Source organism: Lissotriton helveticus, chromosome 5_1 (genome assembly GCF_964261635.1).
Source record: "Lissotriton helveticus chromosome 5_1, aLisHel1.1, whole genome shotgun sequence".
Classification (NCBI taxonomy): domain Eukaryota; kingdom Metazoa; phylum Chordata; class Amphibia; order Caudata; family Salamandridae; genus Lissotriton; species Lissotriton helveticus.
Genome location: NC_136065.1, coordinates 873,331,454 through 873,403,542, shown reverse-complemented (window position 1 = coordinate 873,403,542; position 72,089 = coordinate 873,331,454).

Here is a 72,089-nt window from a genome sequence, read left to right as displayed (position 1 = left end):
GCTGGGAGTGCAGAGGAGAGCAACTGACCCACTGGCTGAACATTGCTGAGGAGAACTGCAGGATGGCATCCAATGAATCTGAGCGAAAAGGACAATCAAGTTCAGTGCAAGTGAGCTTCAGGTCCTTGTGGAGGAGGTGGTGAAACACCACACACAGCTTTTTGGAAAGCAGTCCCTGTAGGTAGCAGAAGCAGTAAAAAGGAAGATCTGGCTGGCAATCCAGGCAAAGGTGAATGCTATTGGGGTGAGCCCACGGGACATCGATGACCTCAATAAAAGGTGGTATGACCTTCGGATCATCACCAAGAGGAAGCTGGCTGCACAGAGGAAACAGGCCAATCTCACAGGGGGAGGAAGGAGCAGGGCACCTGCCCTCACTGACCTGGAGCAGCTGGTTGAGTCAACCCTGGAGGCGGAGAGTGTGTCTGGAATCGGGAATGCAGACATCTGATCCAGAGCTGCCACAGAACAAGGTAAGAAGCATGCACAGCAATCCTCCCCCTTCCCGAGCCCCATTCCCCAATGTGGCTGTGTGACTCACACTCCAGTACAGGTTTTAGTATACACCAGCAATGAATTATGGGAGATGTAGTCAGTGAAACACCCATCATGACAGTCATCACACTAAACAACAAGGTATACCACACACATCAGTTGGAAGCAGCAGAGGACATTGAGATAGTGTGACAGGAATGTAATTTAATATTGAAATGCAGGGCTGCAGGACCACTGAGCTAATGTACATATCTGTCCACAGGAGAGTCATCCCGCAGGACTGTCCAGGAGAAGGAGGGAAGGGCACCCCGGAAGGGAAGAACAGAGGATGCCAGCACAAGTGCAGGTCACAGAACTCCACCACCACCGGCATCAACACCACAGGCAGATGCACCAACAGAGCCAGCCGCAACAGTATAACCAGCATTGCCACTGCTGATTGACTCACGACCACAGCAATCCTCAACACAACTCCCAGCCCCACCAGCAGCAACATCACCTGTAGGGGTAAGGCCCAGGAGGCATGCTGTTGCCACTCTCCATGTCATGGAGTCGTCCTCTGAGGACACAAGGGGGGGTGACACAGCAACTGGTCCACTGGAGGAAACCAATGCTGGGCTGCAGTCCACCTCCGAGGGTGCGCACACAGGTGCGAGACACCGCAGGGCCCGGGAGCACAGCACAAGTCAGCAGGGTGATGGGGTCTTCAGAGGGCTAGAGGCCGGTATGGTAACGGTGCAGCGCCTGCAGGGGAAGGCGATTAAGTCAGTACAGAGACAAATGCAGCACCTAAAACCAGAACATGGTTAACATTGATAGGGGCTTCAGCTCTATGGCGGAGGGCATCAAGGAGATGGCTGAGGGCATGCGGGACATGTCCAAATCTGTGTTGGTGCTGTGTGACAAGCCGAGGACAGGGCAACAAGGCACAGGGAGAGGCAGAAGAAGGAGCAGCACACCAAGTCAGTGAACCGCCTGGCAACTGCAACGTCCCTGCTCTGCAGGAATTCCGTGGCAATGCAGGAGGGGCTGGTGCACTGCTGCACTGATGTATCCGGGGGATGGGGAAGGTGACATCCGCACTGGAAGTGCTGCTGAACACCCAGTCAGCCAATGCTGGTGCTCTAGGTGTGGGGGAGAGTGATGAGACCACCAGCAGAAGCAGCATTACCCCCCTGTACCAGACACCCGGAGGAGCAGCAGGCGGCATGCTGCAGACCCTGGCTCAGCAGACAGTGAGGACAGCCAGCTGCAAGCATCCAGCACTGTTGTGCGTGGGCGCAGACGTTAATGCTGCCCACACATTTATGAACATATTTAGGATGAAGTAACCCATGATTACCTATTAAGGTTGTCACCAATTGGACTGGCATGCTGTGCCATTTGTTCATTGTCGTAGTGCCCAGTTAATAAACGATGTCATGTACATGCAACGCCTGGCTGTGTCTCTTTACTTACTTAAAAATAGTTGTGTGTGATCTCTGCCCATCTCTGTCTCTCATCTCTTGCTGGTGCCACTCCTGCTGTGTTGGGCTCAGGCTGTGCAAATTCATTCATTATCCTCAACATCTGTTAATTCTACTGCTGTCGCTTTCCTAGTGGCAAGGTTGTGCAGCATTGCGCAAGTTGCAATGATTTTACAGCAGATGAGGGATGAGTACTGACATCTGCAATATCTATCAGGGTGTGTCACAGTGTTTTACCTAGCAGGTATCCTTCTACGAATTACCCCACTGCCAGGCGTGTGTAGATCCCACTGTTCAGGAAGATGTAGGAGTTGTGGGTGCTTCCTGGAAATTTGGCCACGATGTCTGTGATTATGTTGGCAGCATCACAGATTACCTGCACATTTATGGAGTAGGTGGACTTTCTGTTCCTGTAGATGTACTCAGTGGCTGCAGGTGGGCAGATTGGGATGTGTGTGCCATCAATGCAGCCGATGACATGTGGGAACTGTGCCATTTGGTAAAAGTCAGTCTTGGTCTTCAGCAGTTTCGCATGTGTGTCAGGGAAGCTGATGTAATGATGCATTCTCTGCATCATGGCCTCCAGGAACTTCCAGAAAAAACGGGACAGGCAGCTCTGGGACAACCCACCTATCGCAGCTATCACCCCCTGGTAACTGCCAGATGCAAGCAGGTGTAGGCTACAGAGCACCTGCACATGTGGTGGTATGGTGTGCGCCCTTGGTGTTGGGTGCTCCAGGAGTGGGTGCAGGTCCCTTATCAAGTCCTGGATGGTGTGCGGGTGTAGCCTGTACCTTCCATAGATCTCTGCCTCAGTAAGTTGGAAGAGTGCGATCCGCTGTCTGTAGACTTGCTCCTCCCGTCTCCAGATCCTCTCTCCTGCTGCCTGTAGCCGTAGCCGCCTTGCTATCACATAGAAAGCCACCATTCGGATCACACTGTTGCATTTGGGGGCCTGTTTTATGGCCTGCACCTGGTTACCATCTGCTTTCAATCCATGGTAATTACCAACTCTTAAAAACCGAATTTCATGAAATTCGGTATTTTCGAAGTTGTCTACATCTCTATTCTCATTCTTACCGTTTCTCATTTACCGATTCGGTAAATAAGGATTCGGTAACTCAGATTCGGTAATTTCGAATTCAGTAATGATGAATCGGTATTTACCGATTCATAATTACCGAATCCTTACTTTTGGCCTCCTATATCTCAAATGCCTAAATACCGGTCGGTTACGGCAAATTTACCGAATTTCGGCCGTTACCGACCGGTATTTAGCTACCTACATATGGCCCTAAAAGTCTTTATCAGGGCCCCAAAAACCTGCACCTGGGGGGGAGTCACAATCCAATAAGGGAAAAGGCAAGAGAAAACATAGGTGTTACTTTTGTAACGTAAAGACACATTGGACAAAAGATGCTGATTGTCCAAAATCCAAGGAAAATCTTCCTACCACCACTGCCCCTAAGGCAACTGCATACCCTAGCTCTAGTACAGGAGGTGGTACAGGGAACAAGGGATTAGTAGGGTTAACCTTGGGCTCTGATGTGTATTCTGGCCTAGTCAGAACTCTAGCTCAGGCTGTGCTTGTCTGTGATGGTGACATGGATATTGCCACCTTATTTGTCAGTCCCAGTAACCTGGGCAAATACAGACAGTAGCATTTTATTAATAGCAAGCAGTGGCATACAGGGACACAGGTGCAAGTGTCACTATGGTGGCAAAAGATCTTGTGGACCCTGAATAGATTATAATTGGTGAGATGTACTGAGCGACCAATGCTAACAATGTCAGGACAGACCAATTCCTTGGCAGTTGTTATTTCAGCTGGGGAGGGGTAACTGGCCCAAAATAGATTAGCTCGGACCTCCCTGTGGAATGCTTGTTGAGTAATGATTTGGAGACTTCAGCCTGGGCTGAAGTGGAACTCAGGACACATGCAGCAATGTTGAGCATCTCTGCAGATGTATTTGCTGTGACCAGGTCAAAGGCCAAACAGATGTCTACTGAACAGGCCCTGGAATCTGAAAAAAATGGACCAGATGCCTTCCAAGAGAAGGAGCAGGAGGGGTAATGCTGTTGTAGGAAAGTATGATCTGCTTACTATGGTTACCCCCACTTTTTGCTGGTGTTTCACTGTTTCTCGACTTTAGTCTGACTGGGGTGCTGCTAACCAGGACTCCACCCTAGCTGCTTCCTCTCTAAAATGATTGCCTGTACTTTAGGTACACTCCAGATTGGTTACTGGATTATCCTTGTAAGTTCCTAGTATATGGTACTTTAGGTAATAAGGGAATAGGTTCCCCAGAGGCCTACCCGGGGCTGAAGCATGTATTATGACACCCCTGGGAAGCCTTCCAAAATGGCACTACAGGTCTGCTACTGCAGCCTGGGTAAGGTGGTGCATGCACACCTTACTAAGATATAGGTTACCTATATCTACCTTTAAATCACTGACACATATAAACTCATCAGTCACTCCTATGGCAGGCCTTATCAATCCTGAAGGCAGAGTGCTTGGTTTTGTGTGAGATGATAGGTTTCATTTCTCCATGCCTCGCCCACTGCATACATTATGCTTATGAGTTAGCAGAATGTGTCTAACTACTGATATATTCATTTATGCATTTACGTTTATATTCTTCTATTAGTTATTCATTTATGCGTGTGACATTATTTCAGTTTTCTTAGCTTGGCCTGTGTGCCACCATTTTTGAAGCATTTCTCTCTGCGTGCGAGTTGCACTTGCTCATCCCCCTCCCGTAGGAATAGGAATATTCCACATGTCAGCAGTTTTGTCTCTCAGCTCACTGTGACTGAAACTACTAGCGAAACCCCTTATTACTCTGTTCTCATGTGCTGGAGATGCTAAGGCCTGGCTCCATGTCCTTGGAGCCAGAAGAGAGAATGTTGCAATTCCAGGTGCAGATGCCTCTTGTATGAGGCCATTGTTTATCCTCTCCGGGGTCCAGTACTTTTCCAGTATGGGCGTGTTTTACTCTGCCTCTTTGTATTATAATGTGTTACTGTGATGATATGAGTCAGTCCTCTCGGCACACTCTTAGAGAGTGAGGTCAGACAGGGCCCTCTCATATGGGAGTTTTTGGCCTAATAAAATTGCTTGTTTATTCTTCTCCACTGTCCGGCTGACTTATTATTAGGTAACTATAGGTGAGTGTGGTAAGTCACTCAGGTGGATTTGAGCCACGCTTATCAGATAGCGCCCGAACAGGTACTCCGTGATAAGGATCTTTCTCACCCGTAAGTGGGTAGCCGAAGGCCGGGGACCCTCTGGTCGGCACGGTGGGTCTGGGTACCCACTTTGATGCCGAGGTTGGTTCTCGCAGCGCTGCCCCACCCTGCTGATCGGGAGAGGTCCTGGTTCATGATCCTGCACCGGAGTCCAGAAGGCGGAACCTTGGAGCTGACCGTGTTGGTCCCAGCAGCCGGCGGTGGAGAATGGTGGATGTCGGTTCTGCGAGCAGAAGGTGAGTGGTCCGACTGTTGATTGAGGGAGCTGGGATGCTCCATGAGACCAGTGTGTCTCTGAGACCGGTGTGTCTCTGGTGATTGGAGGAGCCGGTGTGCTCCTGGGGCTAGTGTGCTCCGGGGAACTCAGAGTGCTAGTGGCGCTCTGACAGACTATTGGTGATGAGGGTTTTGGGTGGATGTCTGTTTTAGAGCATCCGACCGGGTGGTACTGAGACTGGAGTGTGGCTCACCACGGTTAAATACTGGGAAAGGACCCAAACCCCTAGTATGAGTGGTTTGATGGAAGAGTCCCAGATCTTCCGGGGTAAAGTGCGCAATGGTCTGCAGTGCCGCCCGGGTGGCGGATGTGTCCTCCAACCTCAGAACAGTTAGTGTACTGTTCGGTCTGCGGTAGGGTCCAGGTTCCCCAGGACTTGGTCGACGGGCCTTGTCCCATTATGGTAACACGTGTTTGGCAGGGATTCAATGCATAGGACGTGTGTGTGCGTGTGTGGTTGTGTGTGGAGATAGTTGTTTGGTTCTTTTGTGCCTGGGTATGTGTGGGTTCTTTGGCGGTATCTGATTGAGTGAGTTTGGTGGTGTTTGATTGAGTGTGCAAGATGCCGTGTTTCACTAAGTTGCAATGTTTTAGGGGTTGCTGCAGTTCAACTGATGTCAGATTGGCCAAGAGCCAACACACTCCTGTAGAAGACTCTTGATTTTGTTTAATATTTCTGATGCAGTTAAGATAGATCACTTGCAAGAGAGATTGTTTGCTAGGCACTGCTGTCAGAGCATGTTTGATTCCTAAGGTTGTGGCAGAAAGAGGAAATTTTAGTTTTAAAAGAAGACAAAATATGTACATTTAAAGTTGCTTTTAGTGGCTCAGTGAGCCAATGTGAGCAGTGATTCAGAGGATGGGTATGTATTTCATGTAACATGTTTTATTTTTTTATAATTGGTTTGGGTTGAGAGCAGTCTGTGGGCTGCCTTTTGGTTGTGTAAATGTTTGTTTGCATGAAGTGAGTGCGTCTTGTTGCATAAGTTAGATTGTCTGGTCCTTGTGAGCTGTCTGAGATGGGTGTGCCTGACTATCAGTGTGTTTTTCGTGTAGTTTCAAAGTGCATGCAGGGCTGTGCTCTATGGAAAAAGAATTTGGTTTCTTCCATTTCCTCAATTTGTGAACAGTAGAAGATGGAGAAAAAGGGATTTGATTACCAGTAATAAGAATGTACATTAATAGAATGTAGGAAGAAGTGTAAAGTTAGAAAGAAGAGAAAAAATGAAGAAAGAGAAATGTATGTGCCAAAATAGTGTTAATTATTGAATGTTAGAAAGAGTTAGGAAGGCTTATTGGCTTTGTCAGCGCCAGACCGACGAGACGAGCGCGAGGCAGATTTGACCTTGGTGGTGAATGCCAGGGGAGGCGGAAGGCTGGCTAGCAGCCCAGAATTCTTAGCAGACGGTGAAAGTGAAATGCAGTTATTTAGTAAGTTTTAAACATGACTTGTTGAATGAATGTGTTTCAGCCCACAATTTAGAATAACAGTGTGGGAATATTATTAGGTTCTTGAAGGGTTGAGTGAAGGGGAGAGAGTGTGGGCAGAGCTGGGAAGATTATTTACAATGGAAATATAGATGCTAGTAACACAGCACAGTAGATGTGACCTTGTGTGATGACCACATTCCAATGGGTTCGCAGAAGCACCGAGAGAGCGAGAGGGGAGTGCAGGCAGAAGATTATGGGGGGGGGGGGGCTAGGAGACTCTGCTCCTGGCACAGAAAGCAGAGATACACAGTTGGAGCCAGCATCAGCGAGTCTGCATAATTATGAGGGTTTAGACTGAAATATGATGCAGTTGTTCAGAAAACATGTGATTTAGAATGAGGAACAAAATTATGAATAACTTTTAACAGGTTATTCCATTTGGACATAGAGAATTACACTTTAACATGGCCTAGTCTGAGAAAAGAAGGATTGTTTTGAGAAAAATTAATTTACTAAATATGTTAGTGAGTGTTACTCCTATTGTTTGAATGGTATTCAGTAAGTGATTGATTTGTGTGCAGTTTAATGGCAAAAAGAAAAGAGAGATTTATTGGTTGTCTGTTGTGTCTATTTTTGTTGTTGATTTTTTTTGTTTCATTGTTGGACTATGTCATAGTATAACATTTTTCTAGTTCAATTATACTTGAGTTGGGGGGTTCCTGATTGGCATACTGATTAGTGTCTTTGCTAGTGGATACCAGTGGAGAGTACTGATGATGCGAGGGCAGGTAAAAATATTGATTGTGTTGCTCATAGGAGCGGCCTGGTGGGAATGTATATATGTGTGTAATGTCTATGTGTGTGTAACAGTGTTTGCATGCAGTTTGTCCATGGGACACCATTTCGGCGTAGTGCCCCACCCGCTGAGTGTGCAAACGTCTGCTAGTGTGCACTGGAGTATTTAGTATGTTCTGGAGGTGAGAATATGGCGCCCTTTTGTTTAAAGTTAAGGAATGGCATTGGTTATAAGAGGGCTCATTTACACAGCGAAAGATGATTGTGCAGAAATATTTGGTATTTTAATAACAAGAATGAAAAATTTTACGCAAATATGGAAATTCCTGGCTCATGACAAGTGAATGAGGTGAACGTAAATGTATATCTTTTCCCTTTTTGATGCTGCATTAAATGCCATTACCAGATTGTCATGTGATTTTCAATGCTGCTAAATGTTTTATATTCTTGGCTGACGGTTAAAGAGGTTAGAAATGGTTCTTGTCTAAGACAGCAGACAGGGTTTTCAGAATGGAAAGTGAACGGTGAATTGGTATGAATGAGCTCCAAGCATAGGTTTTACGGTAAGTATTTGTGGAAGGTATTTTTACTAAGTGGTTGCTTTTTTTGTCCAATATTTTCTGTGTTGTTGTTTCTTTTGTGTGTGTGTTTTGATTTGTTTCGTTTCAGGGCAATGGGAAATATTTTTATCTGCGTGTTACGGTGAGTATTGATGCAGCTTTGTGCTGGACAGATTACGTGTGCACTGACACCGCATGATGCATGATATGCATGAGAAAAAAATATAGTCCTTTCAGTAACTAATATTGTGTTTTCCCTTTTGTGGTCTTTGTGCTATTGTGTGTTTTATGTTGTCTTTGGCTTATTGTGCATTGCTTGCTCTGTTCTGCGTGGATGGTATGCTGATCGATCTTAAGCTTGATAAAATAAGTAGGCCAGCACGCTGGGTTTTGGGCCACAGGCTCACTGTGCAGGAAATGCATGGCATCGTGTTGTGTGTCACAGCTCATTTGCATGCGTTACAGTGAATTTTCTATGCTTTCTGTGCTTCACACAGCAAGTATACCTGCTGCCTTGGTATGCTTGTTTTTATTTTCTGTATGTCTCTGTATTGTATTATTTTGATAATTCTATTATTGATACTAGAACAAGCTCCTCTATGGGGAATTTGTTCTGGTCCCTAAATTTCACATATATTTACAACAAGGGGTGGTGATGGACAGAGTCTCTGAATTAAGCAGAATACTCTCACCCAGTCAAGAGATCAGGGCTAGATCCAACACCGTTTTTTAGCTCATTGCACCATCCCAGTTTCAGAACCTGGCTGTATGCAAATTAGTCTGTCCCTGGCCCAGTGCATCATGGGAACAGGGCAGACCAGACTACAAAAGCCAATTCTTACACTGGGAAGGAAACAAGCTTCCGGGGACCTAAATTTCACAGACAACACTTCAGCAGTGTATGTCTATTTGGTTAAAAGGGGTATGGAGGGAAAATATGAGAGTTCTACGGTGTACTCATGGTGTTGTGTCACACACTTGACCATTACCTAAGTAATTTTTGTTCATTTATAGATTTTCCTTTTGCGCCATTTCCCTAATGAATGTCGCATAGTGCCTAGTTATGGGGAACTTCAGCTGTATCCCAGTTCCATTCCCTTTTCCTTACTACTCTTCCTCAGATACGTTGTATTAGATATTAATGAGCACACATATCATTTTATGGCAATGACATTTCTAGATGTGCTAAAAGATGTTCTAGCCCTCTCAAAAGTGCTATGTATCCCCTAGAATTTTGTTTATGCTCAGGGCTACACCCAGTGGTTGATGGTATTGACCGAAGTGCAATATTTTTCAGATTTCCTTCTGTCAAAATGGGGTAGGAAGCTAGCTCCCCGCTAGCTCTCATATACATTAAAACTAGGTAACATGTGTATTGCTCCCTCCTGTCCTGGTTTGATCTAAAAGGGGAATTAGACGTGGGTAGTTTTGTTCTACAAGTGTTGGGTAAACTGAGAGTTTTTATTAGAGAATTATTTTAATTGGATAGGGATGAAAGGAAGGGAACAGCCCAATCAGTCAATCAATCATAACACTTGTATAGCGCGCTACTCACCCGGGAGGGTCCCAAGGCGCTTGGGGGGAAGGGGTCCGCTACTGCTCGAACAGCTAGGTCTTGAGTTGCCTCCTGACTAGTGTTTCCTTATTTGACCTTTGAAGGGAACAATAGGTTGGTACCTTTGTGTCACATTCCTAGGTAACAAAACCATTATTGTGCAGCACTAAGTAAAGGTGTACAAGTCTCTTATCAGTTAGCCGGTATAGTTGAGCTGATATTCCTTATTAGAGCTGGTGAACAGGTTTTCCCCTAAATAAAATGTTACATGGTCTAAATAGTGAGAAAGATGAAAAGATGCTTGTGTGATCCTCAGCAGAAATATTTTTAGAAATGAAAGATTTGTAGAAGTTAGTTTCCTGCTGCCTCTATAATATGTGAGCATGGTCATGAGCAAAAATATTGTTGTTTTGAGTAAAGACAAAGAATATTAGAAGTGTTTGAAGTTTTGCACCACAGTGAAGGTTCATAAAGTAGACGCTGTGTGCTCGCTATAGGAAGAGCGGTTTGAACTTCCCTTTTTGCTGTTTCTCAAGTGCAAATGGGGGATTACAACATGTCTGTTTTGTTTTATTTTTTCTCTTCTCTTAGAATTCAATAAATGCATACGTCCATCTACAGGTAATACAGCGAAAAGTCAGATATGTAATGTATTACCTATTGTCAGTGCACAAATTTATTGATAGGTACAATGTGTTCACCTTCAAATTGACATGGGTAAAGCAATATGAAAGCACAGAATAGACCTCATTTGGTTTCTTTGAATTTGAATTTTATTCATATGCCTTGTCTAAAGATCTTTGTTCTATTCATCAGCAGGTAGCAGACACACTGAAGCCGCTGCCTGAGGGGCCCGGCCACAACATCAACCCAGGGGACTGGGTTGTGGTGAAGAAATACCAGCGGAAGTCCTGTTTGGAGCCTAGATGGTCCGAGCCAAGGTTGGTGCTCCTCACCATCCGCACCGCACTTCGAGTGGAGGGTCGGAAGGAGTGGACGCATGCCTCCCATATGAAGAAAGTTCCCCTTCCTTTACCCTATGATGCGTGGGTCCGAGGTGGCGTCGCAGATCACGAGACGGAGCGCGTTCCTCGACATCTCCCCTTCTCTGATGCTTTACTGACCGAGGAGGAACACAACGAGATCGCGCGGAAGCCAGCCCTGAGTACAAGTAGCGAGGCTTCTTTTGGTCACAGTGCTCAAACGATGGAAGCCACCTCTTTTCAAAGTGATCCCCCAATTCTGTTCTCAGACCCCGAAGTGCGAGGGAGCACTCGCTATAACTTGCGGCCCAGGAAAGAGAGGTGAAAGAACTGAGCACTGGAAGAAGGGCTGTGGTAGGGATTAGGAGTGGACTATATTGAACAGGTTAGCCTAGTGATAGGGATGGACTGCTGAAAGAGCCCTGGTGCACTATTCAGACACTGCTGAATGGGACGCTAGAGTTGTGTGTGGGTCCAGGTTCAGTGCTCCTGAGTCGCTGCAGTTGTGCGACTCCGTCGAGGGATTAGGGTTTGCGAGACTGAAAGCCTGCCTATGAGGCTTTAACGGACATAGGAGGAAGAGCCCTTTTGAAGGGTGAAGCACCCCTCTGGCCGGTTTTGGAGTGTCTGGAACTTTTAGTAGAGCCCCTAGTGTCTGGAACTTTTAGGATATCCCCTGGTCTGTTCATTAGGTGAAATGTAACCCTTTGGTCGTCCTATCCCCGAAGAGGAGCAGCCCCTGCGGCTCCTTGTCCAGATGCCCCTGATCATTTTGGTTCTCATGGTCTACAAATTTAATATTGAGTTTGTTTGTATCCTAACTGTTGCTTTCATATTTCTCTTTAGAGAATTAGTTTCTTGTTGCTTGACACATACCTTCAAGAGTATTATTTCAACGCAACCTGAGAATATCGTTGGTACTCTAGATCCTCACAAAGAGGAGCACTGGGAAGTTCATTAGGATGATGTAGTATTCAAATGTTGCACCTGACACATGTTATTCATAGAACAGCAAAACAATTATTGGGTGTGTGGGTCATTGCCTTCATACACACACACAGAGGTGGAAAATTGTTGCTTGTATTCTTGCCCTATGGAAGTAGCTGTGAGGGTTAGTATACTTTGAGTGGTTTAGTAATACACATTTCTCAGCCTGATAAAATATTTACTCCAAGGATGTTAGATATAGGTCCTAGCTGATAATACAAGTGAGCCCTCAGTATTGGATTCAATAGGGTGTTTTCCTTGATAATGACAGTTTGATCTTATTTACATTAATTCCTGCTCATGACTTAAAGTGTGATGTATTTAGATTAGTCAAAAAGGAGGGTGCCTCACACCCAGAGAATAATTATTGTCTTAGTAGGTATTGCAGGGGTTGTTCTTTTACTTGTTGCCTCTGCATTTCCTACCCTATAGTATGCTGCACTACTTTTGTGACCATGACCATGCTGTGTATAATGTGACAGATTGCTGGGTCTGTGGGTTACTCCTTTCCGCTGCAAATAAGAAGGACAGGTTACTGGCACTTCCCCTGACACCTGTGAATAGCTGCGTGGGCTGGTACATTTTGATTGGTAGGGTGAAATTCTTTCAACAGCCTGATTTCCTGACTCCCCGACTGGGTTGTAGGAAATGTAGGTGTATTACTGACTTGCTGCCTCTGTGTTTATTGCCTTCCCCCTTGTTGCTCCATGTGTGCCAGCAATATACGAGTTTCCAGAAGGCCAACAAGACCACATCCTGTTTCCAATGCTATTGAACTTCATGAAATTCACTGGCTAATGCTTATTGACGATGATATTTTTGATCAGTATAGTGTCTTGGCCATTAGAATTTGATGTAAAGGCTCTCCTTTTAGTTAATAAAGTTAGCTACAGTCTGCTAAAAGGAGGGTCTGATAGGTTTCATTTCTCCATGCCCAGCCCACTGCATACATTATGCTTATGAGTTAGCAGAATGTGTCTAACTACTGATATATTCATTTCTGCATTTACGTTTATATTTTTCTATTAGTTATTCATTTATGCGCGTGACATTATTTCAGTTTTCTTAGCTTGGCCTGTGTGCCACCATTTTTGAAGCATTTCTCTCTGCGTGCGAGTTGCACTTGCTCATCCCCCTCCCGTAGGAATAGGAATATTCCACATGTCAGCAGTTTTGTCTCTCAGCTCACTGTGACTGAAACTACTAGAGAAACCCCTTATCACTCTGTTCTCATGTGCTGGAGATGCTAAGGCCTGGCTCCGTGTCCTTGGAGCCAGAAGAGAGAATGTTGCAATTCCAGGTGCAGATGCCTCTTGTATGAGGCCATTGTTTATCCTCTCTGGGGTCCAGTACTTTTCCAGTATGGGCGTGTTTTACTCTGCCTCTTTGTATTATAATGTGTTACTGTGATGATATGAGTCAGTCCTCTCGGCACACTCTTAGAGAGTGAGGTCAGACAGGGCCCTCTCATATGGGAGTTTGTGGCCTAATAAAATTGCTTGTTTATTCTTCTCCACTGTCCGGCTGACTTATTATTAGGTAACTATAGGTGAGTGTGGTAAGTCACTCAGGTGGATTTGAGCCACGCTTATCAGAGAGGGTGCCCATACATGAGCAGGAGCCTTCTGCAGCTTTCGGAATCTATTCTCTGAGGCTGTTCTGTGATGCAGCCATACCATGTACCCTTAAGTACATTAGAACCTATCGGTAAATGCTAACTTTGGAATGGCTGCATAGAAACATGTCGTGTTTGGTGCCAAACACTTTGGAATCCTACCCCCCAATGCCAGTCCTGGCGGCGGGGGTAGAATTCCACCCTTCTAGAGGGAGAGACATGTACACACTGGTCTGACCAGTAATAGTTTAAAAGAACCCTCGCATCACAAAATGGAGGCTGCAGCCACAGACACGGGTCTGACCTCCTGCTACTGGATGAAACCCCGTGAGGGGAGGCCTGGACAATCGGTTTCCTGTCACAGGAAAGTGTAACCACCTCCCAGCCAGGCATTAGTGTATTGGGGCTAAGTGGGTGCATTCAGAGAATGCTTTTCAGGCAGTGCTGGAGGCACACTTGGTGTCCCTGTGCATACCCAAGTTCAAACCGGCTGCAGGGGCACTCAGTCCCTGCTCTGGCGTGAAACTGGTCAAAGGGATAGGGGTATAACCACCCCTCTCCCCAGACCCTCCCATACGCGGGTCCCCAGAGTATGTCCAACCCCCTGACTTCGTATAAGTATGGGACCCCAGTCCTTAGGACTTCATTACACCTGGACGAAACTCCGCAACATATATCCTGGAACTTCGAAATTGTACATGACTAGAAGATGGAATAATCTTCCTTGGGATTAAGGTATGACTCCCCTGTTCAAACAGGCACCAAGAAGCATCTTTCTGATCTGCATTTCCAAGGCTCCCTCCGGACCCCAAAGTATTTGTGACTCAGGACATGGACTTCCAGACTTCTCAGAGGCTGACACGAGATCCCAGCAAATCTGAGACCCTCAGCCCTTATGAGTGGCGTGGAACCGTAACTCCTAGATACTGTGCACATTTGCAAGTGCATTGACTTCTCGAGCTTTCCTTAAGTTGTGTGTTGGTCTACTTGTAGTCCAAGCCCCGAGCACCATCTGCACTGAAGATTGTGGGCCTATACTCCATGAGTGTTCCGTGTGTCTGCTTCTTGCATTTCCGCTTGAGGCTCCTTCGTGATCCCTAGTCCGTTGACTGGTGGGTCCCCTCGAAGGTAACTCTACTTTTCCTTGGGCTTTTCTGGTTGCTCCAGACTTGCCCTGACCTTGCTGGTCTGCACCAAAGCCAATCTTTGCTTTCTGCATGGGTTGCTGTTGCCAAGGCTTGTTGGGTCCCATCAGGAATCCGACACAGCAGTACTCGACATCCTTTGTGGGACAGCTCGAATCCAGCACCTGGTTGTTTTTTCCTCGTGGCTGAAGAGTCAAACTTTACCTGAAATCACCCAGCATTGGTGGGCATCCGCTCATCGCCTTCCTGGTCACTTGGAAGTGACCCAGACTCTGTCCCCACTGCTTTCAGGTTCTTCACATCTCCGATCCACCCTTGGATCCACCGGGACACTTTCCACTTGGACGCCAGCAGCCCTTTGCAGCAGTTTTCCATTGAAATCGAAGTCGAAACCCGACACGAAAAGACACCTATGCACCCGGCTTCCCTGGATGAGGTAACTCGAGTACTCCAGTGCTCCTGTGGGTGTTGACTCTAGAACCTCCTAGTTAAGGGGTTTGCTCCAAGTCCTCTTCTAAGTGCCTTTTATATTTAAAATTCCAACCCTGACTTTCCCCATAGAAGTTAATGGTGATTCGCTGCTGTGTTTAGACACTGCACGCGTCCCCCGTGGGTCCCCTGTGTCACTACCTTGGGTGGTTCCTGGTGGCCCCAGCGGTTCTAAAGGCTCTAGGCCTTGTATGTATGTCAGTCGTGGTTCTTATACCACTTACTTAATATATGGTTTGGTACACCCTTGGGGCTCAACGTATATTGTGCTAATTTACTATGTGCTAAATAAGTTTACTGTATATACTTTTGCCTCTAGCTTCATAAAGAGACTAGAGGGATGTGTTTATAATAAATACATATATTTTATATATACCTGGTGTGGTTTTCCTTTCATTTGGCTATTCACGAGATTGTAGACGGGTAAAACAAGCTGCTTTACATTCCTTCAAGACTTAGTCTGAAGGCTGCTCTCCACAGATACCACTAGGATAGCTTTCTATATAGGTTGTCTTTAACCCTACCATCAATAAGGGTCGTTTGGACTGGTGCAAGGTGCCCACTAGAATAGTGGACACCATATGCCAGGCCAACTTCTCACAGTTGTGTCTTCCCCCAGTCTCAGAAAGAGGACAGTCTCTTGAGGGAGATGACCACAGTCCCTGTGTGATGTATTCCTATAGGTTCTGTATCGATCCCCCTATTCCTGACCCTATTCTGGTTAACAAACTAACAAGTTAACTAGCAGCCATCCCATGAGGCAGAAAACCCCCATGGATGCAGGAACCGTTATCTGATAAAGCCACACTACGGCACAGGAGCGTGTTATCTGATTAGGTCATAACGCTTGCCATCTAATTAGACAAGCGATATTCCTCCAGCCCCTGATAAGGCATACGGAGTTCTCATAACAAATCAAACCTATGACACCTTGGGAAAAACCCTGCGGCCATTGTTTTGATTTCACCGAGAACTTCAGCAAAAGAATGTGCTAACGACCTGGTCGTATGACATCCTTATTGACGTATCTATGTCCATCCTTACGTCAATCTCGGCACCTTAAAGGTATAAATATTACCGATATTGCCCTATGCAAACACACGCGGTGGTGACGAGGACGGAGCAGCCAGACTTACCGAAGCCCAGAGCAGAGCAGACCCCGCTGGCGCAGCCCCGCCTTCCTGACGCGCTGAGAACGAGAAGCCGTTTTTCTCCTGCCGAGAAATCCAGCTCCGGCGCTTCCGGGTAGCCCTCGCAGGCAGCCTGGAATATCGAGACCAGAGACGAGAGATACCATCCCTCATCCAACCTAGATTCCAGGTACAGAACTGAATAACCCCTCACAGAGAATTCTTTAGTCAGTCACTTGGCAAAAACAAACTTAACTTAAACTGTAACTTTCTATTCCCGCCCACGTATTAGACTTAGGTCAGGTACACGGGGTAGGCTTAGCTAGAAACACCAGTTGAGTACGATTAGTCAAATGTATATGTGTATGTAATATATTTTATTCATTTTAAACCTTCATATGGCTTAGAAACCATATCAATGTTTTTACAGTATTATTTTATACTTCTGCTTTTAATGTATGCACTTTACTTAATCATAAGTATTGCAATAATATCGATCCATTTCTCTTGTACGAGAAAAGAGACTGATCAATAAATAACATCTTTTATTGAACACGCCCGTCTCTTCCTTTTCTCTACAATCTGATGAGACTAAGAATGCACGTACTGACTGAGTAAAAAAAATTGCCTTTTGTTTTCACACGACTCTCGAGATACACTCTTGATTAGGGGAGAGCAAAGTTGTCATGTTCTATGGTTGTCAGAAACTAAATCCCTTCTTGTCTATCCAGGGAGGTTCAACTCCTCCTTGCCTATTCGAGAAAGTTTCTAGTGAACTCTGAGCTAGCTGGCAAACCCAAAACTTTAAGTCTAATATCGACAGTAGTAGACCTAGTTAACGTCTGGTCTAGGCCTATACTATTGAAGGTATTATTCCAATGCGCAGAGCCTATTGGGATAATAGGAACTACACTACACCTGTGAAGGAACTGTCCCAGATGAATTGGAACCTGATCAGGTTGAGTTCTTGGGGACAGGGGGCCCTTCCAGTTCAGATCTGAGTCAGGAACAGCAACATCAAACCTGCCCCTCTCTTGAACCCCTCAGACACCAAGCTGCTGCTGAGGCTGATGGGAGTATTAGTGGGTCCCTCAGGATCTATTTGTATGAGGGACTCCTCTACTCAGAGGGTAGAGACCCCAAGCCTGGTGCCACCAGGAGGATGGTCATACTTCTGAAGTTTAGGGGCTTCCTACTCACCCTGGCACATGATATTCCCTTGGCAGGACGCTTAGGCCAAAGTAATACTTGGGACAGGCTTGTCCCTCACTTTCCCTGGCCTCACATATCAGAGGACACAGGGTGTTTTGTCCCTCCTGTACCACCTGTGAACCAGTAGTAAGTCAGGTGGTACCCCAAAGGACCCCCTAACACCACTACCTGTGGTGGGGGTCCATTGAGAGGGTTGAGATCTACATAATTGGTCCCATGAACCCTTCAACTGCATCTTGGCACAGTTATATTCTAATGGTGGTGAACCATGCCACTATATATCCAGAGGCTATGCTCCTTAGAACCACCACAGCTCCTGTGGTGGCCAGGGACCTTCTGGGAAATATTTCCAGAGTACGTTTCCCTAAGGAGGTCTTAACTGACAGAGATGCAAACTTCATGTCTAGTTACATCACTGCAATGTAGAAGGAGTGTGAAGTGAATTTCAAATTCACCACACCCTATCACCCACAATGCAATGGGTTGGTTGGTTGAAAGGTTCAACAAAACCCTAAAGGGCATGGGCATGGGTCTCCCAGAAAAGCTTAGGTGAAAATGGGATGTCCTGTTGCCCTGTCTTCTCTTTGCCTACAGAGAGGTCCCATAAAAGGGGGTTGGCTACAGCCCTTTTGAACTTTTGTGTTGGCATCCAGTTAGTGGTCCCTAGTGTTTGGTGAAAGAGGATGGGAGTTACTTCTCAAACCTCCCAAACAAGACATAGTGGACTATGTACTTAGTGTCCGTTCCAGGATAGCTGAGTACATGAAGAAGGCCAGCAAAATCCTCGAGGCAAGTCAATAATTGCAAAAAGCTTGGCATAACCAAAAGCTGTACTGACTGTTTATCAGGCAGGACAGAAAGTATGGGTGTTGGAGCCTGTGGCCTCATAGCTCTCCAGGACAAGTGGAGTGGACCATATACTATCATTGAGCAAAAGGGAGAGGTCACCTACTTGGTGGACCTTGGAACACCCAGGAGCCCCCACAGGGTGCTCCATTTAAACAGGTTCAAACCCTATGTGGGCAGGGCATACATGGGCTTGCTCAAGTCTACTGATGATGGACAGGAGGAAGAAAGTGACCCACTCCCTGATCTCTCACAGAACCCTGATGATGGCTCAGTAGATGGTGTAGCCTTGGCAGGCAGCCTCACTGAGCAACAGCAGACTGATTGCAGGAAGGTCCTCAATCAGTATAGGCATATGTTTCTCTGACTCCTAGTTAGACCACCTGGTGTACCCATCAAGTAGACACAGGTGAGAGCTTACCTGTTAAAAATAAGATTTACAAATTCAAATGAGTCTTTATTTCGATATTTTCAATCATTAAAGACACAATAGAACAATAAAACATTATAAAGCATTGTTTTTCAGTTAACACGTGCAGTAGTATTACAAATAGTAAAAATGATTGTATTAAAATTTCATAAAAATGTTAAGAGAATAAAAAGATTTTAACATTTGATAATATTGCACTTATAATCCCTTGTATGTGTATGACAGCGTTAAGTATACAATTTTCGTTCTCTTGTGTGCTAATTAACGTAATAATAAAACAGAACCTGTACATATCTAAGACTCCCCATTTGGGAGTATATAAGAATACTTAAGAAATGTTGGGAACAGGGTTGACATTCATTGCACCTAGCTTCTTCAAAATGTTCCTTCGAATACCCCACATCCAGCTCAGTAACGTTGCCATTGCTATTACTATATCTTAGTGCAAGTTTGTCCTCAGTATACGTAGAGCTGTTTTACTTGATCTAGTGCCAAGATTCGAACAGATCGGCTTTAGCCATTCATCTCTGGGGTACTTATATGTTTGGCATACAAACAAAATGTGCATGATAGATTCATCCATTGTTTGGCAAGAAGGGCATTTTATATCTATTTTAATGTGAACGATTTTATAGGGAGTGAGCCAACTCTCAATTGATGAACCAGTTTCCTGTCACACGGTTTAGAGATATTGTCAAATAAACCTCAAACCTTGTTTCATACTTGTGCTCCAGGAAAATACCAGTGAGGGAGGAGTTTTGTATAGATGACATACTCTTGATGTTAACCATATTCCAGTATGCTTCCTTGTAATTTGTTTTTTGATGGAAACTGACTGCCAGCTGGATCCTCCCACAAGTGGCTAAGCCCCATGTTAAGTAATGAACGCTTAGTATTTTGTAGCCATTGGATTTTGCATGACAAATCGGCTTCTCTTACATGTTTTAGTGCATTTGCATAGGGTGACAGATCCGGCGTGGTCAAGAGTCTTCTAGTCTTCTCCAATACGATATAGGCCTAAACTGTGCTATCTCCTCAAATGCAATGCAGCCCAGATCTAGAAAAAGGGGTTTAAGGGGTGTAGATTGTGGGAGACCTGTTAAGGTTCCAATGAACTTGTTCTGGGTTATGGCTAAGGATGGATGTATGACGTTACAACGCAGGCTATTACAACGCCTGCCTTTACAACGCGGTTATTACATCGCATACCATTACAACGCATAGCGCTTTTGGGTGTTGGATAGTGAATAGTTTAATTTACTATTCCAACTCCAGTCCCCGTGGACACTAGGGAAGGTTATTGGATAGTAAATTAACCTATTCCCTATCTTAGAGCGCCCCCCAGCGCAATGCGTTGTAATAGTTTGCGTTGTAATGACCGCGTTGTTATGGTAGTGCGTTGTAAAAGTTTCATTGTAAGTGATGTTTACCGCTAAGGATGTTACATTTTCGAAGCCCCAGAGCTCGATTCCATATAGAATTGAAGCCCTAATTTTAGCATTGTAAATCATGAAAGCAGGGCCAATCGGCTTAGTTTGTGAAAGTCGATGCTCTTTTAATAGAACACCTGCAAGTTGGGCATGCCTAAGGACCAATAAGTCCATCTTGGGTTTCCAACTCAGCCTCTTTCCCAGAGTGACCCCCAGATATGTGAAAATGTCAGTTTGCTCCAACAGAGCATTATCCATAACTACTCTCCCTATTACTACTCTATGTTTATGTAAGACCATGAATTTTGTTTTATCTACGTTGACTACTAGCTCACGGTCATTGCAAAAGACCCCAAGTCTATCCAAAGCTCGCTGCAGCCCTGTTTGTGTCTTAGATAGAATTAGGGTATCATCTGCAAACATTAACAGAGGTACCTTCATGCCAGCGAGTGTAGGTACATTGGTCGGGTATGTAACAAAATAATTCACAACCCTGTTAATAAACAATGAGAAGAGAGTGGGAGTCAGAATGCACCCATGTCGAACCCCTTTGGTTGATGTGAACCTATTCGTTACCTTTCCCTCAGTGCCCCAGCGGACCTGAGCGTAATTAGACTCAGGTAATCTAACAATTGGGGTAAGTCGTTCTGGAGGTATCTCTGATTGCTTTAATGATTCCCATAGCTTTTTGCGGGAGAATAAATCAAATGCAGATTTTAGGTTTATAAAGGCTGCGTATATAGTTCCCCCAGCAATAATTACGGTACTCCAGTAGATCATGATGAATCTGAAAACGTGGTCGACGGTACTTACATGAGGGTGAAAACCAGCTTGTAATGTTGATAGAATATCATATTAACCTATCCAGCTATTGATTCTTCTTAGCACAAGCCGGGCCATAATCTTTTGCATTGTATCCATTAAACTTATTGGCCTACAGTTACTTGGGCAAGTGTGGTCCCCCTTTTTATATTGACATAATCTCCGCACCTCGCCAAGTTTCAGGTATAGGAGCCCCTCTGGCTATTGCGTTGGTAAGTGTGTAAATGTACTTAATCCGGTTGGCTCTATCATGCCTGAATAAGTCGGACGGGTTGCAGTCTGGGCCAGGGGCTCTTCCCTTTGGACTTGAGTCCAGGGCAATTTCAATCTCCCCAATCCCAAAGGTCAACATGGTATCAGGAACTATTATAAAAGGATTGTTACAAATGTCTGAGGTGGCAGTAAATTGTGCCTGAACATATGAGACCCACTGTTCAGGTGCTACCTTATTATCCGGGGCTTGTCTAATTTCACCACTTCCCCATTTTAATACCTGTCAGAACTTCTGCATATTTTTCTCCTTACTTGCTTGCAGAAGTTCATTCCACCTGTTCTCATCGAACTCCTTTTTTGCCAATAGTTGAATTTTTTATACGCAATCCGTGCAAGTTTAAGATCCTCTATTGATTTTATTCTTATAACTTGGGACAAGTACTTATAAGCAGCTCTACATTCCTTATTGTACCATTATGCTGACTGTCGAGCTTCTCGTCTGCTAGCTTTTTTAGTCTTTATGAAAAAACATTTGAGCTTAGCAAAAGGCTCTTCATGGGCTTGTAAAATCTCTGCATCGATGTCTTCCTGGGTGACATAATTGTTAGTGTATTTTCCACCTCTTCCTTTATCTGTTCTAGGGTGTTATCATTTCCCATTAATGAAGTTCATTTTACCCTTCGCATATCATTTGACAAGATAGCATCTGCCGTTACTATCTCAGTTGGCTCTGGCTCCGTAACCAGCCTCTTCATCTGTAAGCTTAATAGTAATGGGTTGTGGTCACTCTTGATTCTCTTTTGGACCAACATATCAACAAGACTGGACCACAATTCCAAATAATAAGAAAATAGTCAATGTGGCTGCTTTTTGAGCCATTGTCATAAGTATGCGAGCCCTCACTGTCCTATAATGTCCTCCCATTTGCAGCCCTGTTACCTCGCTTAAGACACAAGCTTTTTAGCTGAAGTGCAGCGTCTGTCCATTTTTTATTGGCAGCAGTGTTAATAGTGCAATGCCCCAGAGAGAATTCTTAATTGCTACTGAGGGCACCATCCTCATAATCTAGGGGCTCAAAAGTACAATTAAAATCCCCTGAAATTATCATATGATTTGTTCCCCTGTAGTTCTCAATAAAGGAGTCTAATAGGGAAACAGTGTTTGAAAGTTTCCCGCCTGCCATCCCTTTTGCATTGACATTACAACGCATGCTTTTACATCGCTTTCCTTTACAACGCAAGTATTACAACGCAGTCCATTACAACGCATAGTGCTTTTGGGCGCTGGATAGTGAATAGTTTAATTTACTATTCCAACTCCAGTCCCCGTGGACACTAGGGAAGGTTATTGGATAGTAAATTAACCTATTCCCTATCCTAGAGCGCCCCCCAGAGCAATGCGTTGTAATAGTTTGCGTTGTAATGGTTGCGTTGTAAAGGCTCTGCGATGTCAAAGTTGCGTTGTAAGTGTTGTTCACCCTTTTGCATATACATTAATCACTAATATATCTGGGTCATGTTTTGAACGTATTCTAATAGCCAGGATATCAGGGCTATCCGTAGGTATCTCTTCCACCCTATATCCTGACTGTTGCCCTTCCATATAGTAAGTCCCCCTGAGGGTCTCCCTTTTTGTTCTGCAATTCAGGTAGCCTGGGCGAAAGATTGGACTCTGTGCCCAGGTTTCCTGAAAGGCCCAGATATCATGACCCTCTATAAATGATGACCAATCTGTTGGCACTATCTTAGACTGTAGACCGGCTATATACCAGGAGGCAAGGGCTATCATCAAGCTTGTCAGCTCACTATTTGAGGTGTCCATGCCCACCTGATTGCTGGTTCCCTGAGAGTTGGATGGCTGACTAGATTCCCTCCCCATTGCTTCCGCCTCCCCAGACAACTTCAAAGGGGAGACTGGCATTAAGCATCAATCTACCTTATCTAACATTGATCCCTCATTCCTTATTAAGGGTACAGTTTGAGCGTTAATTCTAACTGTTAGGGCAGGAGGATTATATTTGATCCTGATGTTAGTTGGTATCAAATTCCATGTTCTGAGATCAAATGATACCAGATTATCTGCAAGATCCATGATTTGCAGCTTTAGGCATTAATAGTCTGTACTCTCGCCATGGGTCTCATCCCTTTTTGCTGAGAGGATGTCTTCCATTATTATGGATCTGTACTTCCTAGTGTGATGTAGCCAGTGCATTGTCTTGTTAATCAAGGATTGTTTGTTTTCGATAATTAAAGCAGATGGAAGTTTAGGGATGTTGGTAAGGAAGATTCGGACTTTAGTAGGGCCATTCAAGAGAGAATTAGGGGATACATTATCCTTGTGAGGAAATGTTCCCGGACCTCTTCGTGTGGTAGGGAGAGAGTTTGCTAAAGAACCCTCCCCCTTTTGTTGCAGCCGAGAACTGTTCTGATTGGCCTTAGCTAAGTTAGATCCTAAACGCAAACCGGCATTGTTTTGTTGGTTCCTTTACCCTATGAAAGTTTGTATACCCGCTGGGCAACCCACGTGTGCATCATGGTTAATACCCATTCTGCCATTATTGATCATGCTAAAGGCACTATCATCTGAACGCCTTGGCTGGTCCACAGCCTGCCTATGTGTATCATGGACGGTAACTTGTGTTGGCGTTACCAGGTTATCTATCAACTTATCGACCAGGGCCTTCAGGGTACTCACTAATTAAGTGAGGAGATTTGTCATAACCCCTAAACTCTCAGTGGAATTACTTCTACAGGAGCAGCTACAAGCATTGTCAGGAGGTACGATATTTGTGGTCCCTACTAAGACTATTTGGTCTGTCGGGTCTGCCTGCTGTAATGGCATACGGTCCCCTACTAAACTTGTCAGGGGCACAAACCTGTTGCTGCACTCAAGATCACTATCCATGTAAAATTGTGGAGAATCACATGACGAAACGGGGTCTAACTGCTCTTGTGATTGTTCAGTCCCTTCATTCATTGGGGGGGGTCGATGTGAGAGTCCCTTTGTGTCTGCGTTTTTTTAAATATAGTTGGAATTAATTTACCAGCATGGCCCTCAGGAGGAGAGGGTCATTTGATTTGATGGGCATCGGGGTTAGCACTTTCTAAGGCCAGGGAACTATTTAGAATCTGCTCACAATGGGTAATATTATTTTAAATTCGTGTCATGACACAGCTGTGCTTAGTGTGCAATGGATACTTGTCTGCTTATTAAAAAACATTTTGACCTTCCCCGCTAGACCCCCCATTAAGACTTCTGTTGCCTTTCTTTTCCCCATACTGCTCTTACTCTTACTTTAAAACAAACAATGTCACTCTACTTTTACTGTTAACATACTACCGCCCCTTTGAGGTTCAAGGGTCCATATTAATGAAATCCTTGAGGGTAACAACAGCCAAAGACCAGAAGGTTTGCTAACTCTCGTCGGATGATCTGCTAAGTGGTCAGTTGACGTTGTCCTTGCCTACGAAGCTGTGCTAACTAATAACATCCATTAAGTATTACCATCAGATACCCCAATAAACAAGACAGTACCTTGAAATTGTTCAAATCCTGCAAGAGGTGTTAGAGAGGTTGCCCTGACCTACCTTTTCCTGGCACAGATGGGCCTGCCCTTGGCCCGGGATTCACCCGGCTCGACCCGCGTGTGATGCCTCCTTTCAATTTAGCAATACCAAAGAGCACCTCCAGGCGTAGAGTAGCATGGCGCTGGTAGGGGGAGCCTGGGAAGTGGAGTCCCGTATGGCTCCTGTGCATGGCTCTGTCCCCCAGCAGCGAGGTATCCCGAGCAGCGGGATGCCTCTTTTCAATTTAAGCACCTCCGGCTGCAGAGTAGCGTGGCGCTGGTAGGGGTAGCCTGGGAAGTGGATTCCGGTATGGCTCCTGTGCGGGGCTCTGATCCCCGGCAGCGAGGTATCCCAAGCAGCGGGATGCCTCCTTTTAATTTGAGCACCTCCAGGCGCAGAGTAGCGTGGCGTTGGTAGGGGGAGCCTGGGAAGTGGAGTCCGGTATGGCTCCGGTGCGTGGGTCTGACCCCCGGCAGCAGCAGCGAGGTATCCCGAGCAGCGGGATGCCTCCTTTCAATTTAAGCGCCTCCGGGCATAGAGTAGCGTGGCATTGGTAGGGGGAGCCTGGGAAGTGGAGTTCGGTATGGCCCCTGTGGGAAACAGCCACTACAACGCGGGTATCACATCGTGATGCCCTACAACGCGGTTGTTACAACAACAGCGTTGTTACCACGCACTGCCATTACTACGCAAGTCATCGACTTGCAGTAGATGGCGTGCTAACATTAGAAATAGTATAGTTTACTATTCCAACACCTTCCCTACTGTTACATAGGCTGGATTTGGAATAGTAAATGATACATTTCTAATGTCAGCTTGCCATCTACTGCAAGTCGATGTAATGACTTGCGTAGTAATGGCTTTGCATGGTAACAACGCGGTCATTGTAACAACCACGTTGTTATGGCACGCGTTGTGTTGACTCACATTGTAATGAGTCATATTTGCTCCTGTGCGTGGCTCTGACCCCTGACAGCAGCAGCTAAAAAAATCTACACTTGACCTATCTCCCTTCTCCCCTACCCTGTGAAAATCTTAGAACACCTGGTCAGTAAATCACTTTCACTATTTCTGGAATCTGACCATGGTCTGGAAGACGTACAATTTGGCTAACGCCCGGGTCATGGCACGGAGACGGCTTTAGTGACAGTCCTGGATGAGCTTAGAACACGTGCAGACAGTGGCCAGTCAGCGATATTGATCCTGCTGGACATGTCTGCCGCATTTGACACAGTTAACCATAAGATTCTGCTGAGACGGCTCATGGATATTGGGTTGGAGGGAACAGCACTAAACTGGCTTCAATCGTATCTTGCAAATAGTCAGCAAGCAGTGGCCCTTCCCCCTTTTCTATCTAAATTTATTTCCATCCAGCATGGTGTCCCCAAGGCTCATCAATCAGTCTGATTCTTTTTAGTATCTACATGAGCCCATTGATTCCAATCATCCAGTCCTACAAAATCTATCTGGTGAACTATGCAGATGATACGCAGCTTATTTTTCTTTAGAGGTCAACCAGTCTATACCACTTAATAGCTTCCACGAATGCATGCAAGAAAGCTCCAGATGGCTTTCAGACAATGACTTTCAGTTCAACGGGGAAAAGACTGAAATTCTGTACTGCATGGCCAAGAAAGTTCCTCGTCCACTCCCGTGTAACTTCTGGCCGACACCGTCTGTTAAGCCCCCTATGCCTTCTGAGGCTGTGCGCAATTTGGAAGTTGTTTTGATAATAAGCTGAGTCTAGAAAATCATGTGAATAAAATGGTTGGTACATGTTTTTCCCTCATTAAAGGTCTGCGGAAAATACTTCCCATGCTACCCATGACTGCCAGACCATGTGGTGAGAAGTTTTATTGTGAGCCGCCTGGACTATTGTGATGTGCTGTTTTTGGGTGCCTCTAAATCTTTGATCTTAAGACTCCATAGAATTCAAACTATAGCTGCAAAACTAGCCCTAAAGAAGCCACGTGGAGCCTCGGCCTCTTTGTCCCTCAAAGAGCTTCACTGGCTTCCAATTCCCCAGAGAATTCAGTTTAAATCACTCTGTATTGTCTTCAATGCCCTGCATGGTCTGGGACCAACACCATTGCAGAAAGCATTTGCTTGGTACGCCCCCTCAAGAAACTGCCGTTCCCCGGCAGCTCATTTGGTGAGCACACCTAGAATCAGAACCTCCAGGTTTGGAGGTAGAGCATTTAGCTGTGCACTCACCAGTCTTTGGAACGATCTCCCGCCCATTTTTCAGGAAATTGAAGAATTTTTACCCTTTAGGAAGATGCTTAAAACGTGGCTCTTCCCAAGGGTGTAACGCCATATATTCATCATTGTAGGTAAATATGTGCATACTGGGAACTAACTACAGCGCCAGGATACCCGTGGGGTGATAGTGAAGTTTGCAATACAATACAAAGTCAGAGATTGCATCAGGATTGAGATCCAAAAGATGCTGGAAATGTGAGTGATTGAACCCTCAGATAGCCCTTGGACTAGTCCTGTGGTGCTGGTACCCAAACCTCATACCCAGGGTGGTAAGAGAAACATTAGGTTTTGTGTGGACTCCAGTGGGTTCAATGCAGTCACCGGGACTGAAGCTCACCCTATTTCTAGGGCAGATGAACGCATAGACACTTTGGCCTCAGCCAAGTTCTTGAGCACATTTGACCTCACTGCAGGATATTGGCAAATCAGACTAGCTGAGGATGCCAAACCAAACCAGCATTTCCAACCACTAGTGGGCATTATCAATTTATTGTGATGCCCTTTGGCTTGAAGAATGCACCTGCCACATTCTAAAGGTTGGTGAACAAAGTCCTTACAGACGTGGACACCTGTAGTGCAGCATATCTTGATGATATAGCTGTCTTTAGCTCCACCTGGGATTATCACCTGGTCCACCTGAAGAATGTTTTGGAGGCTCTGCAGAAAGCAGGTCCCACTATCAAGGCCACCAGGTGCCAGAAAGGGCAGAGTAAGGTTGTATACCTGGGCCACCTTGTGGGTGGAGGTCAGGTTCATCCATTGCAGAGTAAAATCCACACCATCATGGACTGGGTGCTCAGACTACACAGACTCAAGTCAGAGCTTTTTTGGGCCTTACTGGGTACTGCAGGATATTTCTTAAAAGATATGGGTTCATAGTGACTCCTTTGAATGATCTCACATCAAAGAGAATGCCCAAGAAAGTTCAGTGGACAGTTAGCTGTCAGAAGGCATTTGATGATCTCAAGCAGGACATGTGCACTGTTCCCATTCTGCACGTCCAGACTTTTCCAAACAATTTGTTTTCAAAACAGATGCATCTGAGTTGGGGGTAGGGGTTGTGTTGTCACAACTTAATGCAGAGGGTCAGGATCAACCAGTAGCTTTTATTCGTAGAAGGTTGCCCCCCCCCCAGAGAGAATTGTTGGTCAGCCATTGAGAGGGAAGTATTTGCTGTGGTTTGGGGTCTGAAGAAGCTGAGGCCATATTTGTTTGGCACTCACTTCATTGGGCAGACAGACCATAAGCCCCTCTTATGGCTGAAACAGATGAAGGGTGAAAACCCCAAACTTTTGAGGTGGTCCATTTCCCTACAGGGAAGGGACTATACAGTGGAACATAGACCTGGGAGAAACCATGTCAATGCAGATTGAATCTCCAGATGTTCCACTTAGAAAATTAAGACTCAACTGGGCAAGGTACGTCTTTTCTCCTTACATTTGGGGAGGGGGGTTGTGTAGGAAAGTAGGATCTGCTTCTTATGGTTACCCCCACTTTTTGCTTGATGTTACACTGTTTTTGACTAGTCTGACTGGGACCCCCCTAATCAGGACCCCAGTCTATCTGCTTTCTCCTTAAAATGTTTTGCCATGTACTTGGGCACACTCCAGATTGGATACTGGGGTAGCCTTATAAATCCCTAGTATATGGTACACATGTACCCAGGGCATAGGTACGTTAGAGGCCTCCCATGGACTGAAGCATTTATTATGCCACCCTTTAGAGGCCATCCAAAATGGAACTACTGGTCTGCCATTGCAGCCTGTGTAAGCTGGTGCTTGCACCACTTACTTTAGATATAGGTTCACTATATCTATAGGTCACTACACTTAAGTCACCCCTATAGCAGGCCTTAACAGCCCTGAAGGCAGGGTGCTTGGTTTTACATGAGAGGGTGCCCCTCTATGAGCACAGCCCCTCTGCAGCCTTCCGAGACCATTCTCAGGGGTTGTCTGTAACTCAGCCACACAAATAGGTAGAGGTGCATTATATGAAACAAAAGGGAGAACTGGGCTGTTCCTATGATCTGAGTGCAGGTCAATATATGTGGATGTAGAAGGTTGGTTAAATGGTAACCATCCAATGGGTATCCATTTTGTTGGATATAATGGCCTCACACACCCTTGCAGGTGTCATGCTTCATCATGGGCCGGTGCTCCTCGTTGGGTGGGCGGTGCAATACCCAACGGGCTACACCTCAAAAGAGGGGCTCTTTAACGGAGATCTTTTTCCAACTGCCCGTAGGTGAAGTGTGGGTGAGGGGCCAGGGGTAGTAGTAGACGGATAGTGAGATTAAAATAACACCAGAGTACCGGAAGGAATTTTATTATGGTGGTCCCTGGTCGTTAATTAAAAACCAATGATTAGGCTAGGAGTTTATGGAAAATAATGTGTTCCGTGCTCAAGACTATATTATGAAGTGGTGGTAGTGGTCGACATGTTTCTCGCTTGGGACAGGGTTACCCGCGATTCTTCAGGACCTATTCGTAGTGCTGTCTACAGTGTAGCTGATCTGTCAAAGTATCAGTATAAATATCAGAAGTATAGAAAGTACCTGTTTATACTATGTTCCAAGCCTGGTGTAGGGAACAAAGCGGAGAAAACATTGTTTAGCATCTTATAAACAGGTATTGTAATTCCACATATGTGTTGACCTGGTGCACTGAGTGGCATGCTAGTGTAGGTGACTACTAGCATTGACCATGACGGTAAAAACACAATAGTGAACCACTCCTGGTGCAACTATGAAAGAGTGGAGTCTTCAAACCGTTAAGTGGAGTGATACCTAGTGACATGTTACAAAGGTGACAGTTAAAAACAAATAAATTAAAAACTGGAAGAGTTACAGCCATGCTGTTTTACTTGCAGGACACCACTTACCTAAAGGTCAGTGGTAACATGTACCAGCAGTGCCTGGCGGGATCAACAACGGTGAGATGAGCCTCTGTAGCTAAGGCTAAATTAAGGGAGAAAGTAAGAGAGGAGACGAAGGGCAGACAACAAAACTTCATCTCTGTTTGTTGATCTAAATAACAGCATCGAGTGTCTCATGTCTACAGGGGTGAATATGTGTGCACATCAATGACGTATAAACATATGGCCTCAGTGCCGCTATAGACATTTTGTTTAATCGCCAGTACTCAGTAATATCAGGTAACCACCATTGTTGTTGAGCGAGGGCCCCCGGTATTCTCACAATGTAGGTCATAGATGAACACGAGGGTATGTTAGCACGGGGATAAGTATTATACTTAAGTGGTAGACATAGTCATATGTCGAAGGGACTCGTGTATAGCGGGTCTTGTATGCACCCAGTGACCGGAATGGTAAGAGGCAACTGATCATCTAGAGCACCCACGGGGGAGGTGATGAAGGCTAGATTAACCTCCCGCTACCGCTAAGTCACAAACCAGTGAACCGCTCCCTCATAGCGAGAGGATCTACATGGCATATCAATCACTTACTTGTATCTCCCGTGTCGGTGTGGGAACGCCCGCCCTTCTCCGCCAGGACCGGATAGTACCGTTCGGTCCGGCGGCCATGTTGTTTATAATAAGAATAGTGGGCGGGTTGGGCGGAAACCCTAATTGTCTAGTGTCATGTGATTTACTCGGTGAGCCGGGCGGCCATTTACTAGTGGTGCCGAAAATGAAAGGTCCCTGTGTTTTCAGCTGTTTCAATGCGTTCACGGTCATTTTACTACATGTGTTTCATACCTTGGCTGTAATACATCAAGCCACTTGCTTGTTTTACTTGAGAACCATAGTAGGGAGTGGTTGGGTAAGTAAAAGCGGGGGCGATGCATTAACTTCCGGTTGGATGTTATCACTGTTTTGGCATCGATCATAAGGTTTGCTATGTGAATGGCACGGCCATTTTGTAGTGGTTAGAAAAAAGTACACATCCCATCCTATTAGAGTTCTCCCAATGTGTAATAGGGAGCTAGACGGTATCTTGTTAATTAGCTACAGTTAGGGGAACACGAGTATCTGGTATTGATTATGGCGTATTGAGGGAAATGCTTATATATGAAGTATGGTAAACATGCATCAGTTGATGTTCATATATAGGGCATGAATTCCCCTGTTAGGTGGGAGGATCTACGGCTGTTCTGCTTAGATAGTATAGGGACTGTACAATGGTATTAAAGGGAACTCCAGGGGATATCCTCGTTAAGCCCATTCTTATCTGTGGCCAGACGATGGATCCATCTTTGTTCCCTATAAAACAGATTCTGTTGTGTGATGTTTGGGCTTGCTTCAATGATTAGCCAATCATTGAAGCAAGCCCATTCACATAGCAAACCTTATGATTGATGCCAAAACAGTGATAACATCCAACCGGAAGTTAATGCATTGCGCCCCCTTTTACTTTCCCAACCACTCCCTACTATGGTTCTCAAGTAAGACAAGCAAGTGGCTTGATGTATGACAGCCAAGGTATGAAACACACGTAGTAAAATGACCGTGAACACATTGAAACAGCTGAAAACACAGGGACCTTTCATTTTCGGCACCACTGGTAAATGGCCGCCCGGCTCACCGAGTAAATCACATGACACTAGACAATTAGGGTTTCCGCCCAACCCGCCCACTATTCTTACTATAAACAACATGGCCGCCGGACCGAACGGTACTATCCGGTCCTGGCGGAGAAGGGTAGGTGTTCCCACACCGACACGGGAGATACAAGTAAGTGATTAATATGCCATGTAGATCCTCTCGCTATGAGTGAGCGGTTCACTGGTTTGTGACTTAGCGGTAGCGGGAGGTTAATCTAGCCTTCACCACCTCCCCCTTGGGTGCTCTAGATGATCAGTTGCCTCTTACCATTCCGGTCACTGGGTGCATACAAGACCCGCTATACACGAGTCCCTTCGACATATGACTATGTCTACCACTTAAGTATAATACTTATCCCTGTGCTAACATACCCTCGTGTTCATCTATGACCTACATTGTGAGAATACCGGGGGCCCTCGCTCAACAACGATGGTGGTTACCTGATATTACTGAGTACTGGTGATTAAACAAAATGTCTATAGCGGCACTGAGGCCATATGTTTATACGTCATTGATGTGCACACATATTCACCCCTGTAGACATGAGACACTCGATGCTGTTATTTAGATCAACAAACAGAGATGAAGTTTTGTGTCTGCCCTTCCTCTCCTCTCTTACTTTCTCCCTTAATTTAGCCTTAGCTACAGAGGCTCATCTCACCGTTGTTGATCCCGCCAGGCACTGCTGGTACAGGTTACCACTGACCTTTAGGTAAGTGGTGTCCTGCAAGTAAAACAGCATGGCTGTAACTCTTCCAGTTTTTAATTTATTTGTTTTTAACTGTCACCTTTGTAACATGTCACTAGGTATCCCTCCACTTAACGGTTTGAAGACTCCACTCTTTCATAGTTGCACCAGGAGTGGTTCACTATTGTGTTTTTACCGTCATGGTCAATGCTAGTAGTCACCTACACCAGCATGCCACTCAGTGCACCAGGTCAACACATATGTGGAATTACAATACCTGTTTATAAGATGCTAAACAATGTTTTCTCCCCTTTGTTCCCTACACCAGGCTTGGAACATAGTATAAACAGGTACTTTATATACTTCTGATATTTATACTGATACTTTGACAGATCAGCTACACAGTAGACAGCACTACGAATAGGTCCTGAAGAATCGCGGGTAACCCTGTCCCAAGCGAGAAACATGTCGACCACTACCACCACTTCATAATATAGTCTTGAGCACGGAACACATTATTTTCCATAAACTCCTAGACTAATTATTGGTTTTTAATTAACGACCAGGGACCACCAGAATAAAATTCCTTCCGGTACTCTGGCGTTATTTTAATCTCACTATCCGTCTACTACTACCCCTGGCCCCTCACCCACACTTCACCTATGGGCAGTTGGAAAAAGATCTCCGTTAAAGAGCCCCTCTTTTGAGGTGTAGCCCGTTGGCTATTGCACCGCCCACCCTACGAGGAGGACCGGCCCATGATGAAGCATGACACCTGCAAGGGTGTGTGAGGCCATTATATCCAACAAAATGGATACCCATTGGATGGTTACCATTTAACCACCCTTCTACATCCACATATATTGACCTGCACTCAGATCATAGGAACAGCCCAGTTCTCCCTTTTGTTTCATACGTTACGAGGGCTACCTCTGCGGCTTGGACCGTCCACTTCATTTCAAGTGGTAAATAGCCCTCTTGATCGACCCAGATCTCTCTCTCCCCCCTTTTTGAAAATAATAAGAGGTGCATTATAACCTCGCGGTAGATGCTATCACGAAAACGGCTGAAACAAAACATGTTGTGTTTGGTATGAAACACCTTGGAATCATACCTCCACACCGGTAACTGGTGTGGGAGGTATGATTCCACACTTCTGAACCGAGCTTTGGGGGATCACAGGTCTTTTCGGTGCCAGCCTTTTCGACCCGCGCAACACAAAATGGTTGCGGCCGTCCAAAAACCCATTTCTGCCCTCCTGCTGCTGAGCCAAGCTCGAGCAGGGAAAGGCAGGACAGTAGGCATCCTGTCACAGGAAGATGTGACCACCTCCCAGACAGGATTTAGTGTATTGGGGCTGGGTGGGTGTGCCTGAAAGTCTGCATCTGGGGCACACTGGTGTCCCTGTGCATAGTCCACCTCAAACCAGTTGTGGGAGCCATTGGCTCCTGCTCTGGCGCAAAACTAGACAAAGGACATGGGAGTAACCACTCCTCTGTCCTGACCCTAGGAGGGTCCCCTAAATGTGTCCAACCCTCTCGTGTGGGCTAACATGGCTGTAGGACCTTAGATTTGACGTGGACAAGATTCTGAACAAGAAACCACTGACATTCGACTGTCTTGACACTCTGAACTTTGCTGCACTTCGACTGGGCCTGACCTTGCCTCCCTCTCTGTCCAAAGTGCTCACAGGAGGTGGGTTCCCACATTCCTTGAGGTTGAGCTGCCCTCTCACTGAGTTTGAGGCCAGTATCCCTGGTGGGGATCGCATAACCCGAACCCCTGTGCACCACATATCCTTTGTGGGGATCGCATAACCTGAACCCCTGTGCACTTCATCTCCCTCTCCGTCCAAAGCATTGTCTGTGTCCCTGTATCACACAGGCTCGGTGAAGGACCTGTGAAGCATTAAGGACATCTGAGGAATCTCCCTTTGGGTTAAGGAGTCACTCCCCTGCATTTGCAAGCACCATAACGCAACTAACCAGTCTGATGATCCTGAGCTCCTGTGGACTCCAAAGGCTTATGCAACACAGGAGGTGGGTTCCCACATTCCTTGAGGTTGAGCTGCCTTCTCACCGAGCTTGAGGCCTGTATTCCTTGTGGAGATCGCATAACCTGATCCCCGTGCTAACATACCCTCGTGTTCATCTATGACCTACATTGTGAGAATACCGGGGGCCCTCGCTCAACAATGATGGTGGTTACTTGATATTACTGAGTACTGGCGATTAAACAAAATGTCTATAGCGGCACTGAGGCCATATGTTTATACGTCATTGATGTGCACACATATTCACCCCTGTAGACATGAGACACTCGATGCTGTTATTTAGATCAACAAACAGAGATGAAGTTTTGTTGTCTGCCCTTCCTCTCCTCTCTTACTTTCTCCCTTAATTTAGCCTTAGCTACAGAGGTTCATCTCACCGTTGTTGATCCCGCCAGGCACTGCTGGTACATGTTACCACTGACCTTTAGGTAAGTGGTGTCCTGCAAGTAAAACAGCATGGCTGTAACTCTTCCAGTTTTTAATTTATTTGTTTTTAACTGTCACCTTTGTAACATGTCACTAGGTATCACTCCACTTAACGGTTTGAAGACTCCACTCTTTCATAGTTGCACCAGGAGTGGTTCACTATTGTGTTTTTACCGTCATGGTCAATGCTAGTAGTCACCTACACTAGCATGCCACTCAGTGCACCAGGTCAACACATATGTGGAATTACAATACCTGTTTATAAGATGCTAAACAATGTTTTCTCCCCTTTGTTCCCTACACCAGGCTTGGAACATAGTATAAACAGGTACTTTCTATACTTCTGATATTTATACTGATACTTTGACAGATCAGCTACGCAGTAGACAGCACTACGAATAGGTCCTGAAGAATCGCGGGTAACCCTGTCCCAAGCGAGAAACATGTCGACCACTACCACCACTTCATAATATAGTCTTGAGCACAGAACACATTATTTTCCATAAACTCCTAGACTAATTATTGGTTTTTAATTAACAACCAGGGACCACCAGAATAAAATTCCTTCCGGTACTCTGGCGTTATTTTAATCTCACTATCCGTCTACTACTACCCCTGGCCCCTCACCCACACTTCACCTATGGGCAGTTGGAAAAAAATCTCCGTTAAAGAGCCCTTCTTTTGAGGTGTAGCCCATTGGGTATTGCACCGCCCACCCTACGAGGAGCACCGGCCCATGATGAAGCATGACACCTGCAAGGGTGTGTGAGGCCATTATATCCAACAAAATGGATACCCATTGGATGGTTACCATTTAACCACCCTTCTACATCCACATATATTGACCTGCACTCAGATCATAGGAACAGCCCAGTTCTCCCTTTTGTTTCATACGTTACGAGGGCTGCCTCTGCGGCTTGGACCTTCCACTTCATTTCAAGTGGTAAATAGCCCTCTTGATCGACCCAGATCTCTCTCTCCCCCCTTTTTGAAAATAATAAGAGGTGCATTATAACCTCGCGGTAGATGCTATCACGAAAACGGCTGAAACAAAACATGTTGTGTTTGGTATGAAACACCTTGGAATCATACCTCCACACCGGTAACTGGTGTGGGAGGTATGATTCCACACTTCTGAACCGAGCTTTGGGGGATCACAGGTCTTTTCGGTGCCAGCCTTTTCGACCCGGGCAACACAAAATGGTTGCGGCCGTCCAAAAACCCATTTCTGCCCTCCTGCTGCTGAGCCAAGCTCGAGCATGGAATGGCAGGACAGTAGGCATCCTGTCACAGGAAGATGTGACCACCTCCCAAACAGGATTTAGTGTATTGGGGCTGAGTGGGTGTGCTTGAAAGTCTGCATCTGGGGCACACTGGTGTCCCTGTGCATAGTCCACCTCAAACCAGTTGTGGGAGCCATTGGCTCCTGCTCTGGCGCAAAACTAGACAAAGGACATGGGAGTAACCACTCCTCTGTCCTGACCCTAGGAGGGTCCCCTAAATGTGTCCAACCCTCTCGTGTGGGCTAACATGGCCGTAGGACCTTAGATTTGACGTGGACAAGATTCTGAACAAGAAACCACTGACATTCGACTGTCTGGACACTCTGAACTTTGCTGGACTTCGACTGGGCCTGACCTTGTCTCCCTCTCTGTCCAAAGTGCTCACAGGAGGTGGGTTCCCACATTCCTTGAGGTTGAGCTGCCCTCTCACTGAGTTTGAGGCCAGTATCCCTGGTGGGGATCGCATAACCCGAACCCCTGTGCACCACATATCCTTTGTGGGGATGGCATAACCTGAACCCCTGTGCACTTCATCTCCCTCTCCGTCCAAAGCATTGTCTGTGTCCCTGCATCACACAGGCTCCGTGAAGGACCTGTGAAGAATTAAGGACATCTGAGGAATCTCCCTTGGGGTGAAGGAGTCACTCCCCTGCATTTGCAAGCACTATAACACAACTGACCAGTGTGATGATCCTGAGCTCCTGTGGACTCCAAAGGCTTATGCAACACAGGAGGTGGGTTCCCACATTCCTTGAGGTTGAGCTGCCTTCTCACCGAGCTTGAGGCCTGTATTCCTTGTGGAGATCGCATAACCTGAACCCCTGTGCACCATGTACTTTCCCAAGTGCGTATGCTTATTGGCAATTCCCAAACTTGTGCATTGGACTCCTTATAGTCCTGATCCTGCGCAGTATTTCCTCCAAAGAACTCTGGCCTCCTCGCACTGAGTGCTCCGTGGCCTGGTACTTTGTGATCTTGCTCGAGGCCCCCTCACCACAGCTGGTCATTCAGCCTGTGGGTCTTCCTGGGGGTCATCTTGAATTCTGTTGGGATTTCCTGGTTGCTCCAGATGTGCCCTTACTCCCCAGTGCTTGGGGAGTCCCCAGGACCTTGCTGCTCCACACTGTAACCTGCTTGACCTTTCTGTGTGGGTTGCTGTTGCCAAGGCTTGTTGGTGCTCCAGATGGACACCGATTCCTCAGCACTCGCCATCCTTTGAGGGACAGCTCACAACCGGCTCCTGGTCATCCTCAACATCTACTGGTCCTCGTAGCTGCAGAGTCAAGCATCCCTTCTTTGCACCTGAGGCACCCAACATCGGTGGGCATTTGTCTACTGAACCCCTGGTCACCCTGAAGTGACCCATACTCTGCCCCTCTGCTTTCAGGTTCCTTGCATCACGAATCCACCCTTGGATTTCAACTGACACTTTATTCCTTCCCGGCAGCAGCACTTCTTTGAAGCTCCCCATTGAAAATGAAGGCGGTTTCCGACAGCGCTTCAAACCTATGCACTTGGCTTCCCTGGGATAGGTAACTCAAGTACTCCGGTATCTACAGGTGGGGTGGCTCTCCAACCTCCTAAGTTCTAAAGGGTTTCCTTGAAGTCCACCAAGAAGGGTCCTTAAACTTTAAAATTGTAACCGCGACTTCCGCATAGAATTGTACGGAGCCTGCGGTCATGTTAGCACACTGCACCCATCTTCCGTGGGGGTCCCTGTTTACTCAATTTGGGTAGTTTCTAGGTGTCCCAGCGATTCTATGTGTTCTAGACACTGTCTTTACTCAGGTTGTGGGTCTTATACCACTATTTTAGTATATGTTTTGGTCTCCCCCTGGCACCCAATGTGTATTGTGCTACTTACAACTGTTTCTTTGCTATAGTATTGTGTGCTTTGTGTTGTATCCTCGTGTAGAGGATACTAGAGAGTGTTATATAAATCAATACATATTTGTATAACTACTTTGTGGTTCTCCTTTCATTTAGTAGACACTAAAGGTGATATTCTGGTAAAACAAGCTGCTTTACATTCCTTCAAGATTAAGCCTAAAGGCTGCTCTCTACAGCTACCACTAGGATAGCTTTCTAAAGTTTATCTTTGACCTCATACATCATAAGGGTTGTTTGGACTGGTGCAAGGGGCCCACTTTAATTAGTGGACAGCATATACCAGGCCAACTTCTCACAATGACTACTACACCCTGGGTGAATATTCGCAGGGTTGAGGATCATTCATTTTCTGCTTCTCACAAACAAACTCCCACTTTTGGGAGTTTGTTTATGAAAAACAAAAAAAAGATAAAGGTTTGGTGGACATCTGTCAAAACCGACAGAGATCATCCACCAAACTTTTAGTACATTATAAGGAACAACTGTGATGTAAGTTCCCTTCAATTTACAAAGATGATCGCTGGGCTGAGGATCATCTCCAAATCTGATGGGCAGCATTCCACTAAAACAACTTCGATTCGCAAGTTATCAGCCGCGGTCTGTGCAGGTAACAGCCGTGGGGCAGTGGGGACATGTGGGCAGTAATTTTGAGGGATGATGCCGAAGGAAGATTAATTATTTGTTTAATTTTCCCTCAGCTTTGGCCCTCTAAATCCCCCCCACCGCATCACCACTGTTACATTCATGCACCACGGCTGCAAGTTATAGTAAGAAGCACTACTGTACGCTTACTCCAATGCAATACCCATGGCCTTGTGCATGAAGCCAGCCTTCAAAGGAATTTCTAAACATGATTTTTTTTCTTCTCAGTGAAGAACTTTACCATCACTTTAGCAAATATTTCCATGTACATTTTAACACATCAAGTATTTTACTCTCTGGGCAGAATAAGTACCCACAACCTTCAACTGTTTGTAATTTGCACCCCACCCTGCTCGTAGCCCTTGTGCCGACATAAGCTGGATTAGCCTTTGTGAAAAGAGATATAGGATACAAGAAGATGAGAACAAGCCTTTATTGCAGCCCACATTGCAGCACGCCACGAAGTCAATATCAGCCTAAAAGGTACCTCTACTCCTGATCCCACTCACCCAAACATACAACTTTCAAATTCCATTTGGTGGCATAGTGAATCAACGAACATAGGTTCTCACACTCAAAAAAACACAACACATCTCTTCTTCTTAACAATATTACAAACAAATAAAAGCACATATGCAATCTTCATTAAAAAATAGAGGAGCGAGACATGTGCCAAATACAATTAACAGAAAACCAGAAGAAAAGCTATACAAACCGCTTCTTCCATAAGGGATCCCTTTCACAAGTAATGATCTATGTCTGTTAACCTGTTGCCCATTTTTGGTAGATTAATTCAAAACCGACACTGTATTTTTTAATAAGTCCACCAGTGGTCATCAATAAAGGTCTTTGGACCACTGTTGTAACCTTTTTAATTCACTCACATTTAGATTCTTTGCACTGCACTTTCCTTCCTTGTCACTATACGCCTGGAAAAAACCATAGGTTTCAGGACCGTTATAGTTAGTTGGACATTTCACTCTTAAAAAAGCATAGAAATTCTGGCGTTATAGTTAGTTCAGCTAACTATAACTCGTGCCGCCGCAATGCACTGCTGATGACGTCACATATTACATCATTCATGTCATGGTCAGTGACACCACTGATGAAATCACTGATGACATCTCAAATGATATCACTGATGACATCATCCAGTGACTGTGTGTTTCTGTAAAGTTTAAATTTGTTTTATATATATGCCAAGCTGTATTGAAGAATGAGTGTCTGTATGGAAGATTTAGTAGGTACGTGACTGACTGTATAAGGGAGCTATTAAATGTGTCTTATTGAATGCATGGGTTAGTGACTAAACTGTGTGAAAGTCTGTATCAGTCTGTCTGTAAGCTGCTGCATGGGTTGGTCAGTAGCTGCATGCGTGTCCATATGGGTTATTGATTGCTTGCCTGAGTATTTGTATGGCTGCCTGAATGTGTGTGTGTGTGGTGTTTGACTCTGTGCATAGATGTGTGAGTGGTTGATTCACTGGATGTATGGGTTCCAGAGTGCATGTGGAAACAGCTGTATGGGTGGGTGAGTGTGTGTATGCGTGTGTTGGGGAGTGAATGGATGTCTCAGTGGTACATGTGCAAGTAACTACATATGTAAAAAGCTGTATATGTGAGTGATGGTGTCTATATAAATAACTATATGTGAGTCAGTAATTGTGAGAGTGGCTGCATGGATGAGTGTGTATTTGTATCAGTGATTCTATAAGAGAGTAATTATGTGTTAGTATCTATGAATAAGTGAGGTGGTGTCTGTATAACTCTATAGGTGAGTAAATGGAAATATGATTGATTCTTGGCATGACTGACTAGGTGTGTGAGTAACTGGATATGTGGCAGTGTGTGAGTGTCTGTATAGGTGTATGAGTGCATTTGATAGTGTTGTATTGATGAGTGACTGCATGTATGAGTGTCTGTATGGATGAATGAGTGGACATGTGTGTAGACCTAGGAATCATCAGTGCATATTTTGTAACTGTATTGATGTGTCTATTGTTTCGAAAATGGTAGTCTGTATTTTAGAGTGGGTATATCAAAGGTTATATTCAGGTGTGAGGAGGTGCATCAGATTTTCACGTGGATGATGTCATCAGTGATGTCATTTCAGATGTCATCAGTGATGTCACTGACCATGTTATGAATTATGTAATATGTGACGTCATCAACAGTGCATTGCAGGGGCGCGAGTTATAGTTGGCTGAACTAACTATAACCCAGGAATTTCTATTGTTTTGTGCGAAGGAAATGTCCAACTAACTATAACGTTCCTGAAACCTATGTTTTTTCCGTGAATTTCTATGTTTTTTTAAATGCTAATTTCTAACTATAATCTGCCTGAAACCTATGGTTTTTTCAGTGAATTTCAAAGGTTTTTTTAAATGAAAATGTGTAAGTTTAATGTACCTCAATCCTATGTTTTTTTTATTTTCTATATATCTAAAAAAATATATATATATATTTTTTTAAAAATTGTGAATAATTTTTAGTTAGGAAAACTATATTCATGCTTTTTTTTTATATTATACAGAAGTCGTGCACCCTACACAATGGCTGCCCGCATTACGGTAGCCATTTTGAAAAGTTGCGCTGGGGTCGAAACTTCGGCGTAATTTGTAAAGTATTAAATATCTTTAAATAAATTATAAATAAAAGTTTTCCTTTAAAGTGTTTGTCTAAATGTATTAATAAAAGTATTTTTAAAGCATTATTTTCAATATAATTTCGACGAAAGTAAAGTTACGAAATGCGCAGTGTAGCCGCTTAATGTGCGCGACATCTCCCCGCACATATTTCCGGTAACCGCCGCGATCGCGTCGAATGCGCGCCGAAGTCGCAACATCGGCATATTTTTAAAGTTGAAAAAATTACTATAGCAAATTTGAATATGATATTAGACTGAACAGTTTTGCTAATATACGTATTAAAAGTTTATAGAAATGTTTATTTATAGTGTATAATGATAAATATATGATGTTCGCAGGAGCGCGAAGGGTGCGTGACGAGTGCGGCGACCCTACGCGACTTCATGTCAGCAAAAGAAAAAGGAATCTGATTGGTTGAAATAAATTTCATTGTGAAAGAGGGAAGATCCATACTTCTGAAATTTCCCTTACTGTTTGTCCTTTTTAGAGAGAAGAACTGTTTCTTTCTTCTCTTTATATTGATATACCTTTTTTGTGTGTTTGGTCATTTTTAATACAACTATGGTTTATAGTTTTTCCGAAGTTGATCCACTTGCAGTAGAGGAGGAAGAACAGATGGTGCAGCAGCAGAAGAAAAGAAAGGAAAGCATTGTTTGGTCCTTTTTTAGTGTACAGGAGGTAGAACAAAAAGGTTAATGCAGGAAAAGTAAGTTGCATTATCTGTGAGAGGGTGCTGTCCAGAGGCGCTGATAAAAAGTACTCTTTCGGTACTAGTATTATGCAAAAGCATATGGAGACCTTCCACCCTGTACACCTTACAAGAGAGGAAAGAAAGAGAGAGTTGTATGCTGCTGCTGAAGAAGACCCTAGTACACCATCAACTTCTGCACAGATTCCATCTGCACCAAGGCCTCACATCATGCCTGAATTTTTAAATGCAGCAGTAAGTTGCATTAAGTGCGCCACCGAGCTCTGTGTTGGCAAACAGTGCATTGAGGTCATCTCTGCTGCTCTTAAAGCGCACAAATGTAAAAAAAAAATTATAATGCGCTTTTGTCTTTGTTCAAGAGATCATTTCCTGATCTTCTTTTTTCTCTGTTGTTTTTAAAATAAAAAAACACACAAAAAAGTAAAATAAAAAAATACAAAAGAAATGTAAAATTGTTCAGAAAAAATAACGTTCTTACGGAACCACATATACTGGTTAAAAAAAGAAAAATTACCTGAGGTATTGCATGAGAGTATGGACACTATGTGGGTGATCGGAGAATTGAAAGTATAGTGCGTGGTTATTTTATGAATGTTTGAGAAGTGGCAATGAGTAGTGTGTAGGTGGTTAGAGGTATGCATGGAAAGTGCATGGAGGTTTGTAGCAGTGCATGAGTTACTGCCTGGATCATTGAATGAGAACATGGGTAGTGACTGGATGATTAGAGTACTGCAAGGAGAGTGTATGGTGAATTTATAGGTGCTTGGGTATTGGCGAAGTGATTGGATTAGTATATGGTACTGGCTGGGTGACTGGAGAAGTGCACGGGTAGTGACAGTGTTATTGCTGGACTGTACGGGTACTACCTGGGAAAATGAAGGTGTCAATAAGTGGTGTATAAGTGATTATAGGACTGCATGAATAGTGCACATGTTATTGTAGCACTGCATGTGTTAGTGTCAGGGTCATTGCATGAGTACATGGGTAGTGACTGGATAATTAGAGTACTGCAAGGAGAGTGTATGGTGAATTTATAAGTGCTTGGGTATTAATGGAGTGAATGGATTAGTACATGGTACTAGCTGGGTGACTGGAGGAGTGCATGGGAGTGACAGTGTGATTGCTGGACTGTACGGGTACTACCTGGGAAAGTGAAGGTGTGAATGAGCAGTGTATAAGTGGTTAGAGATCTGCATGGATAGTGCACATGTTATTGTAGCACTGCATCTGTTAGTGTGTGGGTCATTGCATGAGTACATGGGTACTGACTGGATGATTAGAGCACTGCAAGGAGAGTGAACAGTGAATTTATAAGTGCTTGGGTACTAATGGAGTGATTGGATGAGTACATGGCACTAGCTGGGTGACTAGAGGAGTACATGGGGAGTGACAGTGTGATTGCTGGACTGCATGGGTACTACATGGGTAAATGAAGCTCTGAATAAGCAGTGTATAAGTGGTTAGGGGACTGCATGGATACTGCATATGTTATTGTAGCACTGCATGTGTTAGGCTCCGGGTCATTGCATAAGTACATGGGTACTGACTGGATGATTAGAGTACTGCAATGTAAGTGCATGGTGAATTTATAAGTGCATTGGTATTGGCACAGTGATTAGATAAGGACATGGTACTGCCTGGATGATTGGAGGAGTGCACGGAAAGTGACAGTGTGATTGCTGGACTGCATGGGTACTACCTGGTTAATTGGAGGAGTGAATTAGTGGTGTGGAGGTAGTTAGAGGTCTGCATGGATAATGCACATCTGATTGTAGAACTACATGTGTTAGTGCCTGGGTCATTCCATGAGTACATGGATGGTGACTGGATACTTAGAGTGTTGCAAGGAGAGTGCATGGTAAATTTATAATTGCTTGGGTTTGGCCGAGTGATTGGATAAGGTTATGGGACTGGCTGAGTAACTGGAGGAGTGTATTGGTAGTAACAGGGAGATTAGTAAACTGTATAGATAACAGTCAAAGGAATGTAGAAGTGCATGAATAAGTGCCTGGGTAATTGCATGAGTACATGGGTACTGACTGGATGATTAGAGTACTGCAATGTGAGTGCATGTTGTATTCATAAAAGCTTGGGTATTGGCGGAGTCATTGGATTAGTACATGGTACTGGCTGGATGATTGGAGGAGTGGACGGAGAGTGACAGTGTGATTGCTGGACTGCATGGGTACTACTTGGGTAATTGGAGGAGTGAATCAGTAGTGTGGAGGTGGTTAGAGGACTGCATGGATAGTGCACACGTGACTGTAGCACTGCATGTGTTAATACCTGAGGTTTTTTAAATGCTAATTTCTAACTGTAACGCCCCTGAAACCTATGGTGGTAATATACACACACTATCCTTAAATAAAGTTCTAGCGATTATAGTTCCATTCCATTCACAGCTCATTTGAGATGTCATGAGTGATGTGACTGACCATGCAATGAATGATGTAATGTCTGAGGTCATTAGCAGTACATTGCAGGGGGCGTAGGTTATAGTTAGCTCAGGTAACTATAACTGCTGAATTTCACTGGTTGTGTATGAGGGAAATCTGAGTCTAACTATAACGTCCCTGTAATCTTTATTGTTTCAGCAAATTTCTAGTTTTTCTTTTATGTTAAGTAAGATGCATATCACAATGAATGGTAGGGGGTTAGAACCAGGGTCTGGCCTGGCATTGTACTGCCCCCAACCAAGCTTGCAGCTCCTGCCTCCCCTCCTTCTAGCCATCCATTGTCCAAGTCCATGTACCTGCTCCCTTATTACAGCCCTGTGTGGCCTTTGTTCTGCCACTGGCCTTCCCACCTTCTCTGAACAGTTAGTTTGCTGCTCCATCCACCTCCTCCCTATCCTCTGTTATCTGAATCCATGCACCAGCCTCCTCCCTCCGGCCATGCATGGTCTGATGTGCTGCCACAGCCCTCCATTTAGCATGATGTCCTAGTCCACTCTTCCTGCCCTCAATTGCCCAACTCTATGCCCTGTCATTGACCTCCTGCTTAGCCTCTATGCTTAGCTTGCTGCCCCTACTCTCCTTTCCTCTACCCTCCGATGTTTGTGTGCATACCCCTGCTCCATCCTTTTTGCCCACCATGTTCCATGGATCTGCCCCTCCTAGATACTCTGCGTGTTCTGTTGAGCTGCCACTCCCCCCCACCTACCTAGCATTGTTTGATGACTGTAACCTGTCCCTGCCACCTCAATCCTGCCTGTCCACATTCCATGCCCCTATCCCCTTCCTCCTGTCCTCCATGGTCCATTTTACTGCCACACCCTTCTGCCCTCCCTGGTCTGTTGTGCTGCAACTACTCTTCCTGCCTGCCCTGTGTGGTCTGTTGTGAGGCCCCCTCCCCTAAACTCTCTTGTCTCTTGTGCCCAGTTCCTACCCCTCCCTTCTATCTTCTATCTTCCATGGTCCTTTGTGCATGCCCCTGCCCCCTCCTTTTTGCCCATCATGGCCATTGTGCTTCCACTAACCCTCCTGCTTGCCATGCATGGTCTACTGTGCTTCCACGGCCCCTCCCACCTTCCCTGTGTGGTCACCAAGCTGCCCCTGACCTCCCACCTTCCCTCCATGGTCTGTGTATATGCCATTATAGTCTCACTGTTGCTCTCCATGGTGTGTCTTGCTTCTAGTTGCCATCCTGCCTGACCTCCACGGTCAGCTTGCTGCTCCTGCCCAGCCCCCTTGCCCCCCTTGATCTCTGTTTTCCATGAGACGACCCCTATTTCCTCCCTCCTGGCTTGTCTGTTCCATTGTAATGCCCCGATCCCTCCCTCCTGCCCTTTATCATCCGTTATGCTGCAGCTTTCTCTCCTGCCTGTCCATAATGGTCATGTAGCTGCCATTGCCTCTTCCCCTCTGTTCTCTGTTGTCCATGCGCATGGTCCTGTCCCCTCCCTGTTACTGTCTATGGATTTTTGTGCTGCACTCCCGTCCCGCATGCCCTGTGTGTTGTATTGTGCTGCTGTAAACCCTGATGCCTGCCCTGTATGGTCAGGTTGGTGCACCTCTCCATGTCCCTCCTGTCCTCTGTTATCCAATTCCATCAATCAATCAATCAGTGACACTTATAAAGCGTGCTACATACCCGTAGGGTCTCAAGGCGCTGGGGGGGGGGGGGTGCCGCTACTGCTCGAACAGCCAGGTCTTCAGCTTCTTCCTGAAGGAGAGGTGGTCTTGGGTCAGGCGCAGGTCGGTCGGGAGGGAGTTCCAGGTCTTGGCGGCCAGGTAGGAGAAGGACCTTCCTCCTGTAGTCGTTCTTCGGATTCGGGGGACGGCGGCGAGGGCGTGGTTGGCTGATCGGAGGTCCCTTCCCCAATTCCTCCTGCCTTCCACGATCCAATGTACCATAATTGCTAACATTTTGAACTTGGTAAGAAGGAGATTTTTAAAACATACCGGGGTATTGATTTTCCTCATTGACTTACATAAAAAAAGAGGAGATGGTAGACAGGAGACAGATCAAATGAATCCCATTTGGACTTAAAAACATTGGGCGCTTCCAGGCTGAATTCGGTCTGTTGGCATGTATGGTTGTAGTACCACTGCCTCCTCCTTCTGCCCACAATGGTCTAATTTATTGCCACAGCCTCTCTTGCCTGTCCTGTATTGTTGGTTGTCCAATGCATAATTGGCAAAAAAAAAAGTTTTTTTTAAATGTAGCGCTTAGAATTCTCCGTGCTATACCTTTAAAATGTAAAGAGGAGACATCAAAATGACGTATCACAAAACCTGGTTTTGCAAGGGGGGTCACAAACTACCATACCCACACATTTCTGAAAACCAGACACCCAGGGGAGTCCAGCGAGGTATAGCTTGCATGGCTCCCCCAACGTTTTCCTACCCAGAATGCCCCACAAACCTCAAATTTAGCTGAAAAAAAACACTTTTTTCCTCATATTTCTTTGTGGGAAAGTTCCGGAATCTATGTGGATCCACAAATTGCCTACCACCCAGCGTTGCCCCAGGTCTCCCGATAAACATGATACCTCACTCGCATGGGTGGGTCAAGTACCCACGACAGACAAGGGTCCAAAACCTATTGAGGAGACAACCTGGTTTTGCATGGGGGGGGTCACCTGGGTTTTTGGTCCCGTGCTCGGTGGCCATCTTGGGAAACTACCAAACCCACACATTTCTGAAAACTAGACACCAGGGGGAGTCCAGCGAGGTATGGCTTGCATGGATCCCCCAACGTTTTCCTACCCAGAATGCCATGCAAACCTAAAATATAGCTGAAAAAAACACATTTTCCACATATTTGTGTGTGGAATCATCATGCCGGCACAAATGTCCTACCCCACAGCGTTCCACTAAGTCTCCCGAGTAAAATAATACGTCACTTGTGTGGGTGGGGCAAGGGCCTGTGACTGGGAAGAGCCCAAAACATAGGGAATAAGGGTATAGCACTGAGAATTCTAAGCGCTACATTTTATTTAAAATACGTTTTTTGCCAATTCTGCATTGGACAGCCACACAAGTGAGATAGCATTTTACTCGGGACACTAAGGAGAACGCTGTCCAAATTCTGAATATCAGTGGTTTTTAGAGATTATATTTAAATGCTACAGAATAAAATGCTTGAGACATTGTTTTTCAGTGCTAAATATCTTTGTATCAGTTATATTTATGTATATACTTTTGTGAGAGTTACTGTGTTTCCAGTATGAATCAAAAAAGTTCTCTTTGTATCAAATGCACATATAAAAGTGACCATGATTCTCATAGACACAAGTATGCACTTGTATATTTTTATATAGAGTTAGGCAATTTATAAAGTCATACAATCAATTACGGGAGCCTATTATCATGGGAATCCCAGATGGTGGGTTTGGCATGGCTACCCCTTTTAAAAATAACTGCTTTAACCATAGTTTTGATTTAAAGACAATGTCAGATGTATCTTAGACTGCAGTGTGACTGTTCCTTTGGCTTATCCACATTTTCTAACTTGTTTCTTCTATCCATCTGGTTCTCCTATATCACATCTGTCCCTCTGTCCCCTATCTGTTTCAATTCAATCAAAAGTACTGTTTCAATTCAATCAAAATTACTGTGAGTGTTAGACCTGAAACCTTAGGTGTTAGTCCTCCAAACATTTTGCCCTCACCCATCCTGTTTCGCTGATTTTTGGGGGGGGGGGGCTTTAGGACTCTGTGCTCTTTATAACTGCTGACCAGTGCTAAAGAGCTAGTGATCGCTCCCTAAAACATGGTATATGGGCCTACACCTGATTGCCAGACTAAAGAAGGCTAACTAGCTTGCCTCCTGTGAGAGCTATAGGAACATAACAAACTCCAGAGACCTGTCCTGCATCTCCCCAATTGACCAGACCGAACTGGCCCTGCCTGTGCCCTTCTGTTGGCCTCTGCTGGAGTGACACCTAATCCCCAAGAGGTGCCCCCAGGTCCTGGACTCTTGGCTAGCATCAGAGCGCACGCCTTCTTGTCCAACTGAGGGTTCTCTCAGTGGAACCAATATAGCGTGATGGATGTCAATGCAGAATCTCGCATCGCAGCACCTCGCAACACCTGATTGTCAGGCCTTATCAGGACTGATGCAGCACAATGCAACTTGATGCAGGACCTCATATTGCAGCACCTCATAGCTCCTGATTGGCAGCCTCATTGGAATCAATGCAGGAAAACGCAACTCAATGAAGTACCTTATATCTACCGACCTACGGCCTCAACAAAACTGACATAACTCGATGCAGCATGATGGAAGTCCTCGCATCTCAGCCCAAGTACTACCAGGTACACTGTACAATAGGCTGAACTCGGTCCTTCACCCGGCCTATGCTCCATCTCAGTCAGCATGAACTTGTGATTTTGACTCAATACAGTGTGACCAGATAACCACAATCGGTGCTTTGCACTTTTTGATGCTACTTTTACCTGCAACTTTGAAACTGCATGTCTCCGGATTGGATTTTTTGCCATTCTGATAGCATTTTACTTAGTAAATATTACTCTATTTTTCTAGATTGGTGTGGGATTTATCTGGAATTGTGTTTTTCTTTATTACTGGTTGTGTGCTGCATTAATACTTTACACATTGCCTCTAGGGTAAGCCTGGTTGCTTTTGTGCAAGGTCAAAGAGGGTTAAGCACAGGTTAATTTAGTAACTGTTTATAGTTTACTCTGACAAGTATTATGGTCATTGCTTCAGAAGGGTTTTACCACCCTCAACCAACAACCCAATTTCGTACAATCGGGAAATCTCGTTAGACAAATAAAGAGAAAAAAAGAGCTAAAGAAATGTGCCTCATGGCAGCCAATGCCTTAGGCTCGTACACTGCTGTGGGTCATGGTTTACTGAGTGTGTCTTTCCTTCCAACAATGATTACAATAATTTGTATAAAAATGTTGTTCTTTAGCTTAGCTATATGCCATGCACACAGTTTACTCATGCACAGCAGCCAAGCAGCCAATCTGCCTTCTTCTCATACACCCCCAGCAACTCAACACCTACAACACCCAGGCAAACACATGCTGCTCCTTCACATACACCCCCTGCAACTCTTCACCCACAGAAACATGGCACACACAGCTCCCACCTGTACATACACCCCCAGCAAAGCTCTCAAGGTTACGAAGCGGTAGTAGTAGTTACCAAGATCGCACATCCTATGAAACAACAAATTTACATGGGTAATTGAGAAGAGCAGTCAGTAACAGGAAAGCGACGTGGCGCTAATTGATATCAGTCACCAAACTACCAATGGAGTTGAAAAAGAGTGAAGGTTTCAAAAGAGTAAGCATGAGCGCAAAATCCGCTCCGATCGCGGATTTTGCGGATTTTCGGTAAATCCGCGATCCGCGAACTCTCGCGAATTTACCGAGAATCCGCAATCCGCGATCGGAGCGGATTTTGCGGTCAAAAGTTCAAGCCTGCATAATTTACGATGGCGCCGGCAAGCTGCCAGCGCCATCCTCAAATGGTTACTTAATTAGCTTCGACAGGAAGCTCTAACAGATAAGATAAAGCAGGGGCTCGAGCGCCTGCTTTATTTTATCAGTTGGAGCTTCCTGTTGAAGCTAATTAAGTAACTTTTGCAGGATGGCGCTGGCAGCTTGCCGGCGCCATCGTAAATTATTTACATGGTGTCTGAAGGGCAGGGTTCATTCTGGCACGACGGTCCTGGCACAAAAAATAAACCTCAACAGGAAACACTTGCAGATATCAATAACGCATGTGCCCTAGTTGCAGCTTAAATTCAGTGACTCATTCATCAGCCAAAAAATAATCGTGAGCGTTGTGGAGGCTGGGCAGGTGTGCCTTGTTCCCAAATATACCATCGAAAATCCGCTGTGATGCTGGTCTCTGACCTTTTATACACACAAGAGGCATGTGCGCTCGCATGGAAGCCCCGTCCGTTTGGCCCCGCCCACACACTCGAGGTGTGCACCGTCTTCCCGCCATTTACCCACTATGATGGACATTTCACTCAAGGGACCCCTGCGCACTTCGGCGCGATTGCATAGTAACACACACTTGGTCGCTGGAAAGAGTTGAAGCGCAAATGCAGTGACTCATTCATCAGCCCAAAAAAAATCGTGAGCGTTGGGAGGCTGGGCAGATGTGCCTTCTTCCCAAATATACCATCGAAAATCCGCTGTGATGCTGGCCAGAGGCATTTGCATCTTTGACTTTCACGAGCGCAATCCCCGTGCTGTTCCTGTGACCAGGGGCTCCTGTCTCTTAATCTGCTGCTCTGATCGGTCTCTGACCTTTTGTATACACAAGAGGCATGTGCGCTCGCATGGAAGCCCCGTCCGTTTGGCCCCGCCCACACACTCGAGGAAGCCCCGCCCCCAAATCCGCCGATCCGCAAAATCCGGGGATTTTGCGGATCCACGATCCGTGAATCCGCAAATTCGTGAATCGTGGATCTGCAAAATCCGCCCATGCTTACAAAAGAGCACCACTCATACACCCACAGCAAAACTCTCAAGATTATGAAACTGTAGTATTGATAACCAAGATCGCACATACTACGAAACAACAAATTTGCATGAGAAATTGAGAATAACAGTTAGTAACAGGAAGGCGATCCTACTACCAATGGTTTAAAAAAAAGTGATGGATCCAAAAGACCACCACTCATGGCATATATAAAAAAGATGTAACAAAACAGGGTAGTAGTGGAACAAAATGTAGCTCCTCGTAAAAAACAAAACAAAATTGTGGGCATTTAGGCCTAGATGTAGAAATACCGATTCATAAATACCGAATTTTACCGATTCGGTATTCATGAATCGGTAATTCAAATGTAGGTAGAAATTCGGTAACAAATACCGAATCGGTATGATTCGGTATTTACCGATTCTGTAATTACAGAATCGGTATTTGCCATTGATTCCTATGGGCCTTGAAGCCCATAGGATTCAATGGCAGTTACCGATTCGGTAATTACCGAATCGGTAAAAATACAGAATTTACAAGGGGGACAGGGTGTCACTTTGACACCCTGTTGCACCCAGTAACTGGCTTGTGCGCCATATGGCACACATACATGCTCTTAGGGCATGTCTGTGTGCCACCTGGCACAGGTGTACATGCACAGATGTGCATGTACACAGGAATTCGTTATTTACCATGCAATTGTATTACATGGTAAATAACGAATTCTAAAGGCCCTGTAGCACTGTTAGAAGTGCTACCTACATAGGAAAATAGATTCGGTAATTTTACTGATCGGTAATTTTACCGATTTGGTAAAATTACCGATTCGGTAAAATTACCGAATCTGTATGTTTTCAGTGCCCCTACATGCCAATGTCAAAATACCGTCCGGAAACGGCCGAAAATCGGTATTTTCGGCCGATTCCGACCGGTATTTTGACACCTACATCTAGCCCTTAATGTTTATGTGCTAAGTAAACATTGATTATATGAGTAATGGTGCCACTCAGGTTAGTACCACACCCTACTTCCTAAGGTGTGATTACACAATGGACAAAACCCTTGTGTTGAAACATTTACAGGAAGTATACCCCAGCATTGCACATTCACATATAATATCTATTAAGATATGTCTGTCCAACAGATAATATCATAAAACAAGTTGGTTGCCTCTAGTAACATGTATTTTTTTTTTTATTCATAGCTTCACAGCGGCAAGATTATACACAATAATATATAATATGCAATATATTTCAATGAGAAGATAAAATAAAACACATCGCAAACAAATAGATACATAGATGAGTACATCAACCCTCTACATATTCACGAAAAGCACTCCAAATACTTATACAAGTTTGGCGTTTCTTAGGCCCTGTAACAGAAAAAAGTCCCCATTCTAACTTACATAAATTATACATTTTTGCCCGCCATAGTTCAAATACTGGGGGATCTTTCTGGAGCCACTCGCCGGCAATACAAAGGCGAGCGACAGTCATAGAAAAAAAGATCAGCTGACGATGTGGATATAATGTATTAAAAATGCTACTGTCAGGCAGTTTCCCTAATAACATCATAGCATGTGTAATTGTCAAACGGCAATATATAACCAATGATAAAATCTCTTCTATATCACTTTTAAATCTAAACAGTTTATCACAACTAAAGAAAATATGTACACTATCCGCATTATCATTCCCGCAGCGAAAACACTTTCCATCAGACCCCATTCCCATTTAACCATTCGTGTGGGGGTATAGTATAAATCATATAAAGACTTAAAAAATTGCACTCTCAGATTCGCTGACATTAATGTCTCCCTAGAGAGTACAATAAGTTTCTCAACCACGATGTCCGTTTCTCCCAACTCTCTAGACCATTTAATATTATATTTATCCAGATCATCTGGTCTATCGACTAGTAAAGACTGATAAACCACTCCAATTTTAGGCTGTCGTCTAACCATCTCTATGAGAGGATGGGGTGTCATGTTAACATTAATCCGAAATAAAAAATCCCTAATCTGCAGAAATTTGAAAAAAATGTACTTTAGGCAAACCATATTGTGAAACTAATTAATCAAAAAATTTACACACCCCACCAACAGAGTAAAAGTCCCCTAAGTTCTTCAAACCTCTTTTCCTCCAGGCTTGGTCTATATTATCCCCAAATATACCCGGTAGGATCTTCAATGCATGTAGGGGCTTATAGTATGATATTTTCCCCATTATATTCGGGATATGTAATTGTTTCCAAACTTTATAAGCACTGTTCAAAACTTTAAATCGAGTTTGTTTGAAATAGCTACCATCCACTTCTATAAATAAACACTGTTTAGCAATAGGGCCCGTACGGATTTCAAAGATTGAGGGTGTAGTGGTTCTATTAACAGCACCTTCCCCAGTAATTAGCACCCGCATTTTTAACAAAAAGCATGTGTAAAAGTATAAAGCAAAATCCGGAACTGCTAGGCCCCCTCTTTTGAGACGAAGCGTCATAAAACGCATTGCACGTCTAAGCCTACCCGGGCTCCAGATACATTTTCCACAGATTGAAGATTTTGTAATCTGATATTTTTAACTTCCAAAGGTAACGAGCAAAATAAGTAAAGAACCTTAGGTAAGACCTTCATTTTAATGATGTTACACCGCCCTATCAATGTAAAATATAGTCGACCCCACCTGTCCAAAGAATCTTTAACACTACGTATCAATAAATTCCAGTTCACATCCATCACTTCGGGGATAGAAGATCGAATTTGAATACCCAAGTATGTCACCTCTTTAACTACTTGCTCGTCAGTCTAAACAATCTTGTCCGGGCACAAAATTTGCATTTTTGACACATTGAGCTTATACCCAGGATAGATCCAAATTCTGTGGCTAAGCGCTCAATCTCCTCTACAGCAAGAGAGGGATCCACAGTCGTCACAGCAATATCGTCTGCGTAAGCAAACACAGAGAACTGATAATCATAAACCAGAAATGGGGAAATACGAGCATTATTGGACAATTGTCCAATAAAAGGATTTATATAAAGGGCAAATAAAAGGGGAGAACAGGGGCAGCCTTGACGAGTGCCCCAAGTTATAGATACCACTTCCGATAGCAACCCCATTGCAGACATTTTAGCAGAGGGAGCTTCGTAAAGAACTTGCAGGGCTACAATAAATTTCTCTCCAAGACCGCTTCGACCGAACAGTTGCCACCAGTATCCCCATTCAACACGATTGAACACTTTCTCAGCATCCAGTAAAATAAACGCTAACTCCCTCTTTTCTGTAGTGGCAATGTCAAATAGTGTTAGAACTTTATTAACATGTTCAGTAGTTCTGATGAAGCAAAGCTTCGCATATTTTGCGGCTTGCCGAAGTCATGAACCTCGTTTATGTGTAATAAGGTAACATAAGTATGTTCTACTAACGTTTATTTTTGTTTAGGCAAAGTTTATGAAGCTTGCCTACGTGTATTTCTAATACACTTACCCCGTGTACTTTAACATGGCCGCCGCTTGTATTTTAGTTACTGCGCATGCGTCAGCCACACTCACGTGTCCTGACGCGTCTGCAGAAGTGGAGGGAAATTTATGCGCATGCGTAATTCATAGCTGTGCTTATCATGTGGTACTGCTCGTGCCACTGCTCTTGTGCCGTATCAATAAAGCTAACATTTAGAACGCATAAGTTTATTTCTTGATGATGAGTTAAAAGTACAAACCCTGTGATGTGTTTTCATGATGACATTATTATGTATTAATTTGTTTTCGCTTACTTTTCATGTACCGCGGGAAATGGGGGTCTGTCTGTACTGAAAGCCATCTTGGAGGTCCCTTCTGCGCAGATGCGACTTTCCGGGGACCTGACAACCTTGGCTGATGGAACTTAGCCAGCTGGCAGTAGTGGGCAAGATGCTCCTGAGAACTGACCTGCAAGCTCGGCTGAACGGAGTCACATGACCCTACTACGTTACAATGTTAAATTGTCATTGTGTTTCTGCACAGTTTCTCCTGGGAACCCCAAACCTGCTAGGCGGTACCCAAGTATGCTAATGAAGGCTTAAAATCTTGTATTGTGATTGGTGTGTTACCCAAATCCTACCTTAGGACCAATCGAAATTGAGGGATTCTGACACTTTGCAACATTGGGGGGTGGTACACTGTCCCCAAACTGTATATCTACCCTGGGTTCACCTAGGGAGCCGTCCGACTTGTCTGGTTTAGCTGACCTGTCACTGACCCATCGTACTCAATAGGTGACTGAAGATACAGAGCGCAGCAGAGCACTCTGTCCGAATTTGACCATAGACTAAGGTTCTACTGAACCTTAAAGTGCTGGCGAAGCACTTTGCTGGGAGTTCGCTGACCCAATCGGGGTCTTGATCGATAACTGCAGAGCGGGTGGAGCGCAGGCGTTGCTTCCAAACTGTGGGTTCCGGTCCTGTCCTGAGCGGTCCTGTCCTGAGGGTTTGCTGTCCTGTCCTGAGGTCTTGTCCTGATTCCTAATCCGAGGGTATCCTGTCCTATCCGGGGTGTCCATTCTGCACGTGGTGTCCTTTGAGGGGTATCCTTCCTTGAGGGTTTCCTGTCCTTAACTAACCCGTGGCCAGGGTTTGGTTATCACACCTTTCTAGGTAAATATTGCTCCGAACCTCTTAAATCTTGCACCTTCTGAATTTCTAACTTTTGCTTTAATAAAGTTCATCATTGCATATGTTATATTTTCCATGTCTTTCCGCAACTACTGAAAGTCAATTTCATATTTCCATAAGTTTGTTCCTATGTCTTCGCACATGTTAGAAATTATATTTTGCATTGCAGTTTGTCATTTCCTGATATGGTCTAGAACTTCATTGCCTAGACTGTTTAAAGGCCCCTTTACCTTAAGCGAAGCGTGTTACTCTTTATAGGCCCTCCTATAGTTACACATGCATAAATTGTCCATGCTTAAACATTTCTGAGATTATATAGTATTTTTCCATTTTGCATTCCATATTACATTTGAATGATTACCTTGACTTTATTTCTTTATAGCTATATAATTTACGTTATCTTGGTTATTGATTGCCTTATTTTACTGTACCTCATGCACGAAACAAATGAACTTTAGATAAACATTTTAAAACTTTCAGTTGTCCGTGGTCATTTCAACAGAATTTTGAATGTTATTGGTTGGGTTTGTATTTTGCTGCCTTTCCTTTACAGCTAGCTCCCTGATTCATTGTGGTCATTAGGTACCCGCATCGGTGGATGGTAAGTCGGGTGCACTGAAAATTAATAGTAGGGAACACACACACAAATTGGTAGAGCTCGTGAAGTCACCTGATCGATGTATATGGTGATTTGAAAGTATATGGGCCCTGAAGCCGGAAACGGCGAAAACTATTGGTCGGGTGGCCTCGCGCGCTCTATCAGTTTTACTGGTAGCCAGAGGATGGTTAGGGACTAGTTGAGAGTAAGGCAGGGATTAGTTGGACTAGTTGAGTCGGAAGCTGCTAATATATTGATGCTGCTAGAAGAGCGGCTGTTCTAAGAGACCTGATCATTCTCTTGTGAATACGCTGTTTTGGAATTCATGAATTGCTGTATTGTTATTATTCTTGTTCTTATATTGTTATATGTACTAATCCATGCATTTGTCAATCGTTTAGTTTCTTGTTGTCCGAACTCCCCGGGGAATTGAAAGGGCAAGTGGTGAATAGAATCCATTGTCCTGAGGTCACAGGCTCGAGGAAAGTTAGGTGCAGGTTAAGATAACCGGGAAGCACTAACTAGGGTTTTCTGAATACATGTGTGAATAAATGTCAGTAACGGGGTTCATTGGCAAAATTCCCATAGTGGCGTAACCTGGTAAGGGTCACATCGGAAGAGTAGCAGGTTCCTCGGAGCTAGCGTGAAAGCAAAGGGGTCCGCTGGGAAACCTTAAACTCGGAATATATCCCGGAAAGAAGTGGATGAGTTTAGGGGAATAACAGGTTCACCGATGCTAAAGTGAAGGGTAGGCGGAAGAGATCTACTCGCAGCGAGTGAAAAGTAAATGGAAGTAGTTTACTTGCAGTAAAATAATTCTTTCTCTATCTAGACACTTGAGCACTGTGGCGAATGTGTATTTGTTGTAAAATAACCAAGCACTGAGCACTTTAAAAGAAAGAAAGTTTCCGTTACCTTGTGAAGGGAGGGAGTCAGTCGCGAAGCGCCTCTGACGTCACTCTGTGCCGCGCTGGGATTGGTAGAAGCAGCGGGCGGGTAGCGGAGCTGGAATTGTAAAGGAGGGGTGAGAGCCAGAGCGTGGGAACTGTCTCACGAAGGGGTCGCGCACCCATTGGCGGAGAATATTCAGAGTCGCGCACCCATTGGTCGCACGGCTTTCCGAAGCGCGTTCTGATTGGAGGTAATTTGTAAACAAAGTTTAGCGTAGAAGTCGTATGTGGCACTCGCAGACTACAGGAACTCGACCTGATCCAAGGCACCTAGGGTTTGGAAGGGATCAGTGGAAAACTAATAGATACGATATTATGTACGGAACAAAGAGAAAATTGTCCCTTGTAAGTAAGGTGAAAAATTATTTTAAAACGGACAAACCAATTAAATCTAGGGAAGGTGTTCTTGTCCCACCACCTAATACTCCTGCCTCATTCATGATGTTTGACCGAGGGTACAATACCTGTGTGTGGTTGGAGAATTGGGTGAAGTACACAAAAGATGATGGAGTATTGGCATTTCCATTAGATGGGACTTTCAATGGTAGGATCCTATTTAATTTAAGGACTCGGATGAACGAATTGCATCCCAGACCGAGACTAACGCAGTATGAAGCATTAGAGGAATGGGAGATTGAGGCTTTTGAAAGAGAAAGACCCCGAATGGACAAGGGTTTGACCAAGTGGTACCCCAGGCTGAAACAGGAATCCAGGGATAAAAGGATGAAACAGTGGAGGCAGAGCATGATTGTTGAGGGTTTGTTTCCCATGATGCCGGCATGTCATAACCCTGTAGCGGGTGAGAAAAGTACTGAAAAATGTAAACATTGGGGGGCCCCGGGGGAATCAGATGATGAATTGATAGATGACATCTGTACCAGGAGTCCGCCACCTTATAATGAGGGAACCCGACCTTCCAGTGTAGGAGATGCTCCCCGACGCCACTTCCTCAAGGAAGAAGACAGGTCCCTAGGACTGGGAGGGGGTGGTCAAGGGTTACCCTATTTTGAGAAACCCGAACCGACGGAAGGGATATATATCCCAAAGTGCCCGCAAGTCAGGAAGAAAATTACTCACGTACAAAAATGTTCCTTCCCAGACCATTGTATGAAAAAGAAGAGAAACCATCGAATTCAGGACTGCCTTTTGTTCAACCTCCATATGAGGAAGAACGCAGGTCCTTTAACACTGGAACTTTATTCCCGAAACCAAATTATGGTGGGGGACCAAGTGAAACGCATCCTACTGCCCCGAGTTTTACTCCTCCTTTGACCCCACAGATATTACATGACACGACTTTGAGAAGGATACTAGTGGAAAAGGAGCAAGAGGCTCTAGCTAGACAAAGGACAGAAATAATTCAGAAAATCTCCCAGTTAAATACCAGCCCTGAGGCATTGACTATTCCAGTAACTATTGGACCAGTGGTCCCGTTATACGGAAATGGTCAGGGAAATCCGATTACTCCAGTTATGACCTCAGTCATGGCACCTCCGAAACAGGAACCGATAATCATAGATGATCAGTCCAGTGAGTGCGAGTCTGAAGTTGCGTTCTTGGACTTGCCAAACAAACCGACCGGAAAGGGAATGCAGCAGAGGCATAACCCTTTTAATGCGAAAGAGATTAAATTAGAATCAGCAACAGGCACTAGGAATGTCTCTCTGGTAACTCCAGATGAAATTGAGAGTTGGAGTCGTGAATTAGAGAAACAGACCCCGCAAACGAAACCTTTAGACCTCTACAAGCTGAGGGTAGAAATAGAAGAATTAATGGCAGGAAATGTGGGGTTGGATCGATTGAATACCTACTCTGAAGAAGAATTGTCGTTTATATGTAAAAGCTTTACAAGGAACACCAGAGTGCTCCACGAAAAACTGACCGAAACAGCAGTTAGTATGGGGGTAGATATCTCAAAATCCAAGCCCTTACAGAAACCGTACAGAGCAGACTTCTCAGACAAAGATATAGAGCACTTGAATGTGGCAGGAAAAAAACTACAGATTAAAGAATTATTGGGAGTACTGCAGAAATGGGGAGATGTGGAAAGATGGAGAAGCAGGTGGGCAAAAAAGAGGGAAGAGGCTCGCTCCCGACAAGTGACTCCTGAATTTGCTTTAAGGGAGGTGGAGAAACCTGAACAGTTATGCCCCATGCGCGAAGTACCTGGAGGGAAATATGTGCATGTCCCCTGGTCTAGACAGGATATTGTGTCCTTTACGAACGATTTTCCAAAATTACGAGAGAAACCAGTAGACTGGTACAGGCAGGTGGAATGGTTCGTGAAGGTACAGAAATGTCTGTGGAAAGACCTGGATGGGTTTTTCGACATTGTGGTTCTGGTAGATTTATGGACCCAGTGTAAAATAGCCATAGACTGGCCCAGTGAGGAGTACCCAAGAAATAAGGAAACAGGGGAGCCATCAAAGGATGTCATGCGAAAATATGAGCAGGTAATTCAGCATTTGAAAGAAAAGGTGCCCGCAAAGGAAACTGATTGGACAAAAATAGATAGAACAACACAGGAAAGGGACGAGACAGTGCACTCCTTCTATGAGAGGTTATTGCAGGTATTTAAAACATACAGTGGTATTGATAACATCGATTTGAAGGACATGACGCATTTTATTTACAGGTTTGTAAATGGTTTAAGACCTGAAATTTGTCAGTGGATAAAAGATAATAAAATCTGCTGGCATACAAAGAAAATGGATGAGGTCCTGCGGTACGCTAAGTACTGCGAGGACGAGATGACAGAAAAGAAAAAGGCCCTTAAGGAAAAAGTGATGTGGGCTCAGGTGAAGCTCGCAGAACAGCAGGAAAAACAATTGAGTAACATGGTTAAAAATGCTGAGAACAAAAGTCCTGGGGGAGGGGGTGGAGGAAAGCCCCGGCCAAAATTTAGCAGGGAAGAGGCTATGAAGAAATTTCCCTGCCATCAGTGCGGCGAAATTGGACACTGGCGAAACGAGTGTCCTCAATTAATAGATGATAATGCAAAAACTCCTGATTTAACTCCACAGACGCAGAAAGAAAGACCAAGAAAGACTCAACCCCAGGTAAAAACAGTTCAGGTGCCTCGAGCACCCAAGCAGGTATACAGGGGAAAGCAAGCAGAGGGTGAGGAAATAGAAGTTTGGGAAAGCGGTGAGAACAGAAATACAGCAACTTCGCAGTATCTGCTAAATGATACCTTCCTTTGTAATGATCAGGACTGACGGGGCCTGAGAGGGGAGGACGAGGAGTGCGTACTTGGCGCTTCCTTGCCGGTAGACCAGTCTGGACCATATATTGAAGGAAAGGTTGACGGAAATGATGTCACCTTTCTGTTGGACACTGGCGCTACCCGTTCTACTGTAAGAACAGTGGACGTTCCAAACCTACCCCTCTCGGGAGAAAATATCCAAGTAGTGGGTGTATCTAATCAATTGATTAGTACTCCTGTTACCGAACCAATGGAGATTTCAATTGGAAATTTTAAACAAATGCATAGGTTTGTCGTCTGTGACACCAGTCCAGTGAATCTACTGGGTCGTGATTTGCTGTGCAAAATGAACTGTACCATCTTTTGCACACCAAAAGGTGTTGAAATACAGACCCCGGATGAAGATGGCATTTATAAATTATTGTTACTTAGACCTGACTCAGAAATTAAAAGATTGACCCTGCAGGATTTGCCCCAAGAACTCCAGGAAGCGGTAAAGCCAGAGGTGTGGGATTTCACTGGAAAAGATGTGGGATTAATGAAAGATGTGGACCCCATACAGATAGCCATCAAGGACAATGCAGTATATCCTAACACCAAGCCCTACCGAATGAATGCTGAAGTGAAAGCAGGTGTCACTCTGGAAATACAAAAATTATTAGAAGGAGACATCATACAGGAAGTGATGAGCAGCCCATGCAACTCACCGATTATGGGCATCAAGAAGCCTAGTGGCAAGTATAGGGTAGTGCAAGACCTAAGAAAGGTAAACAAAATTGTAGTTCCTTGCTGCCCTATTGTCCCGAACCCAGCAGTGATATTGTACCAGATTCCTTGGGATGCTGAGTGGTTCACTGTGATTGATTTATGTCATGCATTCTTTTCGATACCCCTGCACCCCGACAGCAAATTTCTTTTCTCATTTGCCTTCGAAGGTCACGTGTATTGCTGGAACCGGGTCCCTCAGGGGTATACAGAGAGCCCTTCTATCTTTAATCAGATCTTGAAAAAATGTCTAGAGACTTTGATCTTACCTGGGAACTCTGTCTTAGTGCAGTACATAGACGACCTTCTATTGGCGTCTAAAAGTCATAGGGACTGTGTAGTTGACACCATTGCCCTACTAAATCATCTGTGTGAGAAAGGGCATAAAGTGGCCCCTGACAAACTACAGTTCTGTGCAAAATCAGTGAAATATCTAGGACACCAGATAGAAAAGGGTGTCAGAAAAGTCACATCAGAAAGAGTGAGAATAATTCAAAAGATGCAGTTGCCCCGTACTCAAAAAGACGTCAGAATGTTCCTGGGAGTACTAGGATACTGCAGGCAGTGGATTCTGGGATTTGCAGTCTTAGCCAGGCCTTTGATAAAAATGACCACGAGAGGAATGCCAGACATTGTAGAATGGGACGATGAAAGCCTAATGGCTTTCACAAGACTGAAAAACTGTCTGTGTACAGCCCCTGCGCTGGGAATGCCAGATTATTCCAAAGAGTTTGCCCTATTCTGTGACACTCGCGATAATTGCGCATTGTCAGTCCTGACTCAAGAACATGGCACGACCAGAAGGCCTGTGGCCTATTTCTCTGCCACCTTGGACCCAGTAGCTGCTGGGTTACCAGGCTGTCTGAAAGCAGTAGCTGCTACCTGTGCAAGTTTGGAACAGAGTGAGTCCATAGTCATGGGACATCCTGTGACTGTGTATGTTTCACATGGAGTGGTAATTCTATTGACCAGAACTAAAACGCAGTATCTCACCCCTAGTCGGCTGACTAAATACGAGAGGATTCTTGTGGGTGCAGCAAATGTAAGCATTGTTAGGTGCGGTATTCTGAATCCTGCCACTTTACTCCCCGACTCCCTGGAAATGGAAGGTGGGGATGATGATGAACATGATTGCATTGATCTGACAGAGTTCAGCACAAAACCACGCCCAGACATAAAAGAAACGCCATTGCCTGAGCATGATAAAGAGCTGTTTGTAGATGGTTCCTGTCTAAGACATGAACTAGGAGGCCTGAGTGCTGCTTATGCAGTAGTCTCTTTAACAAAAATTGAAGAAGCAGGTTACCTATATAACATCAAGTCTGCACAAGTAGCCGAATTGATTGCTATGATAAAAGCTTGCAAAATTGGGAAGAACATACGCATAACAGTGTATACTGACAGTCAGTACTGTTATGGAGTTGTGCATGACTTTGGCCAATTGTGGCTACAGAGGGAATTCCTGACTTCCTCAGGTACTCCCATTCGGAATGCAAAAGTTGTGCATGACCTTTTAGAGGCCATCCAGTTACCCAAGGAACTGGCAGTGGTAAAATGCGGTGCTCATAAGAAGAGCATGGACAAGGTATCACTGGGAAACGATTATGCTGACCGAGTGGCCCAATGGTGCGCCAGAGATCGGTATATCGTAAATCCAAAACGAGGGGGGCCAGGAACCAGCTGCCAACTTCAGGTGTTTGAGGAAGTGCCTACTTGGGATGAAGTGAGAGAGTGGCAGGAGTCGGCTCCTTGGCAAGAAAGAGAGAAATGGAAGGAGGATGGGTGTAGACCGAGACGTGTGGATGGTGTCATCTTGGGCCCAACTGGTATGCCTGTATTACCCCGACACTTGCTTGGCACAATGGCAAGATTAATACATGAAGGATCACACATTGGTAGGGATGCCATGATTCTGGTATTTCAACAGACTTGGTATAGTAAGAAGTTCAGGAAAGTAGCAGAGTCCCTCTGCCAGAGGTGCCTGTCATGTCAACAGATGAACCCAGGCAAGAGGACAATGGTTGAACTGAGCAAAATTGGGAGATCAGGGGGTCCCTTTGTAAGGATACAGATTGATTTCATCACCATGCCCCGTTGTGAAGGGAAGCGATATGTCCTTGTCATTGTTTGCGTATTTTCCAAATGGGTAGAAGCTTACCCTACTCCCCAAAGTGACGCACTGACAGTAGCGAAGTGTTTACTAAAAGAACTGATACCTAGATTCGGGGTGCCATTCATTATTGAATCAGATAAGGGTGGACATTTCCAGAATGAAATACTGGCTGAACTCTGTAAGGCCTTTGGAATAAGGCAAAAACTTCATTGTGCATACCACCCAGAGGCTTCTGGAATAGTGGAACAAGTAAATGGAACTATCAAAAACAGACTAGCAAAGCTGACAGATGATACTGGCATGACCTGGGTGAAGGCCCTGCCCCTGGTCCTGATGGGACTGAGAAGTGTTCCTGACCGCAAGACAGGCCTAAGTCCCCATGAAATCATTATGGGAAGAGTGATGAGACAAGCATGGGTGCCAGGAAGCAAACTGTTGAGTATTACTGATGATTTGGTGCTTGAATACTGCAGAAGATTGGGTGACCAAGTGCGTTCTATCTCTCGCCAGATTGGAGACGACGGCATCCTCAATCCAACGACTCCTCTCCACAGCTTGGTTCCAGGAGACTGGGTCAAAATAAAGAAGCACACTCGATCAAACTGTCTGGCACCAAGGTGGGGAAAGAAACGCCAAGTAATCCTGGTAACAACCACTGCAGTGAAGGTCGCAGGTATTCCCCAGTGGATCCACACTGGACATACCCAGAAGGTATTACCAGACAAAGAATTTGCAGAAGAAGGGCAACCAGCAGAGGACTCTGCAGGAGCCAGACCAGAAGCAGCTGACACCGAGCAGCCCAGCACCAGTCAGGCTGCAGGAACAGCAGACGTTGGCCCAGGAGTAGTTGACTACGAACTGCCAAGAATCCAGCCTGCTGAAGAGGTCCAGGAAGCTGAGCCAGGAGTAGCTGATGACGAGCTGCCAAGCATATGGCCAGAAGAATGGATACCGATGATTGATCTGACTGAAGATCCTATCAGAACAAGAGAGCGCCTTAGTGAAGGTAGAGAGTGGACTAGTCAGGAAAAGCAAGGCACAGGCGAAGAACCTCAGCCGCCTGAGATTCACATCAAAACTGAGGAAGGAGAAGGTCAGACAGGGACAGAACAGGTGTTCGATACACCTCCACTAACTCCTGATGCGGATAAGGGACAGCTTAGACATAGAGTGATAGTTCGAGCAGAAGAAAATCAAGAGATCGAAGTGCTTGAACAGGATCAGATAGGGTTAGAAGAACGGGTTCAGGAAACAGAAACAGAAACAGAAACAGAGACAATCGAAAGCCAAAAACAAAATATTCCTGAACTAGGCCAGATTAGTAACCAGGCAGAAGAAATTGATGATAGCCCTGGAACTAGCGAGATAAGGGAAGAAGAAGAAGAAAGTGAAGCAGAATTGCCACAAGCTAAAGAGAATAAGAGGATAAGAGAAGAAAGTGAAGTCCAAGTACCAACTAAGAGACTAAAGAAAAGAAACAACCTTGAGCCTAGGTTCGTAAAGAGACTAAGGCTAAGGATAAAGACGGTGGAAGAAAAACGTGCAGAAGCAAGGAGAAGTGCACGGATAGCAGAGCAAGAAGAAAACTCTTCCAAAAGAAGGAGTGAACAAATAAAAAGACAAAACAAGAAATACAAGTCTCCTGAATGGACACTCGTTTTGGAAGAACTTGAAGATCTTGATATAACTGACGTAAGCGACGGAGAGCCCGTCCCTGAGTACTCTGCTGAAGAAGAAGACGAACCACCGTGAATTTGCACAAAGTAAGCTAGCTGTGTAAAGACACAAAGAGGGGTCAAGAAACTTCTTCTGAGCCGAAATGTCTGATTCAACTGTGAATGGTAGACCAAATTGCAGTCGTTGCAAGACGTGCTGCAAGGTGTGTATATGTAGTATAGTAGTACTGATAGTAATATGGATAGGACTAACAATCTTTATACCCTTTACTGTAAGTAAAGATACTAACATTGTCCCTACTGAAATTGTAAATACCGACAGTGAGGAGTTGACAACACAGAGTGTAGCAAGACATGAGAGAGCACTGAGACAAACAAAACGAGACTTAGAAGCATCAGATGAGGGAGGACTACATTATCATGGAATTAAGAACAGGACACACTTAAATGTTTTTGCAAACTTGTTAATACACTATGTAGAGACTATGGAAATTGAAGATTGCTATGTCTGCATGAAGCTACCTACTTCTGTGGCTGAAGGCGTGACATACCATCACTTGCCATTAACATATGGAATCTCCTGTAGCATTTTAGCTAGTTTATTTTACAAAAGAGGACCGTTACAGTACTATTACTCTAATAATGACGTAATCTTTTCTGAACTTCCTATACGTGGGAACTTGAATCCTGTACATACCAAAAGCGACACCATAAGATATATGGGAGACTACTTCTTGACTATAGGTAACATTGACATAGCAGATGCACACAGAGATAACTTGACTTGTTCTTTGCGTGAACAGGAAAAGATGTTCCTGAACATGGCAGAGAAAAGAAGAATTAAAATACAAAAGAAGGCTAATGACGAAAGTCAGAAAAAGCCAAAGTGGGCAGAGAACATGGAAGGCACCTCAAATGGTGGGGCGGGACCTGCTCTGTTGCTGGATTTTGAAAAGAAAGGCAAGCTATGTCTTCACCGCGAGAAGACTAGCTATTATAATAATGTTTTCATTGGTTCCAGTGAATGCGAACATAATTACAAGGTAATTGGAGGTTGGGGTTTCAAAAATGGGTCAGAGCCTGTGTTTCCTGGAATTTATTATATTTGTGGGGACAAGGCTTATTTCAAATTGCCGGATCACTGGTATGGAAGCTGCTATTTTGGCATTGTTTTCCCGAAAATATACCATGTGAATGGAAAAGCTGGAAGCAATGAAGATACTAATGGCTTAGTGCGTAGTAAAAGAGAAAGTATAGGTGAAATTATGGGTAGTATTTTCAGTGCACTGATACCTGGAGTGGGAGTGGTTCTGAACACTCACAGAATTTGCAAATTATCTACTATAGTGGATGTGCTGTCTACTGAAACAGCTCATGGATTTCTACTGGTCAATACCGAAATGGTTGCGATCAGATCAATGGTTTTGCAGAATCGACTTGCTCTTGACACCTTATTAGCGAAAGAGGGCGGAGTCTGCCGGATGTTGAAGGCGCAACATTGTTGCACTTATATTCCGGATAAAAGTGTACAGATCAAAAGATATGTGAAAAACATTACTAATTTGACAAAGGAATTCAAACCACTCGAGGTTGATAGTGCCTGGAAAAGACTGGTAGATGGTCTCTCCAATGTAGGTCATTGGCTTGCTAGTGTAGGTAAAAGCTTATTGTTCAAGATACTGATGCCAATTGGTATTATAGGTCTTATTATATTTCTCATTTTTATCTGTTGTAAATGCCGCAAGCGCACCAAGAAGCACGAGGTAAATGCAAGAGGGTTGAAACGGAGTGTGGATGAGATTGAATTAGAGGAAGTGAATGATCAGATATACAAAAAGGTGAAGACTTCTCACCCTACTAGAACTGAGAGAGAAAAGTTAGAACGATTGCTGGAAGAGATAGAACTTTATAAAGTGTGAAAGAAAGTTGGCATCTGGTTCCATTTTTTGTGATGATAGTAAATATCATCAAAGAGGGGATTGATGAAGCAAAGCTTCGCATATTTTGCGGCTTGCCGAAGTCATGAACCTCGTTTATGTGTAATAAGGTAACATAAGTATGTTCTACTAACGTTTATTTTTGTTTAGGCAAAGTTTATGAAGCTTGCCTACGTGTATTTCTAATACACTTACCCCGTGTACTTTAACATGGCCGCCGCTTGTATTTTAGTTACTGCGCATGCGTCAGCCACACTCACGTGTCCTGACGCGTCTGCAGAAGTGGAGGGAAATTTATGCGCATGCGTAATTCATAGCTGTGCTTATCATGTGGTACTGCTCGTGCCACTGCTCTTGTGCCGTATCAATATAGCTAACATTTAGAACGCATAAGTTTATTTCTTGATGATGAGTTAAAAGTACAAACCCTGTGATGTGTTTTCATGATGACATTATTATGTATTAATTTGTTTTCGCTTACTTTTCATGTACCGCGGGAAATGGGGGTCTGTCTGTACTGAAAGCCATCTTGGAGGTCCCTTCTGCGCAGATGCGACTTTCCGGGGACCTGACAACCTTGGCTGATGGAACTTAGCCAGCTGGCAGTAGTGGGCAAGATGCTCCTGAGAACTGACCTGCAAGCTCGGCTGAACGGAGTCACATGACCCTACTACGTTACAATGTTAAATTGTCATTGTGTTTCTGCACAGTTTCTCCTGGGAACCCCAAACCTGCTAGGCGGTACCCAAGTATGCTAATGAAGGCTTAAAATCTTGTATTGTGATTGGTGTGTTACCCAAATCCTACCTTAGGACCAATCGAAATTGAGGGATTCTGACACTTTGCAACATTGGGGGGTGGTACACTGTCCCCAAACTGTATATCTACCCTGGGTTCACCTAGGGAGCCGTCCGACTTGTCTGGTTTAGCTGACCTGTCACTGACCCATCGTACTCAATAGGTGACTGAAGATACAGAGCGCAGCAGAGCACTCTGTCCGAATTTGACCATAGACTAAGGTTCTACTGAACCTTAAAGTGCTGGCGAAGCACTTTGCTGGGAGTTCGCTGACCCAATCGGGGTCTTGATCGATAACTGCAGAGCGGGTGGAGCGCAGGCGTTGCTTCCAAACTGTGGGTTCCGGTCCTGTCCTGAGCGGTCCTGTCCTGAGGGTTTGCTGTCCTGTCCTGAGGTCTTGTCCTGATTCCTAATCCGAGGGTATCCTGTCCTATCCGGGGTGTCCATTCTGCACGTGGTGTCCTTTGAGGGGTATCCTTCCTTGAGGGTTTCCTGTCCTTAACTAACCCGTGGCCAGGGTTTGGTTATCACACCTTTCTAGGTAAATATTGCTCCGAACCTCTTAAATCTTGCACCTTCTGAATTTCTAACTTTTGCTTTAATAAAGTTCATCATTGCATATGTTATATTTTCCATGTCTTTCCGCAACTACTGAAAGTCAATTTCATATTTCCATAAGTTTGTTCCTATGTCTTCGCACATGTTAGAAATTATATTTTGCATTGCAGTTTGTCATTTCCTGATATGGTCTAGAACTTCATTGCCTAGACTGTTTAAAGGCCCCTTTACCTTAAGCGAAGCGTGTTACTCTTTATAGGCCCTCCTATAGTTACACATGCATAAATTGTCCATGCTTAAACATTTCTGAGATTATATAGTATTTTTCCATTTTGCATTCCATATTACATTTGAATGATTACCTTGACTTTATTTCTTTATAGCTATATAATTTACGTTATCTTGGTTATTGATTGCCTTATTTTACTGTACCTCATGCACGAAACAAATGAACTTTAGATAAACATTTTAAAACTTTCAGTTGTCCGTGGTCATTTCAACAGAATTTTGAATGTTATTGGTTGGGTTTGTATTTTGCTGCCTTTCCTTTACAGCTAGCTCCCTGATTCATTGTGGTCATTAGGTACCCGCATCGGTGGATGGTAAGTCGGGTGCACTGAAAATTAATAGTAGGGAACACACACACAAATTGGTAGAGCTCGTGAAGTCACCTGATCGATGTATATGGTGATTTGAAAGTATATGGGCCCTGAAGCCGGAAACGGCGAAAACTATTGGTCGGGTGGCCTCGCGCGCTCTATCAGTTCCACGCTGAGGGATGAAACCATGTTGCTTTAAAGAAACCAAGGAAGTGATAACTGTGGAAAGGCGATTGGCCACATTTTTAGAGTGAATTTTGCTGTCACAATTTAATAAGGAGATTGGGTGATATGACCCCACCAGCTCCGGAGGTTTGCCCTTTTTACAAAACACTGCAATCGTAGCTTCTGACCAGGACTTGGGTGGTTACCCTGACTGTGCCATTTGAAACACCTTCAGCATCTCGTCTTTGATTAGATGGAAAAACAGCCTGTATACCTCTACTGGAATCCTATCGGGTCCTGCCGCTTTCCCTAAGGCTAAGCTTTTTACTGCTCTTTCTAATTCCATCATAGATAGCGGGGTGTCCAATTGCTCTGCAACAGAAGGATCCAATTGAGCCAATCCCTCCCATGGAAATACACTATCACCCCCAGTCAGCCCTTCCTGTTGAGTATAAAGAGTAGAGTAGAACTGATGGAAAATAGAAAGTATCTGATATGGGTCAGAATGCCATTCATCACTCTAGTCCTCCAATCCCTGAATAGTTCAAGCAGATTCCTTCATGCGAAGCCACAGAGCCAACCGTATTCCTATAGTCTCCCCAAATTCATGGATTTGCTGTTTTGAGGTTAAATATTTCCTAGCGTTCTCATCGCTCCAAAACCCCAAAACCTTTGCGCGACATTTAGCCACCTTATTCACTAATCCAGAAACATCATTTTCACCTATAGAAATCCCTGCAGTTAGGGCACCTTCTGCCTCTCTCAGACCCTCATAATATCGAGCCAACTCTAACTTACGTTTCTTCTGTTAATATGAGCTAAAACTAAGAGCTTCCCCCCGGACGCAGGACTTAAAAGTATCCCAAATAGTAGTAATAGGTGCTGAAAAATTATTGTTTAAAAAAAAATCCTCCATCCAATAACCCATATGTTCCTTAAATTCTTTGTTTAAACAAAGTTTCCGGTCAAAAGAGAAAAAAAAGTTATGTGAGGGCCTACCCCTATATAATGCTAGCTCTAAGACAATAGGTACATGATCCGAAGAAATCCTCGGATATACCTGTATAGAAGCGCCAATTATAAACGAAGTAGGTGCAAAAAAATAATCCAACCTAACTAATTTTTTATGTGGGCGAGAGTAAAAAGTAAAACCCATATCGTGTTCCTTTAAATTACCTAAAATATCCACTAAACCATAGTCACAAGTTAAGTCATAAAATGCTTTAAAAACTTTTGGTTTTCGTCCATCATATTTCTGGGGGCCCTCTTGAAGAGCCTGATTGGTCAAATTAATGTTAATATCCCCACAAATTACCAAGGGGTATGGCCGTGTAGCTAATTCAGTATTTAATTCAATTAAAATCCCAGGATCATCCAAATTAGACCCATAAATGGTGCAGAGCGTAATCTTATTTCCCTCAAACCTACATTCAGCTATAGCACACCAAGTTTGTCTGTCAAAGTCGGACCAAAAATAACATGATTGCCTCTGGCCAAAATACCTGATTGCCCTGAAGCAGATATTAACGTAAATCCTAATTCTTTCATTGTGTCTCGCTTGACCCAAGGTATATGAGTCTCCTGTATACACAGTAAGTCGGGCTGGATCTGTCGTAATTCCGCAGCCACTTTCCGGCACTTTGCCCAATTATTAAGACCTGAAACATTTAATGAACAGATTTGTATTCAATCACAAAGCATTATTAAAATAATATATCAATCCTCTAAGCACAAATAGTGCCATCCATAAAGAAGCTAAACTAACTGCCGACTGGTACCAAGTTTTTATCTTTTTTTGTTTTCTAAAGTGTAAGCACTTGCTTGCCGTGTATGACATTTTTTCCCTTTTTACCCCACCTAAGTGCTACCCACCCCCCCCCCAGATACCCCTGACACCCCCCTCAGACCCCATCCCTCCCCACCCCCTTTAACGAGGCTTTAGGGCTAAACGTCCTGTAGATGCGAGCTCACCCTCAACCCCCAGCCTTTGCCTGTGAGTCTCAAACTCCGACATCCTACATCAAGAAAAATAAAGAAGAAAGAAAAAAGAAAAAAGGAGAAGCAAAAGAAAAGATGAAAACAATACAAATGACAGAGATCTAGATATACAGATCTCAGCTAACTAAATAGAGCTTAAATAATCTTTAGCAGGACCAATACAAGTAAAGAAGAGAGTGTGTTCTTTGTGAATTGCTTTCAATTTAGCAGGAAACATTAAGAACGCTTGAGCCGCTTTGGATTGAAATTCCGGAATCAACTGTCTATACCGCCAGTGGAGCTCTATAGAGCGTTGACATAGATCTGGGTGCACAAAAATCTAGAAATCGCCCCCGCTTCTTTTCTTGTCTGGCCGTGCCCTCAAAAAGACCTCCTCTCGAGCAAGAAAACTATTAAAGGACACCAACATGGCTCTAGGTCTTAGATCTTGCTGACCGGGTCTCATTCGAATGTTAAATGGAAATCAGTGTACACGCTCAACCTCCCTATCCCAGTCCCACTTCGTCACCTCCGGGAAAGCTTTTTTAAACATATCTATAATAAATCCTCGAGGATCTGACCCCTCATTCCCTTCTGGTATCTGAAGGAGCCTCAAATTATTTCTACGAGACCGGTTTTCAATGTCAGCAAGTTTCCACAGAGTGTCCTCCTTGATCGTCATATAAAGATCAATAATAGTCTTATGTGGAGCTAATTCATCCTCTAGATTAGATATGCGTGCTTCTGCTTCATTAAATCTAGAGGAGAATTCGGCATGAGATTTCACCAAACGTCTAACAGAGTTCTGTAACTTCCGACATGTGTTTTGAACCTTCTGGCTCTCTTCTCGAGTCTCCTCTTGATGTGACATGATGGAACGATAAATCAAGGCTAAGGAAATTTCCTCTCCATCTACCCCTACCTCCAGCGACTGGCCCTCCTGGGTCAAAGATTTTGCTGAAGTCCCTTTTTTCCCATTCATTTCAAGCTTCCTAACAGTATGCAAGTGACCCTCTTCCAGTTCTTCAATATCCAAACTGCTATGGTCACTTCCACCCCCCATACTCAGCTGAGCTGAGTATTGTAGAGCAAGATCCTCACAGGAAGACAACGACTGTTCTGACAGAGAGAAGAAATCGGCTGAATCAGTTTCTGGAGGTATGATATGCTGTTCTTGGCCTCCTACATTATTATCAAAGCTAGATTGTTCACCAGGCAAAATATCATCAGCTACTGCACTTAAATCAGTATCCACTGCATCCCCTACACCATGTTTATTTTTCTCCATTAATTTAGATGCCACAATCAACTGACTATTCGCCATGTTAC